At 37.9% G+C, this 72,089-nt stretch overlaps 2 protein-coding genes and 1 long non-coding RNA gene across 3 annotated transcripts; 2 read left to right on the plus strand and 1 right to left on the minus strand.

Annotated features, from left to right (window-relative positions):
• Nucleotides 1–2,324: 2,324 nt before the first annotated feature.
• On the plus strand, nucleotides 2,325–41,767 carry cnih3 (cornichon family AMPA receptor auxiliary protein 3). The gene is made up of 6 exons (XM_058378666.1): nucleotides 2,325–2,960; nucleotides 9,343–9,411; nucleotides 24,776–24,823; nucleotides 38,127–38,239; nucleotides 40,150–40,293; nucleotides 40,635–41,767. Exons 1-6 carry the CDS (start codon nucleotides 2,883–2,885, stop codon nucleotides 40,660–40,662), a joined length of 480 nt encoding a protein of 159 aa, XP_058234649.1. The 5' UTR covers nucleotides 2,325–2,882; the 3' UTR covers nucleotides 40,663–41,767.
• LOC131345671 (uncharacterized) lies at nucleotides 24,831–27,933 on the plus strand. Its single transcript, XR_009203513.1, has 3 exons — nucleotides 24,831–26,545; nucleotides 26,979–27,012; nucleotides 27,749–27,933. It is a non-coding gene; the product is annotated as an uncharacterized LOC131345671 (long non-coding RNA).
• Nucleotides 41,768–61,888: 20,121 nt separating the features above from the next.
• Nucleotides 61,889–64,735, minus strand: si:dkey-1j5.4 (leucine-rich repeat-containing protein 15). The gene is made up of 5 exons (XM_058379531.1): nucleotides 64,636–64,735; nucleotides 63,886–64,128; nucleotides 63,575–63,762; nucleotides 62,539–63,237; nucleotides 61,889–62,320 (listed from the first exon to the last, which is right to left on the minus strand). Exons 3-5 carry the CDS (start codon nucleotides 63,756–63,758, stop codon nucleotides 62,130–62,132), a joined length of 1,074 nt encoding a protein of 357 aa, XP_058235514.1. The 5' UTR covers nucleotides 63,759–63,762; nucleotides 63,886–64,128; nucleotides 64,636–64,735; the 3' UTR covers nucleotides 61,889–62,129.
• Between the last annotated feature and the right edge of the window lie 7,354 nt (nucleotides 64,736–72,089).

Genomic DNA, 72,089 nt, shown 5'->3' on the forward strand with positions numbered 1-72,089 from the left:
GGCTACAACATCCATTCCACAATCAAAGACACAGAGACACGTTTATTTCATTCTGATGATTCATGTGAACATTTCAAGCACTTTACCTGCACCTGGAGGATGTTTTGCATTGTGCGGCTGCACACGATTGGCTAATTAGATAACACCATGAATCCCAGTGATGACTCTACAGCTCTCCTTCATCATCAGTGCAGCTGAAGGCTGAATTCAGCTTCAGCACATAACTCTAGCATAACCCAATAATCACACATCTCAGCACGGATATAATCCTAGCATCCTAGCGGTAACGTGTGGGTGAAGGTGGTGGTGAGAAGTCCTCCACAGATATAGAAATACCTTATTTAACTCTTTTTTCTGTTCTCCATATTTAGCTAGTTCCATAAGCTACTGTCAGGTATGTATAGATTTGAAGAGGGAAGTATGTATAGGTATCGTGAACATTATTGGCTATTGCGTAAATCCGTCACACACTTCAGCACACCGTCAGTCTGAGGTATCATGTATGTATCATCCTCACCCTGTATACACTGTACATTCAACACAGCAACTGAAGACGGTTAGTAATGGGGTGGTTTCCTTATCCTCAAGCTAATGAAAATATTATTAAATGATCCATACAGGTTAGTGAGAAGGATCACTTGGTTCTTGTCTCCTAATAATTTACATGCATTTTAGCCAATAACGTTAAGGTGCACTTATGACTTTTATAGGCTTAATTAAACATAATATACGTTGTTAATGTGGTAGTTTTACAGGCTATCATATCAACACGAAAGCATTATAATCTGACCTAGAAATAAGCCATGAAGTTTAAACCATGGTAACCGATCTGTATTTATTTGCTTCTTATATATCTTGTAGTTTTTGTTCTTAACATGCACTAGTAACTTCTGGTCAGTTATCACATTACCCTGTGTAAACTGACTATTTGTAAGATATACAGTGTGCAATTTACAAACTGTGTTACTGTCTCTATTGTTGCTGGGTATTTGGAATTTTCTTTGGGATCAATAAAGTATCTATCTATCTATCTATCTAGCTATCTAGCTATCTAGCTATCTATCTATCTATCTATCTATCTATCTATCTAAACATAACATGGGTAAATTATGACTTGAATGTAATATTAAAGAAACATACAAGTGTATGTAATATTAGGTGATTTATTATACTAGAAAACCTGACCACTGTGTGGACCAGTGAGGGCTCAATGTGAACAAGCAAATTGTGGGCTGGCCAAATCAGGTCTGTGCTGTGGGGTCAGTATCACACTGATGCAGCTGAAACTGGGCTCACATCCATGGGGGATTTTGCATATTGGCATGAAATTGGCTCCATGCCAGTGGCCTGATGTGGGCATATTAGGGAAGAAAGGTTACTGGTCCCTTCTGGGCAAAACCACAATAACCCCACATAGGATTTGTCTGGCCATTTCAGAGTGTGCACACAGAAATCCTATGCCGGGCTTATGAATGGAACAAAGGCTATTGCCCCAGTGTTCACTTACCCAGAATGGCCTCCATATGGGATTCATGTGGAAATGCCAGTGTGAGGATCTCATTTTAGATTTGTGAATAACTTGCTGTTTATTTGTGGATCCTGTTTTATTTTTGTGAAAGTTATGTTATTTATTTGAAACTTATGCAATAATTTAAACCCACATAGATAACCCACAGTGGTCCCACATGGGATTTGTGTGGGCATGCCAGAGCATGAGCTGCCCAGTGAAGCCCACTCTAAAGCATTATTTAGGATTTGTACCAGTTATCCTACAGGTTCCCAACCTTGGTTCTGGAGTAATCCATGTCCTACACTATCGTCATTTCCCCATTTCCCCTGCTCTAAAGTGACCACATCATCTCAGGAAGGGCTCAGGAAAGGCCTTTTACCGGAAGGGCTTTTCACGGGAGGGCAGTTCATGGGCAAGCTGTTCATTAACTAATTAGTTAAATCAAGTGTTTTGGGAATCGGTTAGCACATGTAGGACAGGACGCGGGTTGGGATCCTGTAGGTTAGCCCATGACCTCACTGCCTGCAGCTCTCCCATAAAGGGCTGGGTTTTGCTGAATACTTCTGAATATGAGACTTGTTTTTTTGTGCAAGTAGAAATGTATTATGTCAGATAAATAATGTGACATTTCAAAGTGTATCCGCAAGATGGCGCCAAGGGATGTAGTTGATGAAGACTTAGTGTCTTAGGTTGTAAAAAAGAAGTACGTAACCTGGAAAGGAAAGGCCTTTGGTTCTTTGGTAATAAATCTTGAATTAAAAATAATTTCCAGTGATTTCAAAATGTAAATGTAAAAAAACCCAAACAAACAAACAAACAAACAAACAGGGGTTTAATTACAAAACCGCGCAAATTGTGTTGGACAGAGGAGTTGTGTTGAAGCCCCAGATAAAGAGAGAGGATGAGGGAAGGATCTGTACATCCACCTGTTTAATTCAGCACCATACTGAGCCAAAGGTGTGAGGAAGAGGACTGTGAGGAGAGGTCCTGTTCTCTCTCTCTCTCTCTCTCTCTCTCTCTCTCTCTCTCTCTCTCTCTCTCTCTTTCCTCCCATTCCTCCCGCAGTAATCTCTCTTCCACAACAAACCGGCGCTCAGTGTGTTCCCGCAGTCAGGATAACCGCACGAGGATTTGATCTTCTCTCTTCATTCCATTCCTCTTCAGATTGCAGTCATGGGATTTTACTTTACTTCCTTTTGACATCAGAAAGTCTATAGAATAAAAACCCCGGTCAGTGATAGGAGGAGACGTGTCGCTGTGCTGGATGAAGATGTTAGAATCCTGGCTGTCACTCGAAGCGTAAAGCGCTTTCTTTCCCATCTTTTTTCCTTTCTTTTCTGACGCCGATTGGAAATTAAAACAGTGATCAATAATGTTCACGTTCGCTGCCTTCTGTTACATGCTTTCCCTCGTCCTTTGTGCTTCCCTCATCTTCTTCGCTATCTGGCATGTAAGTGTTTTTGTATCTGTCGTTACCTGTGTATCTCAGTCAAACAGCAGCATCCTTTCAGTCTGTGTTTAATAGATGCTTCACTTACCTTCCTAACACACTTTTTCTTGACTCTCAAGTTCAAAGCAAATATCTAGCTTTCTGTACGCATTTGGTGATTAGTAGTTAAGGATACAGGTTATATCTTGATTAATGATAAGCCTACTTGCTTATATTTCAGTGCAGATTATTTATGATGCAGTGTAACCCCTGTTAATACACACAGTTCCGATGATAAACAGAGTTCCTGTATAAAGTCTTAATGAGCTGATGATGGAGACACAGGGTCATGAGTTTCACAATCATAGATTTACCCCAGACACGGTAGAAACCAGATTTTCCCTGGGAAATCATCTCATCACGACTTGACTTCCTAAAATAAAAATAAAAATAATAATAGTAATAATATATATATATATATATATATATATATATATATATACACATATACCCAAAAAACAGAATTATTTCACTTGTTTTTCACATTATACAGAAACGCTCGTGTCACCAGCTTGTTTGGGGTTTCCTCTGTCCCTGTTTTCTTTGCACATAACCTACGCATCATATTGCCATCTCTGAGATTTGGCCCAGTTCACTCACTCGTTCATCCTGAGTTTGCTTTCTCCCGGCACATTATCTTAAAGTCATTCATGCATTAATGGGGATTATTTCTAGGAGCGTATTTTTCCTTCAAATTATTTACGGATAGGAATCCTCTGTTCTGCATGCTTCAAATCATTAAAATATATCATTAAAAGCCTCATTAGTCATTACTCAGTTATATGCAGTCTCATTCATAAATGATGTACAGAACAGTGGTTTAACCTGTGCTGAATTATTGTAGTGCACTAGGACTAACAGTAAACGTTTACTCAAGTGATTCTGACTTGGATGCATCAAGATGAAGTTCCTCAGAATCCTGTCTTTGTTTCAGGAAGTGAGTGAATTTTAGAAGTGAAGGCAGTGCTTAGTGATAAGACAATTTAGTGTTAATGATTAAGTGCTTATAACCACAGTAGGGCCAGTAAAACTTCCCAATGATGACTATAGCTCATTAAATTCGCATGTGGCATCATAGGATTGTTTTCTTTATGGCTTTTAAGAGAAGGTTATTTTCTCTATTTGCCCTGACATAAATACTGAAAGTGAATATTCCACATTTTAGTGTGGTGGAAGTGAGAAGCTCAGTGTTTAATATGCTGGCTTGCTGATAAGAAGAATGTGAGCTCAAATCCCTGGACCACCAAGCTGCCACTGTTGGGATCTTGAATAAGACCCTTAACCCTCAACTGCTCAGCTGATTAAATGAGATAAATGTAATTTGCTCTGGATCAGGGGGGTGTGCTGAATCTGTAAATGACAATTCTCTATTTTTATAACATTTAATTCTGATTTTGTTTTTCAATTGTTATTTTTGTGTCTAATAAAATTTGCGAGAGTTTATTCTTCAGCACTTTAATGCTATGCTTCATCTGCAGAGTCAAAGTGGTCAGTAATTTTCAGGAGGTATGTTTTGTGTCTTTTGAAGTAGCCAGTCATATGAATTGTCAAAACACTGACAATTGTGGACGCTGCTGGTCCTTGATACATGCATTCCAGCAGCACACACAGCCGTGTCAGCACAGGTCCTGAGGTGGCTCCTTTTCACTGTGGTTGCTAAAATATTGTGCATATCAGCAGAAGGGCTACAGTCAGTACACACCTACAGAGTCACCTAAAGGGTAGGTGTACCTCATAAAATGGCCAGTAAATGTGAGTATGTGGTAGGGAAACCTAATAAAGTGTGTCAGTGTTTGTGTATGCTATTTTTTGCAAAATCATGTAAATAGCTAATGCATTATGTAGGTCAGTTCCTTATGGAGAACTCTTAATCATGGCTATGCTTATTAGTTTTATTGTTTCTGAGGACACATCTGTGTGGTCTGGGGGAGGAAGTGTGCTGAGGCAGTGCAGTTTACTGTGGCATGGAGGAGAGCGAGCAACCTGTTTCTCATGTTATTGTCCTCAAGCTTTACAACAGATACGGATTTCATAGCAGATAAAACTGTATCTGCATGTTATAATAAGTGCTACCAAATTAGTACAATCTAGTACATTTTTAATGTTATTAATATTATTATTAATATCAATAATAATTATAATACCAACAATAATAATAGAAACCCAAGACAAATATACATTCATATAACATTACAAGGCAAAGACAGTCACAAAAAGTTTTATTGTAAGTTTGTAAATAATTGAACAAAGATTCTAATTACTGTTTGATCTAATTAGCAATTAGTAACTGACCTTTGTCAGGTGTTCAGTGGTATTAAGTTGTAGTTTATAGTCCTGTTATAGGTCTATTATTATTTTCCACTGGAACAGTGGGACAAACTGTTATGCTGCAGTAAGTGTAAACTCAGTGACCTAAACAGCTTCGATCAAACCTCAAACACTGACAGAAATTTTCGATTTGTAATTCAGATCTCTTCATGCTTATGCTCTTACTTGTATTTTTCTGCTAGTCTTTTAAAATAATCTGATGTGACAAACTCAGTGAATTAATATAAAAGTCAACTGTATTTCTGAATAGATAGAATACAAGTCAAAATATAGAGCATAGCCAAATGACCCTGTAGTGTATTGTTAGATAAAACCTGTGTATGAAGAACCAATTAGTTAGGCATTATACATACAGTATATCCTTTTAAAGTATTTTTAAAGCCTTAAATTAATGAGTGTTATGAAGCGCATACGATGCAAGAGCCGACAATGGTTTTATTGGCTGCGTCACCCAATATGACTCATAATGATTCATTTTTGCATGAATTGTCGTAACTTTTCTGCATGTTATTGTTTTGCATGCTTACACAACATTTAAAAGGGTCTAATTGAAGTATTAAATAAGATTTTAATCAAATTATTCATTACAGTGTGCATGAACAGACTGAGCAAACTGACCCAGTTCAAGAGTGTTTCAGTCTTTGTTAACATTTAAAGAGAACTGTTCAATTATTTATGTGCCACTTGTGTTTTCCGCATCAGAGACCATTTATTTTTGAGTTATGGATTTGTATGCAATTATTATAGAACGGGCAGCCATGAATAATGCAGGATACGGTCAGAATTTTAAGCAACATACAGTTTGTATAGAGGGAATGTCTGTGTTATTCCGTACTCCACAGCTGAAGGATGCACAAGTAAGCAAATTTATGCATAATATTATGGAATATTTTATGACACCATAGGAATCTAGAATTAAAACGCATTGTTGTTTTATTATTTCTACATAGTTAAGGATTGCTATATACTTAAGAAAGTGATGAATGGATATGTGGTAGGTGTGACGATGTACTGCAACACTGTGATAACAAAATCTGAGATTATTTCTAAGTACAGTGCTTTACATGAATCTAAAACTTTGCGATGTTAAAACAAATGAAACACTATTACACATATTTTAAAAACATACACAAATAGATACAGAGCCAGTATCTACAGTTAGGTGAAGGGCGGTTTTCTTTGTAACCAATGAACACTATTCATTGATTCATTCCTTATCGAGCAAAAATATCGAAGTCGTCAATCTCATGACTGTGGCTGTGCTCCCATGTGGGTATCTTATAAAAGGTCCTAACCTTATTGACCCAAGTGGCCTTGCAATGCACTCATAGTGCAGTCACAGAGTCTCACAGAACACACACACAATCTTCTGTTTTACTTTGTTACAGTTCCTTTGAAACTAGATATAAAAGTAATCACAAGGATCGGTCACACATCCTGATAGCACACCCTGCCAAAGCGGTAATAGACAATACTCACCAGTAGTTATGATTTATTGAGGATCACTCAGTGTTGAGAGAACTCCTGAGAGATCAGAGCTATCATTTTAAACTCTTTCTCACAGTGTTCCTCTATGGGAAAGTACACATCTGTGGAACTGGCTGATTGTGTGTCAACATATCCGTACCCTGAATATCTAAACTGCTTCCTGTACATTTGCCAATTCCCAGGCACAGAGCTGCTGTAAGACGTCTGCTATGGGTCTGTGTCGACTTGGCAGGTATCTTAGGCATCTTGTGAGACAGAAGGTGTGTTTTTGTGCCTACTTATAGTTCTTTCCTTGTCCACCTCACTGTTGACCCCTTGGAGGTTGATGTAAAACACCACCATGCTGTTATCAGTCTGCACTGGTTTGTGTGATCCCCTGAAGGTTTTGCAGCATTAGACACACATTAGAAAATTTCATCTCAAAGACATTGATATGATGGCAAAACATGGAGGCATCTGTCACTACAGTTTTTGTCTTTGGAGGAAGAAAACCTAAAGTAAGGGCATTTCCCAACAGGGAAACATGCGCTGGACCAACACCTCAGGGTGCATGCACATGCCCTTGTCACTATTAGAAACACATGCCTTTGTGATATGGCCAGCAGGCACTGTGCATTCATCAACACTGAGATGCTAAATATCACTACTGGAGTATTAATATCTCAGACATAGAAGATCAGCGTATCTGCAGTGTGTGGCCACTTCATATTGAATGGCTGCATGCAAAATTCAGATCTTCCTTTCAGAATGTTTACATGCTACCTGATTTAAAGCCACTGAACTGCACAATCCCTCAATCTGACCAGCTGCCGAAACACAGGCCAGTCCAGTGGGTAGACCATCTCCTGGCCGGTGTTTTAGTAGCTGATAGCTGGTCAGAGCAGCTATACTTTTCTTCAGGGCTGGTTGTGCCACGTCTCATGCATGGCAACAGTCAATCATCCAGATAATTAGCTGCTTGGGGTTCATGTCTTTGTGCTGAGCTCAAAGTTCACTTCAATTCAACTGTGACCCAGTTTGCATTAACCCTCGTAAGATGCGTTCCGTTCTCTTCACTTTCCCTGCAACAAAACCATCTTTGCCTTCGTCCCAGCTGCCACAAATCAGCAAAGGTATATACTTTTATTTAGGTGGCTTATTCTTCTTAGAGGGCTCAGCAGGCATATCTGCTGTTTGCTCTACTCCCTGCTGTGACTACGCATTGTCAGAGGAAGGTAATGTCAGCAGTATTCTCCCAGCCTGCAAGCTTCACACGTCTCCATCATTGTTATGCTGCAGTTAGGGCAAAGCTCTGTCAGGATACTCTGGACCCAAATATATTGGGCATTCATCATTTCTATCATCCAACTCCATCTGAGCTGAGTAAAACAAACAAACAAACAACTCTGAGCAGCTGGAAAAAGTTCACAATAAATAAATTCACAATAAATTTTGAAACTAGATTTATTTAGATTAGAAATTTACAGGACACGTGTCTGTTATAACAAATGTGGTGTAGATGGGAACAAATCAAACACCAGAATTACCATCACCCCAGGCAAATATCATGCACATTAATCTGATGATGTTTATGATTAGAGCGCTGTAATTCAGCATCTTCAATCTGCTTCCTCAAATTAAAGTCAATATAATTATATATATAATAATTAATTTAAATATGAACACAGAAACACTTTGCCTTACATCATTAATTAACTCCAAAACGCATGACTTAAGTAGAATAAACCCTTTAAAAAAACAACCAAGACATCCAAAAAACTCTATAAGCAACCCCATAATGTCACTAATACAAAAAGCCATTGGATTTTTTAAAATAAAGTTCTACTTTTTAATTGATGCTAATGCTCAATGGGCTGTGAATAAAATCTACACAAACACAATGCTGGTTCTGATAGAAAGGTGTAGAATACACAGTTGCATGATGGGTTAGAGCTGTTTTGGCAGCAAAAGGGGAACCAAAACCATATTAGACAGCTGGTCATAATGTTATGGCTGGTCTGTTTATATTTTAACATTTAATTTCATGTGATTGTGCACTAAAATAAATTGTATTTTATGGGCTTTTAATATTTTCTTTTGCTGTCCAATGTAAAGCTGCATAAACTGATTTTTATGACAGATAGAGTATTTCAGAAACTGCTGATCTCCGGAGATTTTCAGACACAACAGTCTCCAGAGTTTACACAGAATGATGCAAAAAAACCATAAAGCATTGAGTGAGACAGTGACAGTTCTGTGGGTGAAAACACATTATTGATGAGAAATCAAAGAAAAAACTCAAATTGATTTAAGCTGCAAGGACGGATAGAGTAACTAATCACTGTTGTGAGCAGAAAAGTACCTCAGCATGCACGAAACATTAAACCTTGAGCTGCTACAACAGCAAAAGACCACATCATTTTCTACTCCTGCAGCCAAAACCAGGAATCTGAAGCTGTCATGGACACAAACTGGACAGCTGAAAATATAGTACAGATATTATTTATTTATTTATTGTCTAATGATCTTTTTCTTCTTCTTGTTTTAGATAACAGCCTTTGATGAGCTCCATGCAGACTTCAGAGTGCCGATTGATCAGGGCAATCCATTCCACGCAGTAAGTACATTTTATAGACCGAAAACACCAAGGAGTGTGTGTGTGTGTGATACTTTACAGTAGATTGTAATATTACAATAGTGGCCACTATTATTACAATAATAGTGGGCACTAGCTGTTAGTGTTACCTGGGAAGAGTTTTCATGCTACATAGAAACAACTATTTTTTATCATTCACTACTTTATTATACACACTGCTGATTATTGTTGTTGACAATAATCAACAACATAACAAAACATAATAATCTACCCACAGTTATTGTGTCCTTGTGTCCCCTAGTTAAGCTAGTCACTGTTTCATATTAATGCTGATTAAAACACTATGACATTGTCTAGAAAGGTCTACACATTCCAGCAGTTTCTTTAACCAAATTAATAAGTCATGTGTTACTATAGTGCTTTACGATACAAAATTTAACTTTATTGCTTTTTATGTAATACCATAAGCTTACTATAACCTTGCTATTAGGATTTATGGTTTCATACATTTGATGTGTCATATCTTTACACTCCTTATGTGTGAATAAAGTTAGAAGACCGTATTTAAGCAGTCTCTCTGATCTGCAGTAGCAGTCTGATATGTTTCCTGCCCCTGAGCCTAAGAACGATTTAGTCATCTGAAGCTCTATCTGAATAACACAGCAAGCAGCTCTCTGAACTTCATCTTTTACTGGAAACTCAGTGACTGACAAATGCAATCCATCACACCCAAACAGGGCCAACTTTCATAGTTTGCACTTCTTTAAATAAATCAAACTGAAAGAAAGAAAAAAAAAAACCAAGCAAATAAAAAATAATCAAACAAGAAAAAAAAACAACAACACAGCAATATTGTCAGACTCAATTTTGCCGGTTTAATTGAAATTTATTAGGATATGCTGCCAGTTTATCACACAGTGAAAAATACTGCTTTTCTATTTCTATTCACATCTGAATGTTGTTCTAAAACTTTGCTTTTCAAGCGTCACATTTTCTTCTTTCACAGGGGTAATTTCACTGAGTTTCACAGAGAAATAGATAGATAGATAGATAGATAGATAGATAGATAGATAGATAGATAGATAGATAGATAGATAGATAGATAGATAGATAGATAGATAGACTTCATAACACGCACACACAACAATATAAGAAAACCTTAAATATGGGACAGTGGTAGCTCACGTGGTTAAGGCTCTGGATTGTTGCCCGGCAGATCGGGGTTCAAGCCCCAGCACTGCCAAACTGCCACTGTTGGGCCCATGGAGCAAGGCCCCTAACCCACCCTGCTCCATGGGGTCTGAATCTTGGCTGAACCTGTCCTCTGACCCCAACCCCCAAAGATGGGATATGTGACAAAAGAATTTCACTGTGCTTTAATGTATATGTGACAAAGACCACTTAAATATAGAATGCACTGAAGTTAATTTAAACATCGTAGTGCAGATATGAAACACGGTTGTGGATTTAACCATAATTAAAATAATTTCAAATCCGGACACTTTTGTATTTGTGGCCTCCAGACTATTGATTGGATTTATCTATTCATATTATTAATACTTCATTGACTCCAGCTGTGCTGAACAGGATTTATTGATTGATTATACTTGAGTATATCAAGTATAAGAAAATAATAAGTATTATCAAATGCATGCACCAACTGTGGTTAAATTATTCATCACAGTGTGCTTTCATGACTTTGTTCATCATAATGTGCTCTGATAAACCCTGCTAATATCCAGTACAAGCTTTAGCATGGCATCTTGCGTGATGCTGGGCTGACATTTTAAAACATCATGAATGCACAAAGGAAATCCTAATCAGCTAACAGCTGTTATTTTAGCAGAATCTGAACTTTCAGTAATTCAAATATATTACAGGATGACTTTGATATGACTTAAATAAAATGTATATTGGCAAAACCAATGAAGATAACACTAAATTGTCCTTAAGGGCTCAATTCCAATTGTCATTGGGACAAACCCTAATGAGGGTTAGGAATGGCGTGTCACAGATTCATCCGACAAGTGTATCGTGTTTATCTGTGCATATCTGCCATGAGGTGGTTCACATACACTATAGAATTTACATGACATGCTGCAGGGAAGTGTCTCCCAGTTCATCTTTTCTTCTATGAACATTTCCCCTCGAGCTGCCCAGCACCCAGCCTAGTGTAATAAATTATGCTCTGATGCCTAGCAGCAAAACAGGCATACATTTACTGACCAAATTCAAATCCAAATTTTATTGGTCACATTCAGAATCATACACAATCAACACAATCATACACAGTAAGACTTGTAGTGAAATGTCTTGTTTGTGCCATAAAAATCATTCCAGTAAAATAGACTTTAAGATTTTAAGTATTATAGTGAAACTGTAACATAAAAAATATATACAAATATATAAAATATAAATATATAAGAATAGAAAATATTTAAAATATTAAAATATAGTGCATCTATATAGATATTACTATGTGATACAGTATACAATATACATTGTGATTTATGAGTAAAGTGCAGATTTTAATGTATATATGCAATATATGCTGTGTATAAATCCGGTTCAGGTGGTGTTATGGGTGTTGAGTATGTTGAGATTTTTGTGGGTGTTGAGTGTGTTGTGGGTCTTGAGGGTGTTGTGAGTGTTGTGGGTCTTGAGTGTGTTGAGCATGTTGATGGTATTGGGTGTATTGAGGCTGTTGTGAATATTGAAAGTGTTGAGGGTTTTGAGGGTTCTGAGTGTGTTGAGGGTATTGAGGGTGTTGTAAGTGTTGAGGGTTTTGTGGGTATTGAGGATGTTGTGGGTGTTGAGTGTATTGAGGATTTGTGGGTATTGAGGCTGTTGTGAATATTGAGTGTGTTGAGCATGTTGAGGGTTTTTAGTGTGTTGAGGGTTTTGAGTGTGTTGAGCATGTTGAGGGTTTTGAGTGTGTTGAGGGTTTTGAGTGTGTTGAGCGTGTTGAGGGTTTTGAGTGTGTTGAGCGTATTGAGGGTTTTGAGTGTGTTGAGCATGTTGAGGGTTTTGAGTGTGTTGAGCGTGTTGAGGGTTTTGAGTGTGTTGAGCATGTTGAGGGTTTTGAGTGTGTTGAGCGTGTTGAGGGTTTTGAGTGTGTTGAGCGTGTTGAGGGTTTTGAGTGTGTTGAGCATGTTGAGGGTTTTGAGTGTGTTGAGCGTGTTGAGGGTTTTGAGTGTGTTGAGCGTGTTGAGGGTTTTGAGTGTGTTGAGCGTATTGAGGGTTTTGAGTGTGTTGAGCATGTTGAGGGTTTTGAGTGTGTTGAGCGTGTTGAGGGTTTTGAGTGTGTTGAGCGTGTTGAGGGTTTTGAGTGTATTGAGTGTGTTGAGGGTATTGAGGATGTTGAGGGTTCTGAGTGTGTTGAGGGTTTTGAGTGTGTTGAGCGTGTTGAGGGTTTTGAGTGTGTTGAGGGTTTTGAGTGTGTTGAGCGTGTTGAGGGTTTTGAGTGTGTTGAGCGTGTTGAGGGTTTTGAGTGTGTTGAGCGTGTTGAGGGTTTTGAGTGTGTTGAGCATGTTGAGGGTTTTGAGTGTGTTGAGGGTTTTGAGTGTGTTGAGCGTGTTGAGGGTTTTGAGTGTGTTGAGCGTGTTGAGGGTTTTGAGTGTGTTGAGGGTTTTGAGTGTGTTGAGCGTGTTGAGGGTTTTGAGTGTGTTGAGCGTATTGAGGGTTTTGAGTGTGTTGAGCATGTTGAGGGTTTTGAGTGTGTTGAGCGTGTTGAGGGTTTTGAGTGTATTGAGTGTGTTGAGGGTATTGAGGATGTTGAGGGTTCTGAGTGTGTTGAGGGTTTTGAGTGTGTTGAGCGTGTTGAGGGTTTTGAGTGTGTTGAGGGTTTTGAGTGTGTTGAGCGTGTTGAGGGTTTTGAGTGTGTTGAGCGTGTTGAGGGTTTTGAGTGTGTTGAGCGTGTTGAGGGTTTTGAGTGTGTTGAGCATGTTGAGGGTTTTGAGTGTGTTGAGGGTTTTGAGTGTGTTGAGCGTGTTGAGGGTTTTGAGTGTGTTGAGCGTGTTGAGGGTTTTGAGTGTGTTGAGGGTTTTGAGTGTGTTGAGGGTTTTGAGTGTGTTGAGGGTTTTGAGTGTGTTGAGCATGTTGAGGGTTTTGAGTGTGTTGAGGGTTTTGAGTGTGTTGAGCGTGTTGAGGGTTTTGAGTGTGTTGAGGGTTTTGAGTGTGTTGAGCGTGTTGAGGGTTTTGAGTGTGTTGAGGGTTTTGAGTGTGTTGAGCATGTTGAGGGTTTTGAGTGTGTTGAGGGTTTTGAGTGTGTTGAGCGTGTTGAGGGTTTTGAGCGTGTTGAGGGTTTTGAGTGTGTTGAGCATGTTGAGGGTTTTGAGTGTGTTGAGGGTTTTGAGTGTGTTGAGCATGTTGAGGGTTTTGAGCGTGTTGAGGGTTTTGAGTGTGTTGAGCGTGTTGAGGGTTTTGAGTGTGTTGAGGGTTTTGAGTGTGTTGAGCGTGTTGAGGGTTTTGAGTGTGTTGAGCGTGTTGAGGGTTTTGAGTGTGTTGAGCGTGTTGAGGGTTTTGAGTGTGTTGAGCATGTTGAGGGTTTTGAGTGTGTTGACGGTTTTGAGTGTGTTGAGCGTGTTGAGGGTTTTGAGTGTGTTGAGGGTTTTGAGTGTGTTGAGCGTGTTGAGAGTTTTGAGCGTGTTGAGGGTTTTGAGTGTGTTGAGCGTGTTGACGGTTTTGAGTGTATTGAGTGTGTTGAGGGTTTTGAGTGTGTTGAGCGTGTTGTGGGTTTTGAGTGTGTTGAGGGTTTTGAGTGTGTTGAGGGTTTTGAGTGTGTTGAGCGTGTTGAGGGTTTTGAGCGTGTTGAGGGTTTTGAGTGTGTTGAGCATGTTGAGGGTTTTGAGTGTGTTGAGGGTTTTGAGTGTGTTGAGCGTGTTGAGGGTTTTGAGTGTGTTGAGCGTGTTGACGGTTTTGAGTGTATTGAGTGTGTTGAGGGTTTTGAGTGTGTTGAGCGTGTTGAGAGTTTTGAGCGTGTTGAGGGTTTTGAGTGTGTTGAGCGTGTTGACGGTTTTGAGTGTATTGAGTGTGTTGAGGGTTTTGAGTGTATTGAGTGTGTTGAGGGTTTTGAGTGTGTTGAGCGTGTTGACGGTTTTGAGTGTATTGAGTGTGTTGAGGGTTTTGAGTGTATTGAGTGTGTTGAGGGTTTTGAGTGTATTGAGTGTGTTGAGGGTTTTGAGTGTATTGAGTGTGTTGAGGGTTTTGAGTGTGTTGAGCGTGTTGTGGGTTTTGAGTGTGTTGAGGGTTTTGAGTGTGTTGAGCATGTTGAGGGTTTTGAGTGTGTTGAGGGTTTTGAGTGTGTTGAGCGTGTTGAGGGTTTTGAGCGTGTTGAGGGTTTTGAGTATGTTGAGCGTGTTGACGGTTTTGAGTGTATTGAGTGTGTTGAGGGTATTGAGGATGTTGAGGGTTCTGAGTGTGTTGAGGGTATTGAGTAATGGTGGGCCGTCAGGGACAGTAAGGCCGTCTCTGCTGGCCTAAACAGCAGTGATCTGAATCACTGACTTGCATTTTAATATATTTAATATATTTTTCCATGATGTGTATTAAATTATTCCCAATAGTTTATTCTCTACATTTCACAGCTTTTCTCTCTTGGTTGCGCTGCTTCCAGTAGTGGATATTTATGATAAGAGTATTTATCCAATCATATTTCAGCCAGTGGCTGACATCATGTGTTGCCCGGCCATAAGGCCTTCAGAATCAATAGCGCAGGCGCCCGGAGCTTAAAATAAGTGGCAATGAAATTGTTACCTTAACCAGTATTAAGGGTATTGAGGGTTTATGGGTAATGAGGATGTTGTGGGTTTTAAGAATGTTGTGAGTGTTGAGTGTGTTGAGAGTATTGAGGGTTTTATGAGTGTATTGAGGGTGTTGAGTGTGTTGAGTGTATTGAGAGTATTGAGGGTTTTATGAGGGTGTTGAGAGTATTGAGGGTGTTGAGTGTGTTGAGTGTATTGAGAGTATTGAGGGTTTTATGAGTGTATTGAGAGTATTGAGGGTGTTGAGTGTGTTGAGAATATTGAGGGTGTTGAGTGTGTTGAGTGTATTGAGAGTATTGAGGGTTTTATGAGTGTGTTGAGTGTGTTGAGAGTATTGAGGGTTTTATGAGTGTATTGAGAGTATTGAGGGTGTTGAGTGTGTTGAGTGTATTGAGGGTTTTATGAGTGTGTTGAGTGTGTTGAGAGTATTGAGGGTTTTATGAGTGTGTTGAGTGTGTTGAGTGTGTTGAGAGTATTGAGGGTTTTATGAGTGTGTTGAGTGTGTTGAGGGTGTTGAGTGTATTGAGAGTATTGAGGGTTTTATGAGTGTATTGAGAGTATTGAGGGTGTTGAGTGTGTTGAGTGTATTGAGAGTATTGAGGGTTTTATGAGTGTATTGAGAGTATTGAGGGTGTTGAGTGTGTTGAGTGTATTGAGAGTATTGAGGGTTTTATGAGTGTGTTGAGTGTGTTGAGAGTATTGAGGGTTTTATGAGTGTATTGAGAGTACTGAGGGTTTTATGAGTGTATTGAGAGTATTGAGTGTGTTGAGTGTATTGAGAGTATTGAGGGTGTTGAGTGTATTGAGAGTATTGAGGGTGTTGAGTGTGTTGAGTGTGTTGAGAGTATTGAGGGTTTTATGAGTGTATTGAGAGTATTGAGGGTTTTATGAGTGTGTTGAGTGTATTGAGAGTATTGAGGGTGTTGAGTGTGTTGAGTGTGTTGAGAGTATTGAGGGTTTTATGAGTGTGTTGAGTGTGTTGAGAGTATTGAGGATTTTATGAGTGTATTGAGAGTATTGAGGGTGTTGAGTGTGTTGAGTGTGTTGAGAGTATTGAGGGTTATATGAGTGTGTTGAGTGTGTTGAGAGTATTGAGGGTTTTATGAGTGTATTGAGAGTATTGAAGGTTTTATGAGTGTATTGAGAGTATTGAGGGTGTTGAGTGTGTTGAGAATATTGAGGGTGTTGAGTGTGTTGAGTGTATTGAGAGTATTGAGGGTTTTATGAGTGTGTTGAGTGTGTTGAGAGTATTGAGGGTTTTATGAGTGTATTGAGGGTGTTGAGTGTGTTGAGAGTATTGAGGGTTTTATGAGTGTGTTGAGTGTGTTGAGAGTATTGAGGGTTTTATGAGTGTGTTGAGTGTGTTGAGGGTGTTGAGTGTGTTGAGTGTATTGAGAGTATTGAGGGTTTTATGAGTGTGTTGAGAGTATTGAGGGTTTTATGAGTGTATTGAGAGTATTGAGGGTTTTATGAGTGTATTGAGAGTATTGAGTGTGTTGAGTGTGTTGAGTGTATTGAGAGTATTGAGGGTGTTGAGTGTGTTGAGAGTATTGAGGGTGTTGAGTGTGTTGAGTGTATTGAGAGTATTGAGGGTTTTATGAGTGTATTGAGAGTATTGAGGGTTTTATGAGTGTATTGAGGGTGTTGAGTGTGTTGAGTGTATTGAGAGTATTGAAGGTTTTATGAGTGTATTGAGAGTATTGAGGGTGTTGAGTGTGTTGAGAGTATTGAGGGTTATATGAGTGTGTTGAGGGTGTTGAGTGTGTTGAGTGTATTGAGAGTATTGAGGGTTTTATGAGTGTGTTGAGTGTGTTGAGAGTATTGAGGGTTTTATGAGTGTATTGAGAGTATTGAGGGTGTTGAGTGTGTTGAGTGTGTTGAGAGTATTGAGGGTTATATGAGTGTGTTGAGTGTGTTGAGAGTATTGAGGGTTTTATGAGTGTGTTGAGTGTGTTGAGAGTATTGAGGGTTTTATGAGTGTATTGAGAGTATTGAGGGTGTTGAGTGTGTTGAGTGTATTGAGAGTATTGAGGGTGTTGAGTGTGTTGAGTGTGTTGAGAGTATTGAGGGTTTTATGAGTGTGTTGAGTGTGTTGAGAGTATTGAGGGTTTTATGAGTGTGTTGAGTGTGTTGAGTGTGTTGAGAGTATTGAGGGTTTTATGAGTGTGTTGAGTGTGTTGAGGGTGTTGAGGGTGTTGAGTGTATTGAGAGTATTGAGGGTTTTATGAGGGTGTTGAGAGTATTGAGGGTGTTGAGTGTGTTGAGTGTATTGAGAGTATTGAGGGTTTTATGAGTGTATTGAGGGTGTTGAGTGTGTTGAGTGTATTGAGAGTATTGAAGGTTTTATGAGTGTATTGAGAGTATTGAGGGTTTTATGAGTGTATTGAGAGTATTGAGGGTGTTGAGTGTATTGAGAGTATTGAGGGTGTTGAGTGTGTTGAGTGTGTTGAGAGTATTGAGGGTTTTATGAGTGTATTGAGAGTATTGAGGGTTTTATGAGTGTGTTGAGTGTATTGAGAGTATTGAGGGTGTTGAGTGTGTTGAGTGTATTGAGAGTATTGAGGGTTTTATGAGTGTATTGAGGGTGTTGAGTGTGTTGAGTGTATTGAGAGTATTGAAGGTTTTATGAGTGTATTGAGGGTGTTGAGTGTGTTGAGTGTATTGAGAGTATTGAGGGTTTTATGAGTGTATTGAGAGTATTGAGGGTGTTGAGTGTGTTGAGTGTATTGAGAGTATTGAGGGTTTTATGAGTGTATTGAGAGTATTGAGGGTGTTGAGTGTGTTGAGTGTATTGAGAGTATTGAGGGTTTTATGAGTGTATTGAGAGTATTGAAGGTTTTATGAGTGTATTGAGAGTATTGAGGGTGTTGAGTGTGTTGAGAATATTGAGGGTGTTGAGTGTGTTGAGTGTATTGAGAGTATTGAGGGTTTTATGAGTGTGTTGAGGGTTTTGAGGGTGTTGAGTGTGTTGAGTGTATTGAGGGTTTTATGAGTGTGTTGAGTGTGTTGAGAGTATTGAGGGTTTTATGAGTGTATTGAGAGTATTGAGGGTGTTGAGTGTGTTGAGTGTATTGAGGGTTTTATGAGTGTGTTGAGTGTGTTGAGAGTATTGAGGGTTTTATGAGTGTATTGAGAGTATTGAGGGTGTTGAGTGTGTTGAGTGTATTGAGGGTTTTATGAGTGTGTTGAGTGTGTTGAGAGTATTGAGGGTTTTATGAGTGTATTGAGAGTATTGAGGGTTTTATGAGTGTATTGAGAGTATTGAGTGTGTTGAGTGTATTGAGAGTATTGAGGGTGTTGAGTGTATTGAGAGTATTGAGGGTGTTGAGTGTGTTGAGTGTGTTGAGAGTATTGAGGGTTTTATGAGTGTATTGAGAGTATTGAGGGTTTTATGAGTGTGTTGAGAGTATTGAGGGTGTTGAGTGTGTTGAGTGTATTGAGAGTATTGAGGGTTTTATGAGTGTGTTGAGAGTATTGAGGGTGTTGAGTGTGTTGAGTGTGTTGAGAGTATTGAGGGTTATATGAGTGTGTTGAGGGTGTTGAGTGTGTTGAGAGTATTGAGGGTTTTATGAGTGTGTTGAGTGTGTTGAGAGTATTGAGGATTTTATGAGTGTATTGAGAGTATTGAGGGTGTTGAGTGTGTTGAGTGTGTTGAGAGTATTGAGGGTTATATGAGTGTGTTGAGTGTGTTGAGAGTATTGAGGGTTTTATGAGTGTGTTGAGAGTATTGAGGGTTTTATGAGTGTATTGAGAGTATTGAGGGTGTTGAGTGTGTTGAGTGTGTTGAGAGTATTGAGGGTTATATGAGTGTGTTGAGGGTGTTGAGTGTGTTGAGTGTATTGAGAGTATTGAGGGTTTTATGAGTGTATTGAGAGTATTGAGGGTGTTGAGTGTGTTGAGTGTATTGAGAGTATTGAGGGTTTTATGAGTGTGTTGAGAGTATTGAGGGTTTTATGAGTGTATTGAGAGTATTGAGGTTGTTGAGTGTATTGAGAGTATTGAGGGTGTTGAGTGTGTTGAGTGTTTTGAGAGTATTGAGGGTTTTATGAGTGTGTTGAGAGTATTGAGGGTTTTATGAGTGTGTTGAGTGTGTTGAGAGTATTGAGGGTGTTGAGTGTGTTGAGTGTATTGAGAGTATTGAGGGTGTTGAGTGTGTTGAGTGTATTGAGAGTATTGAGGGTGTTGAGTGTGTTGAGAGTATTGAGGGTTTTATGAGTGTGTTGAGTGTGTTGAGAGTATTGAGTGTGTTGAGTGTATTGAGAGTATTGAGGGTGTTGAGTGTGTTGAGTGTATTGAGAGTATTGAGGGTGTTGAGTGTGTTGAGTGTGTTGAGAGTATTGAGGGTTTTATGAGTGTGTTGAGTGTGTTGAGAGTATTGAGGGTGTTGAGTGTGTTGAGTGTATTGAGAGTATTGAGGGTTTTATGAGTGTGTTGAGTGTGTTGAGAGTATTGAGTGTGTTGAGTGTGTTGAGTGTATTGAGAGTATTGAGGGTGTTGAGTGTGTTGAGTGTATTGAGAGTATTGAGGGTTTTATGAGTGTGTTGAGAGTATTGAGTGTGTTGAGTGTATTGAGAGTATTGAGGGTGTTGAGTGTGTTGAGTGTATTGAGAGTATTGAGGGTGTTGAGAGTATTGAGGGTTTTATGAGTGTGTTGAGTGTGTTGAGGGTGTTGAGTGTGTTGAGTGTGTTGAGTGTATTGAGAGTATTGAGGGTGTTGAGTGTGTTGAGTGTATTGAGAGTATTGAGGGTGTTGAGTGTGTTGAGAGTATTGAGAGTATTGAGGGTGTTGAGTGTGTTGAGTGTATTGAGAGTATTGAGTGTGTTGAGTGTATTGAGAGTATTGAGAGTATTGAGGGTGTTGAGTGTGTTGAGTGTATTGAGAGTATTGAGAGTATTGAGGGTGTTGAGTGTATTGAGAGTATTGAGGGTGTTGAGTGTGTTGAGTGTATTGAGAGTATTGAGGGTGTTGAGTGTGTTGAGTGTATTGAGAGTATTGAGGGTGTTGAGTGTGTTGAGAGTATTGAGTGTGTTGAGTGTGTTGAGAGTATTGAGGGTGTTGAGTGTGTTGAGAGTATTGAGGGTGTTGAGTGTGTTGAGAGTATTGAGGGTTTTATGAGTGTGTTGAGTGTGTTGAGTGTATTGAGAGTATTGAGGGTGTTGAGTGTGTTGAGTGTATTGAGAGTATTGAGGGTGTTGAGTGTGTTGAGAGTATTGAGGGTGTTGAGTGTGTTGAGAGTATTGAGAGTGTTGAGGGTGTTGAGTGTGTTGAGTGTGTTGAGAGTATTGAGGGTGTTGAGTGTGTTGAGAGTATTGAGGGTGTTGAGTGTGTTGAGAGTATTGAGGGTGTTGAGTGTGTTGAGAGTATTGAGGGTGTTGAGTGTGTTGAGTGTGTTGAGAGTATTGAGGGTGTTGAGTGTGTTGAGAGTATTGAGTGTGTTGAGTGTGTTGAGAGTATTGAGGGTTTTGTAGGTGCTGTGCAGACAGGCACAGAAAGGTCCAGTGTTGTCCTAGTTAAAGGCCTGGATGTCCTGCAGGAAGATCCTCCTCATTCTCTCTCAGTGTTAGTCTTCAGGAAAAGGACCACAACACAGAGAAGAGTCTATTGTTCAGTCCATTACTTTAATAGTACACCTGTGTGTTCATGCAGTTATCATATCAGCCAATCCTTTGAGGGCAGAGCAAAATACATTAGATCAGGTCAAGAGCCTCAGATTGGACGCTCACAGTTACTGTTCACATCAGAATGGAGAAAAATACAATTTCAGTAACTTTGTTGTGATTGTTGGTGGCAGACAGGCTGGTACTTCAGAAACTGCTGATCTTCTGGTATCTTCACACATAACACCCAGTCTCTAGAGCTTACATAGAACAGTAAGAAAAAGAAAAAAGCTGCCCAGTGAGCTACAGTTCTGCGGACAGAAACACTGTTTTGTAATGCTACGGAGGTGTTTAATTTGGGGGGAAACAAGGCATGAGCTGGGTGAGAGGAGTCTAATTATAGTCCAGGCTCTCGTCATGAATCTGGGTAAGTAAATCTGCTGGAGTTGTGGAGATCTGTGCTAACGATTTCTGATGCAGTGAAGCTCCTTCACTGTCCTCTGAAGTTTTAGGTCGTGTGTGCTCAGACTGAGTAACAACACTGTGAAGTACCCAGGAGGACACTCTCTAGTGTGCAGAGGTAAAGTAGACCATGGTTGCATCTTAAGTCTCCTGAAAAGTGACTGACTTTGCTGTGCCTTTTTAAGTATGCAGCTGGTATACAGGGGTTAAAGATTCTGATGAGAATTGTCGAAAGCTGTTGAAAATTTCCACAGGTGAACCATTAATGTTGGAAGTTTGGAGTTTGAGCTCCAAAGCTTGAATTTTAGAGGCAAGTTGGTGTTTTTACACTCAGTGGACAGGTCTAGAATCTTCCCCCTTTAGTGAGACTCATTGTGTTTTAAAACTTGATGAAACTGCTGACACTGCATTCATGGGTGAACAGAACATACAGCAGGGGGCTCTAGCAGCCTGGACATTCACATACCATCAGGGTGGACGATGTCTTGTTGCCAATCCTTACTGTCTGAGGGTCTGTTAGATGGAAAGTCCAATACCTAGTTTGAGATGGAGCTGTTATTTGGCTTCAAGGGCATTTTACATGGTACAATTCTGTTAAATGTTAAACTCTAGCCAGTAAAAAGCATCATGCTGCATGTGTTTTTCTTGTCCAGATGTGTCAGGGTCAAGTGCAGGGCGAGTGAGTAGAATTGCTGAGGGCTTGAGGGATAGTTGAACTGAAGTGGGTTGTGAGTGTTGGGGATATTGGTGAGTATGAATGAGAGGGCTAGCTTTCCCAGGCACTTCATCACAACAGGGCTGAGTGCAATGGATAGCCATTGCTGTAGGAGACTGTCATTTTCTTTTTAGACAGGTCCATGACTTTGTTTTCCTGAAGCAATAAAAGCACAGTGCATGTGGAGTGTGAGAGAGTAAAATGTTAAAAATCTGCATCAGCATGTCTTCAAAACTCAGAGCAGGAGCTTACTGTGCGTTCTCTGTTGGTGGAGACTGCTTAAATTCTGCTTTAAGCAGGAATCAGAATTACGGATAAATTGTCAGATTTGTGAAACGAGGGTGATGGACAGATCTCTGTGTCTCTTTGGTCATGGTGTAGCAGTGAATCATGGTTCTGTCATATTCATTTTTACACTTCTTTTTTATTTTTTTATGGTTGTCCTCAGCTATCGCTTGAAGTGCTTTTAGGTAGTGGTTTTCCTACTTGTGAATAGTGACATGTTATCATTAGTATTCACCCAAAAACAGTGATGTATAGAATTAAAGAGAATTCCCAGGGCAGATGAAAACATAAGGCATTTTATTATAAGGCACTATTTTAACAACTGTAAACCACAAGTTGTTGATTACAAAGCAAATGCTTCCTTTACCTTATATGGTGCCAGTAACCACCATACTACTGTCCAGTTAGTGGTCCACAATCCCAAAGGTTTCAGACAGTCAAAAAAGATCTTGCCAATAAAAACTGATTATCATACGCTATAGAAGAAGAAATTCACCAAGAAAAAACACACAAAACAACTCTGACAAATCTGGCAAATAAACAAAATGAGTATGGCATGCTCTGTGGCAAGGATGGAAGCATCTAGGAACTCCATCTTTTACACCATCTTTTCTCTTGTCTCTCTGTTGTATGTTTTCCAATAATGAAAAAATATGCTTAATGTTTTACTCCAAATAGAGAAAATTGAGATAAGATTTGCATTGATTAAACTTGAATTAACAGAATTATAGAAGAGAAAGTGTGAGCGATTGAGAGGGTACACAATGCTAAAGGGAGTTTGTATTTATATAGTTTTTGTTTAAAATGAGCTCATGATATTTGTGTGTTTCTCTCTATTCATGTATTAAAAATGTATTATTTGAGGTTTGGTTTGAGTTTTAGGAAGGAGAACTTTGACTGTCTGTATCAACTAAAAAGCAGTTCCGAGTTATAATCCTTCTTGGAGAAGGTGGAGCAAATACCTTAGAGGGGGACATCCTACAATCTCCTCTAACCTCCTCTAACCTCCTCTAATCTGCAAGTTCAGATCCTGAGATGCCACTGCTATCCACTGCCAAGAGTCAAAGAGAGCAAAATTGGCCATGTGCCCTGTGTGAGAGGGATGGCATTCTCTCCCCTGTCAGTCTCAGAGAAATTTGTCAGTTGTGGGCATCTGTGACCTCATGGATGTGGAAAAGGGCATGTAGCTGTTTGCTTTAAGTGTGTGTCTTTGAGTGTGTTCTGCTTCCCTGTGATGCAGCATTAGCAGCAGTTAGAAAAGATTGCTTAACAGGCATGCTAGTCCTCCCCCTCCACAGTTCTCCTATGATAGACCACATAAGTGTACTTGATACTGGAGAAGCTTGGGCCAAATGTCAGTGATCAAAACCTGAGGACACTCAAGAGAGGAGTAGAGCTGTCAATTGAATTGCTGCTCGAAATTATTACATACATTTACCTTGTAACGTAGGAGAAACTGATGATGTCTTTTTGGAACTTTCGAAGTGGAGCAGCAGTTTGGGAGCTTATTAATAAATAATAGACCCATTAATTGAGATTACAAATGGATCAGGTGAGTGTCAGTAATGTACTAGTGTGCTGTGGGAAAGCAGGAGCTCAGAATATTGACAGAGCTATGCCTTGATTATCATCTGGTTAGAAATTGTGAATAGTGACCATAAGAATTTTTGTGGCCAGTACCGGATACAAAAATGAGTTTGCTTTGTAGGGTTGCTGGACCTATTCTTCATGTTAGGGTAAGGAGCTCAGCAAACCAGCACAGTCTCAGGATAGAGCAGCTATACCTCAAAATTGAGTGAGAGGAAAGAGTTGAGGTGGTTTGAGCAACTTAGGAACAGAGAACAAGGAACAGAGAAAGGGCTAACTTCTCAGCATGTTGCCACTTCAACCCGCACCAGTTAAAGTGGAAGGAGGATGGATGGATGGATGAATGGAAGGAAACCGGAAGTAAATGAGGGATCAAAGCTACTATTCATGAGACTGCTGGTGGGATTGAGTTAAGAGTTTGATCTGGTCTGATCTCGCTTCTCCTGGGGAAGTTTGCAATAAGAAATGGATGTAGAATTTCCTCTCACAACCCAGGAGCACTGTTTGGGATGATTTTATGAAAATAATTTAGCAATAGACTACTTTTTTTACCAAGTAGCAGCATAGTGTGATAAAACCCTATGCTACATTTTCCCTTGTTATATAATCAGCTCAACATTCATTTTGAATCAAACCAATCACATCGTGCAAACTTGCATCTGTCTCAAGCTGAATTTATTAGTTACATTGAGAATACCTGTCTAGAGAATAACACAATCACACTCCAGCAAAACTGTAAATTTCTTTCTTGTGTCTGAAATAACCAACTAATCAGGAGATCTGAGAGCTGGAGATCAGAAAATGATGCAATGATTATTTCATCATTACTTCATATGTTTTCTCTCGGATTCCTTCGCTCAAGATCAATAACTCAATCAAACAGTTTTTGATTGCAAACACACAGAGTCTTGCACAGAAGGCTCAGTATATTGAAATGAATATTATGGAGGATTTAACAGTTTGTTTCTCTCCACAGCGTGAAAGACTTCGGAACATTGAGAGAATATGCTGTCTGCTCCGAAAGGTAAAAAAAACATTTAGTATAACAAAGCACACACTGTATCATAGCTGTCTATTCCAAGTTAATGGTAAGACATGGACATGGCAGCAGAGCACAAAAACAGATGTTATTTTATATATTGTAGTTAAACTAGCTGCTTACTGTCCAACTCTACCTCTCAGTTCAGTTGTAGCTGTAAGGTTAGACCAGCTTAAGATAGTTTAGCTGGTTTAGACTGGTCTAGCTGGTGATAGGATGTTGTAGTAGTTTGGCCAGTTAGCCTCCGAGCTCAACCAGCTTGGTGTTGGCCGGTCTCCCATTCTGGATGTCTCAAAGTTTTGCAATAAGTAATGGATGTAGAAAATTTTTGTCACAACCTAGGAGTACTTCTTGGGATGATTTTCTGAAAATAATTGAGCTTTTCAGAAACAAACTACTTTTCACCAAGTAGCTGCACCAAGTAACCAAAAGTAGTCAAAAGTAATCAAAAACCAATTATCAGTGGTCTCCTAGTCTGGGAGAAGAATAAGAAAAATAAAGAAAAAATGTTTAAAGTTGAATGTAGGCATTGCATGAGTGGCAAGTTTTACAGGGCAGGTGATATGTTCTATACAAACCACATTAACCAAATGTCACCAGGAAAGCTTTCCATCCCCTAGTCCCTGTGCCATGCTGTCAAATGCCATTGGAGATTGTCATAATCATGAAATGATGATGTTGATGATGATGATGATGATGATGAATCCAGAGAGATTTGCATTGTGCAAACTCCAGAGTGCTAGTGTTAAATGATGATTCCAAGATCAACCTCTCTAAACAGCAGAGAGTAATTTAGCTTTCTTGCGTCAGCAAAAAAACACTGACTTCCTCTTCATGCTCTGGATAAGCAAAAATGGCTGCCACAATCTGGAGCTGTAGTACTGTTAGAGCTCTCAACTGCACTGAAAATATTACTAAAATATGTTTGTACTCTGTTTATATCCAGACATTTTTGTTAGTTTAGGTCTGAATAAAAAGCATTTGATCAAAAAAAAAAAAAAACCTACAGAAGGGACCCATAATTAAGTTTTATTAAAAAAAGCTTTATTTTAAAGGTCATTTTTATTTCTGCCTTTTGGATGCCATTTATAATGCCTTTTTATTAGTAATATTGCATAATTATGCATTCAGCATTAATTATATATTAAATTCTTTTACAATACATTTACTTATATATTTATTGCTGCATTTACTCATTAACTGTGTTCTATAAATAGCTTACATGATCAATATATACAAAGCAATGTGACATCCAGTCAGTCATGTAGCCCTGATAGAATTCATGTTTAACTGAATCGAGAGAATTCACACCGCCAAAAGAACCAAACAGAGTCGCTGCTCGAGTAGCAAAGCTCTTCAGAGTTTACTGAGACAGACAGAGAGTATTTATACAAAACAATGGAATAGTCTTCTGCGTTGTTTATAGGGCAAGAGCTGCTTTATCATGTTGAGAGGAACTTCTGTGTAAGTGTTGTTAAGTATCACCTAAAACAAGCAGAAATACACTGAAAGATACACAGTAACAACAAAAAGACCAAAATGATTATCACAATAATTGACATAGAATGCAAAATCCAATGGCCCCAACTACCACGAAAGAGAAGCATGAGAAAGGAAGATGAGAAACTGGAAGAGGCACAAGAAGAAATTGAAATTTGAATGCACGAGAATTTGGACAGATTCAACAGGATGGACTTTCCTCATGGGGTAAGTGTCACTGAGCAGTTGTTTATTTTAAATGAAATAACATGGTGGTTCAATAGAAACAGTAAAATGTTAAATAGATTGCAACTAAAGCATTTATTTGTTAGTATTCTGTTGGTTAGCCAGCTGCTAGTTAACTTCATAAAGCTTGATAGTTAGCTTGTTAAGCTTACTAATGCAGCCTGATGACATTTTAAGAAAATAATCATGACATATTTTTACATTAATTTACAGTATATTTTACAGTTCCTTCTATTTCCAATAAACAAACTAATGTTTCATTAGGGACTAATAAGCTAAGTGGATTTCACAAAAGTCGACAGATCAGTAGCTCACTCATGTATTCAGAGTATTACTGAGCTGACACTTGCGTTGTGATTTGTTGTGATATTTAACATTGTGGAAATGAATGCTGTGTTGTTGTGTTTGCCTGCAGGTCCTCAGAACACTCCTACACACCAACACTCAGTGTAAGTTCAAAATAGTATAATGAATTAAATGTTTTCTAAATGTGTTCAAATTAATATTTACAAAAACAACACTTCATTGCTTCAGTTTGTATTTGTAACCATAGCAGAGTACCGTAAAGTACCCTATTAAATAAATCTGCCCCTTCTGCCTCTTCATTAATCAGGTTGTCCGTGTCAATGTTAGGGCTGCTGAGAGTTTAGGTGAATTTTAAGGAAGCAGGTTATGTTTGGTGGCATGCTTACAGCCAACTGGTGATCGTGATGACTGGTTTATAAATGGTTATGGTCATCTAATATAAAAACTATAATCCTGTGTCTTACCAGATAATGGATATCCATGTGCTTCCTTTTAGTAGGCACTAAACCACTGCATGCTGGGAACATCCCACAAGACCTTCTGTTTTGAAGAAGCTCTGTTCCAGTCATTTAGCCATCACAATCTGGCTCTTGTCAAATTGTGCTGCTTCCATCAACTTGATGAACTGACTGCTCAGTTTCTGTCTAATATATCCCACCCCCTGACAGCTGCCACTGATAATCAATGCTACTCACCTGGCAGTGGGTTTAATGTTATGGCTGATCTGTGTAGCTATCATTTACCCATACTTATTTTGGTTACTTTTCTGAAAAGAGCGTTCCTGGATGTTCCTCCAGTCTTGAGAATGGGAACAGCATTCATGTATTCATGTATTGTGCAGACTGATTTCTTCTCTTATTGTATCCTCTCTTTATTCAGGACGCTGAATTGAATGTTGACTGTTTTTTGCTGTCAATCCAAAGCTGCACTGATGCTAAACCCTGGGTTCTGCATAAGATCTGTGACCCTGCAGCATTCCATCATGGTCCATCTACACAATGTTCTCTACACACATAGAGAACAAGTCGAGGTGTACAGACCTTACGACCTCCAGAAATTGTCAGCATGCAAATTCAACATCAATAAATGTTTTTTTTATTGTTTGTAAGCTTCTAATATATTTTATGTTAAATGATTAAATAAATGCATTTAAAATGAACTGAATGTTCTGGAATGCTTATAATATTTCTTCATTAGTCAAATGACAATATAAAATAAGGGGGAAAAAAATCATCACTTTCTAGAAAATGTTGGTGTGTTAAAGTTTGTGAATAAAATCCACATATACGGGTCCATGAGATGCTACACAAGTGTTTAATGGACATCAGCTCGTTTGAGCTCTTTACTTAACCTACATTTGGTTTTAATAATTTAGGGTTCATACAGACTACATTTATGTACAATATTATTCATATCACTAATTGAAGGAGTGTTATAAAACTGAAAAGCATGTAATGATCCCAGTGATTAGTGTCACTCATTCAGGTTGGTGCTAATTATTGCATAATTAATTTGCAGCCTTTCTAGCATCTCTGTCTCTGCCTATCTCTAAACAGCCTGACCAACCAGAACCAGTCTGACAAGCTGACCATTTGAAGCTGGTGATCTTTCCCCCCTAGAAGGCACGATCTTGCATTTGTTTCTGGTCAACTGCTATTTTCTAGCTGTTGTCTCTTTAGGCAGTTATGTGTTTGGGCTGTAATTCTGTCTCACTTTGGAATAGCTTATTGAAATAAAGCATCTGCCAAATGAAGATTTATAAATGTGTATCAGCAGAAATATTCATCTTTATGAATAACAAATACACACATCATATGGGGAATACAGAAGAAGGAGATTTGTGGAGACACTTGACCATAAATCAGACATGCTGTGAAAAGCTGTACATAGAAACAGAAGCTTGGCAGCCGGATGCAATATTTCCAGAGATAGCAGCTTATATCTGAAGAAGTCTTCAGATACAAACAAAACTTCATTCATCCCGAAAGAAGACGATTCTTTTGCCTTCACTGGCTAATAAAAAGATACAGGACCCTGAATAACGATATGTTTTTTATCCAGAGGGCAAATGACATAGCAGTGCATAATGCCATGAATATGCATGTGCAGATAAGACCAATGGTGTGGTCAAAAAACAAACATACAGTCATGGGAAAGAGAAGGTTCACCCTCATATTCTATGGATTTATTAATCAGGGCCTAAATAACAATTGTGTAGACCACACAAATTTCTATCAACAATCAAATAACCTCAAGTGATGAAAAAAAAACACAGATTTCACAAGGTAGTCACATTTTCCCAAAAAGTAAATCAACCTTTAGGAACCTGGTGGGAAAAAATAAGTACATCCTATAATTAAATAACAAGTAGAACCATTTTCAGCAGCAATAACCTGAAGCCTTTCTGTAGTCTCTACAACATTTTTGAGAAATTTTCAGCACATTGTTGCTTCAGTTAATTCCGTTAGAGGATTTGGTAGCTTAGTGGCTTAGGTGCTGGATCACAGACCTGAAGTTTGTGAGTTTGGTTCTCTAAACTGCCATTGCTGGGCCCTTGTGCAAGGCCTTTAATCCTCATTTGCTCCATTGTACAAAATGAGATAAATTGTAAGTCGCCTCGAATAATGGCGTATACTAAATGCTGTAAATGTAAACTGAAGTTTAAGGGCATTTACTTTTACATAAACATTTTATGTGCTTACAGAGGCATGTAGATCATATGATGTAGCTCTTGGGTTTTTACTTTATATCTCTGAGTATTAAACAGTCTAAACATGGTCTGAAGTTGATGGGATGTCCACTCCTGGAAAGAACCCTTGAATGTTGATTTAATTTTTGGGAAAACATGAATACATATTGAATTCTTCAAGGTTATTTTTCTTTAAAGAAGCTGGTGATATTTCACATGGTGTGTGTGATATATGATTATCAGATCTGATGATGATCCTTCTTTTAAGAAGGATTATTAAAAATTAGCCACTTGTTTTCAAAATATCTTGTACCAACCTTCTTTCCTTGCAAAAAAGAAAGAAAAAAAAAGCTAAGAAGAAGCACAACCTTTCCCTTTGAAAAGGCGGCTTGCTTTAAAAATAGCTTCATTGTGGCTCAGAGGAAATAGACAGTGTTCAGATAGGCAGCACCGGACCAATTAACCTGTCACAGAGCTCAGAGACAACATAGTAGGCAGAAGCATTTCACGCTGCTTCTGTTCCAGTGTTATTCGCTTCTGCTCACACACTTTACCTCTCATAATCTCTTTTCTGCTTAGCAATAAATTTCAGATTGATCCTTTTTTGTGAAGGTATGTGACTTAAATACCCAATATATCTTATATTTCATTTATCAGCAAGATTAGCAATATTTATGGAAATTGGAACACATGTAAACCTTGTGCATCCACCTGATAGAGAAAATAGTCGCTGGACATTTTATTGGGAATACCTGCAGACCTGCATGTTTATGTAGACATTACACATCAGAATCAGGGAATCTTGTAAGTGATTTTATTTGTGGTGTGGTTGTTGGTGGCAGACCAGCTCTATTGAGTATTTTAGAAACTGCTTGAACACACAGCAGTATCTTGAGTTTACATGGAATTGTACTGACAGGAAGATACAGTGATTCAAATAACCATTATTTGCCCCTGTGGTGAGCAGAAAATCAACAAAACCTGATGCTGTTGGGCTAAAACTGCAGAAGATCGCATGAGGTTTTATTTCTATCAGCCAAGAATACGAATCTGAGTCTACAGTGGTCACAGGCTCAGCCAAACTGGACAAATGGTGATTGGAAAAATATCTCTTGATATATTATTAGTTTTAACCGCCCTGATTTCAGTTTACTGAATGTCACTGCCTCAGATTGCCTCTGAATTTTCTATCGCTGATTCTGGCCTTCTGTTCATCTTTGTATTTTTTGCTCTCAGCTAACATGAGCAGTAATTCAGTGAATATTTGGACAGTGCACTGGTATAATGTTGGAGTAAATCATGTTGTTTACATTTGAAGTGCTTTTAATCTGGATGCAGAGTGATATGTCGGTCATTTGGAAGGACGTTAGCAAAACCGTGTAGTGTGCACTAGGAATTGGGAGAATAAATGTCTTTATGACCATAAAGAAATAAATAAAATCTATTTTATCATTAAAAGATGATTAGAGAATAAGACTGTTATGTATATGTAGCTTCACTTATACTGTTTCTGAAACCTTATCGCAGGTCTTATGTTGCTGGTTTACAAATTTGGATTCAAAGAACAGCTTAATGGAAAATACAGTTCACCGGCAAATCCTATACTGGGAGAAAAGGAGTCCTTCACAGAGAAAATGTGTGTACTTTCTTGTGCTTAATTACTGCTACTGTTAAAAGAAAAAGACAGTAATTGAATACTAGGAGCTATTTTGACACCCAATGCATGAGGACATTTTGCCACAAGTAAAATGAGAAACTGCAGCTGGAGTACTCATCAAAGTAAACAAACTGAGCAGATAATTGTAATGCATATTTTTATATACATATATACAGTAAAATGGTTTTACTTCACTGAAATGTTCACCCATGCAGATAAGTGAATTTTTTTCAGTGTATACACACTGTCTGTAGATCCTCTGATATGATCTCATTCCTCAAAAAGGAGGTGTAGAACTCTGCAAGGACATTTTAATAGACATGTATCAAGTTAAGAGTGTATAATTAGCAGAAAAGATTCAATTCACACACATAGAGAGAGAGAGAGAGAGAGAGAGAGAGTAGCAGGTGAGTAGTCACTCATTAGGTAAGTGAAGCATGAAGTGCCACTCATTCACTTCCCTGTAATTCTAAGTAGTGAAAGGAAAGTGCACTTGAAAAGCCCTTGATGTTCCTCAGGACTCAGGAGCTCCATTTTGTGAGCATCATCCCATTAATTAGAGACAGTGGTAGCTATGGATGAGCTAGGTAATGATGGATGTTTAATTACAGGTTCACTATGTTCAGATGCTGATTTGACTTCAGGTTTTACAGATGAAGATATTATTCTGCAGAGAGATCCAATCAGTTCCCTCTACAACTGTCTGTAGTCTGGAATACTTCATGTTTTTTATGTATTCAGTTATAGGCTGTAAATATGCAAACACAAACTTTGTTGTTGTGATATGAAAATATTGTTCCCTGCATGGCTGATTTTGCCTCATTAAACATGAGGCCAAGACATGCAGAGGAAAAGGCACAGGGCTTAAATGCAACACTGATTCTTGAAATGTGAGTTTTTGTGTTAAGCCTAGAAAATAGTTATAAAAAACTGTAATACAAAGTTTAATTTTCAATATGCTCTGTAGAAGAAATCTAATATTCAGCGAACTGATCTTCAGATGTTGAAAGTGCTGGCTGTGTACAGTTTCTACATATTTGAACATAGACAGTCTCAATATGGTGGAACCTGAGTGATGACAGCTAGCAGGTGGGTTTAGCCTGTTTGTCTGCTCCCTGACCCCAGTAATGTCACAAGGCCTATTCTGAAGCTACAAAACTGTACAAAGATTTTCTATAAAGATTAACTGTAACTGATGAGAGCAGCAGCTTCCCGAGTGGGATGGATATTATCCCACACTAACAGCCTTGCTCTCCACACACTCCATTTATCTCTAAAGATCGCATTGTTTTCGTAGGACCTCCTCCACATCCAGTGGTTCAGTGACCATAACTTTCTTTAAGCTACATTGCCACATTGCATTGGGATGAAGCCAGAGCATGTTACAGCTTCACATCAGATTTGCTACTTTACACACCTCACAGTGTTACTCTTAGTAACCTCAGACTGACAAAGGGGTATTTTTTAAGCTCCTACATGAACAACAACCTTTGAAAACCTAAGACTATAACGTTACCTGCTATGCTTGGCACCCAGGGTTTTCAGTTTCCAATAACCAGATCTCCTTCAACAGGATCCTCAGCTGGTCCTTCACTGAGAAGAGCAGAGAGGAGTGGTGCTCCTGTTGAGGAGCCGTAGCTTAGTAACAATAGAGGTAGAATGATGAACATCGCACACTCAACACTTTGTACAGCTCAATATTTGCCATGTTGTGCTATAAATGTAGCTTATCGTTGATCAGATGTGGATGGCCTTCATTCAATTCAATTCAATTTATTTGTATAGCACTTTTAACAATGGACATTGTCTCAAAGCAGCTTTACAGAAGTAGACAAACAGAGAAGGAAAATATATATACAAATACAAATGAAAATGCTAAATTTTTTAATAAAGAAAAAAATGTATATTTTAAACACTGGCACAGGCAAGAAAAACCCAGGACATCTATTATATAGAATGGAAAGGGTCTTATATACAAAGACATTAGTAAATGACCATTTATGATCAATATGTCAAAATTGTTTGTATGAATGCGAATCTAATTATCACAGAGTTTGCTTTTTTAAAACCTTTCAAAGATGTAACAAATAGAAGCCCATGTCCTCCTCATAATTAGCTCTGCCTTGGTCTGTCAGACTGATGTAAGATTGCTCAGCAGCTACATTAGCTCTGGTGCTCCATGAATTATCTGTCACTCAACTTGAGGAACCGATGTGATTCAGGATCCGCTGTATACAGACACCCAGAATGTTGCTACTGAAAGTATTGGCACCACAGCAAAAGACAAGATTCTTAACAGTTTTAAACAATGATAAACTAAAAAATAATCTTAAATCTGAACTTAGGAGAGGCTTTTCAAAAAAATCAAACACAAATGCAAGATTCAGTGACAAAAAAAACTTGAGGGCCATGGTAAAGATTGTGGGCAAGGAAGGAAGTGGTAGACTGCCTGTGTGTGTGTCTGAATGGCATCCTGACAGTGTTCTAGAGTGGTGGACTTTCCACAGCCACAATTGGTCACGGATGATCAGCCACGATACAGCACCCCTGGAAAGATGAGGGTTAAGGGCATTGCTCAAGCGCGTAACAGTGGCAGTTTGGCAATGCTGGGGCCTAAACCCTGATTCTCTAATCATCTCTACACGCAGCACCTTAACCATTTGAGCCACCACTGGATCTAGGGTATGACTAAACTTACCTATGTGCAACTATGAGATTCTGAGGAACTTCACTGGAATCTGTACAGACACAAATGCTATTCTTAATATCCTTCTCAGTATGAATATTGAGACAAGTTCTCGAGAAGTTGTATTTCATTACTGTATTTATGCATTAGTTAGGTGTTAGGTGTGTTTGTGCTTTACCCGAGTATTATTGAAACTGAATATGTGCGCTCTTAGTACAAAAGACTAAAAGAAAATGCGCCCTATTCATTTAAACATGGATTGTCTGAATGTCACTCGCAGCAACATTTAGGAATATTAGTCAAAGTCTGTGTTCAATATGTTTAACACTGATTCTTAGAAAATTATTGAAAGTAATAGAAGAAGAGATTGTGAGTTTCTCTCAAACCCTATGTGTGGTCCCTAGTTCAGGAAACCCTGAGTTAGACATTGTACTCATTACAAATCACAGCCATCTCTTCTTTTCTTCTTCTTCTTCTTCTTCTTCTTCATTCATACAGCCAGTGACTGTATACGAAACATCACTAAAATGGCTTTAATTTAGCATCCGGTCAAGTTCATCAACAAAAAAATATATCAAGAATTGTGTCAATTTCTCATGTTCTTCTCTTGCTACATAATTTGATGAACACTATAGATATATAGTGTGTGTTGGAATATGGAAAGACACTGGAGTATCACATTCAGCATGGATTGCTGCATACTGTATACTGGATTTAACTAAAATGTGTATAATGATCGTTCTGAACAAACATCTGCTATTCTGTAGGACCTGAGCTGAAAAAAAAAAAACAGATCATAATCATTTTACATTTATGAAAAGATGCCTCCTTTTAGTGTTTTTGACATAGTACATCAATCATGAGGAGATTTATAATTAAAAAATAATACATTCTACAAAAATGATGATGACAAAGAACACATAAGACATATGGTCTGGCAACCCAGGAGTTTGAGTTAGACTGTGTCTGTCAGTATCTTGCATTTGCTTATGGACTGCAGTGTTCTACAGACTCAGTACTCTTTAGCTGAGCTTGTGTATTACTGGCTCTATCCTAACTAGCAGGTTCACTGCTGTACAACTTTGTCTCAAATCTGAAGCCTATTGAATTTTTATTTTGCTTTTTATGTGATAGCCTTTCTCAGTGTAGGCATGCTGGTCAAAAAAGGGCAATCACAATATTCCTGAGTAGGAGTATCTCATGCCTTATAGCACTGGGTGTAGTGAAAGAGATAAAGAATACTTGAGACAGAGACAAAGAGTTGATAAAGGGCAGTTCAGGAGAGGAACGACACAGAAGCTGTAGCTTTTCTGAATTCTTCCTCAGTAAACCTAATTATCTTAGCTGTCATAAAGTATATAACATATCGCTTGTTTTATTCTGTGATATTCAGGACTGCAGGAAGAATCTCTTTCACTGTTGTTCTCTTTCATTTCCTTCAGTCAGTTTCTAATGTTGTAATCTGTCATTCTATATTTTTTTTATTTTAGAAATTTTTTTTATCATTATTTTTTATTCTGTTCACTTGTTTGTTTTTTTGGATTCTGAATTTAATATCTTATATTTATAGTGAGGTCCAAAAGTCTGAGAGTGCAGTGAAAATCTGAAATTTTTATTTATTTAAAATTAAAAATAAACAGCAGGTTTAGAGTTTTTAAATATTTCACTCAAAGAAAATCAATAACTTATATAAAAATATTTAATAATAAGACTGTAAACCTGTCTAACCCTAGGCAAATGTGTGATATTAAGCGTGTTTACTGCTTTGTATGTAAGGTCTGATTTTCATGTCTAAACTAAAATACTAGTAAACTAATATTCAGAAATTTGGTGGAAAATGGAAGTACAAGTTTCTTTTTCATCATTAGCAGAGTAATTAGCAGCCAGCTGTTACTAATGCAGTGCCCAAGATTAATTAATGATCCAGAAGTGTGACGGTCTCTATAAAAGAGAACTTTTGGCAGATGATCTGGAGCACTCGGGTGTGTGTCTAGATCATGCCAAGAAAGGACATGAGCCAAAAGATTTCTGTTAAACAGATACAGGCACAGAAGGTAGCTGCTGAATCATTATCTTGCAGCCTTGAAGGACAGAGAGTGAGAGAAAGAACACCAGCTCTGCAGAGATGAAGACAACGACATGAATGCCACTGGAAGGCTAGAGCTCAAAAAGCAAATCCAGTTAAAAGTAGAATTAATTGGTTAGTGCATAACATTGAGTTTGGCCTAGGGTTTGGGTTTCTCCTCCCTTCATTTATACCTGAATGTGTATCTGTTACCTTCATCAGTCTGAATTTAACCCTTTAATGTTCTTACCTAGAAATAAATCAGTCCATCATCTCCTATAAAATGCAAGTCAGATTTAGGTCAAGGTTTACATGACTAACTTTGATTTGGTGAATTATATAAATATCTGTCTGACTGCCTACATTTAGCAGACACCCTTATCTGTAGATGTACATTTATTTTGTTTATACAGGGCCTTGCTCAAGGGTGGCAGCTTGTAGTTCTGGTATTTGAATTCATAACCTTCCAATCAGTAGCAACCAACAGCTTAACATCTGAGATACAACTTCTCTTCTAAATGCTGTGGAATTTAAGTGAAAATAAACACAAATCTTTGCCAAAGCTTGATAAATGAGTGGATGTTTGGGTTACACTATGACATGCACTTGAAAGGTTTTGTGGCCCAAAATTTAGAAAAGACCTCAATGTTATAGATATTAATAAAAATAATAAAGTTTTACTTAATTATTTGATACATATATATATATATATATACAGTATATAAATTTTTAACTCTACAGTTAATATTCGTAAGTAACGGTACCTATCTATCTATCTATCTATCTATCTATCTATCTATCTATCTATCTATCTATCTATCTATCTATCTATCTATCTATCTATCTATCTATCTATCCCATATTTTTATTTTGTTACACAAAAATAGTTGATGCTGTGGGAAATTGCTTGTAGTCAGCAATAAAAGCTGTCCTTGATGCAACTCTCTATAAACTTTATTGCCTGACTGCATGTAGCTTTAAATCTCTAGTGTGACTAACTCCATTTTTCTGCAGTCAGATGGTAGTGTTGCTTCAGTAGCTAGTATCAAGTAACTACATGAAGAATTTGAATAAATTTAATTGTAGATTGGTTTATTTATTGTTTTTAATTCACAATTATGAGATAATGTGTAACTATACTGTATATTATCATTACATTATACTGATGCAGAAAGTAGTTTGACTGTAGTTTTTTGTTGTTTTAACTGTCTTAAAACAACAAGATTCCTAAAATTCATATTCATTGGCATCATTATTTTTGTTCCAAATAATGATGTGTAAATTTGTATTTACCTTTACTGCATTTTTATATTTGTGTACTAAGAGTATACACTTATTGTGATATATTTCATTAACATTTAGTATAAAACCTTTAGTCAGGTTATCTAAGCATTGCTTTTACAGGTTTTATTTACAGCTCATGGCCTACATGACCAACCACATGCTCCCTACACATACATACAGTCACGATACTCTACACACAGAAGCCCAACAGTGTCCTGACTAATCTATTAACAAACCTACAGCAAAAATAATAATAATAAATATGTATTGTTACATTTATTAGGTCAGTTTTTTATTTTGGAAGAACTGGCCCTGAACATGTATATTGTTAATTAGCACCTGGCCATTGTGGGGCGCTACTCTTTTTTCCCTTATAAAGTACAGTGTATCTTACAGTATGTTAAATAAGATGCACATGGAAAATTGCCTTTTGGAACATTTAGCCCCATCCAATCAATGTTAAATAATTTTGATTAATATATAAACTCATCTATTGAAAAGTATTCATAGGACTTTCACCAGATCTTCAAACTGGTGTCACACAGTGTGTGACTGGGCTTACTAACAGGGATTAATTTACTTAAACAGATAAAACACATATCTGATGGATATACACAAAACCAGGCCAGATAGAGAATAGTCACCCACTGGGGGCAAGGTTAAGTTAAAGTGCATTTTTCTCACATGCTATATATACCACATGTATTTAAGTGTAAATGTTAAGTCTGTTTCTAAAGTTTACTGTATTGCTGTGCCGCTTATATGCATGTGCTATTTCATAAACATTGCTGTATAGGTATATGGACTTCAGAAGTTATACTGGGTTACCATAGCAACCAAAGTAACGATAATGTCCACTGTTTGTCTTTCCACCAGCTGGTGCTTCCAGAGTATTCAATCCATGGTCTCTTCTGTATCATGTTCATGTGTGCTCAAGAATGGCTAACTGTGGGCCTCAACATCCCTCTGCTTTTCTACAACACATGGAGGTAATCACCTGAGCCAACACCTTTACTTACTTTGGTCATATTAATGCTTTCACAGCATTTGGTTTGGTTTGGTTTGCCAAAAATATTAGTTTTACACAAATTGTTATTGATGCCTAGTGCAGCTGAAATGTTTTTGCTCTTTCAAAGTCTCTAATTGTTATGGAAAGTGAAAACTAAACAAAATATTATACCTTTATAGAGAAGAATCATCTTTCTTAAATTATAACAGTAAATAATAATTATTACATGTGTGATGGCAGACCACAGACTTACCACAGACTGTGTAGCAAATATGAAGTGATTATAGAGTTATTCATACCTGTATGTGTAGATTGAAATGTTGTGAGTGTGTGTGTGTGTGTGTGTGTGAGTCTGTATTGCTCGAAGCTGTGAGGATCAGGTGATACACACATCACATGGAAGTGCCAGTGTGTTGATTTTGTAAAAATAAAATTACAGTTTTAGACTCAGTGACACTCAGCAGTTGTGTTTATGTTACAGAACAGATTGTGATTCTCGTGTCTGAACATCCTAAAGATGCAGACTACAATTCTCCCGATCCTAAGCCTGAGACTTCTTGTTCTGACTGTAGTTAGTTTATCATTCCCCTGTTCAGCCTTGTCAAGTTACTGATTACTGATAGACTAGTTGTCTATAACTGATTACTGGCTAACCTTATGTATTTTTTTTGTCTTCCTTCATGACTACATTGTGGTAATTGAGGTTTATTTAGTCAGCCTGTATATTTAAAGTTATAGATTTACAGAAGAGGCAGATGTAAGTGCAGATGATTTATTAAACAAAGTAGAAACAACACAAACAGAAGCATAAGATCTTTAAACATGAACTTTACAAGGCAAGAATCACAGGACAGAAAGTGACAGCATGTCAGGTGCACACAGTCATCTGATGTGGTCAGTGTCATGGTCAGGTGGCTGATGGCTAGTGTAGTTCTACTTACCTGTAGTTCTGAAATATGGTCGAGAGATGTCTAAAAAACATATGGACATTTCTACACAAGAGCTGTGTGTGTTTATAAACTGACCTACAGAGAGTCCTAAAGGCTGAATGTGACATGCAGGACAATGAAACTAGTCAGAAGATGAGGGATGGGCAACTCTTTGGTTTATATCTCCAAACTTCTTCTGATAGATTCAGTACCATACTGCTTAAATGATTTATTGAAAAAAAAATCTGATTTAAAGACAATAAAAAAACCTTTAGATAGTGCAGTCTTTGTACCTGTAACATAAAAAGAGTAGCTCTGAGTCACAATTACTGTAATCATGTTCACACACACAACAAATCTAGCTGTTCATGAACATTAGCTATCAGCCATGATACATGTGAATGAGCGGTCCATTATGATGTCCACCCTGCACACTGAAAATGTAAGAAATTTATATGCAGTAGGTCAAATCATGAGAACACTTTTATCCTAATAGACACTCACTATGTCTAGTCCAGCAGTTTGTCTTAATTCTATCAGTTATAGCCTGGAAAACATACAGTAGCACTGTGGCATATTTCACTACTGTATGTTGTTATTGGCTCTGGTCTCTAATTTCCCTGATTATGCTGTAAATATACTATACTATGAAATTTTAAAAAAACATTATATACTTCATTATATAACTCTATAAAGTCACTGTGCTTGGCTATAGAACATTTGGATTGTAGCACACAGGTGTTAAGTCACATTCATTTTGCTCTGAGTTGCAGCTGGAAACCACCAGGGGAATCAAACCCTGATTACAATGTGTAAATTTATAAGCTCACACTGAGTGCACCGAGGAAAATCTACTATCCATAAATTGTGATTGGAGCGTTACACAGCAAGAGCCTAAACAGGAGGGAAGTGATGTAATGTTGCGTACTACCCACCCAGTGTTCTTCCCCATTTTTGGCAGGTACTTCCACAGCCCCACAGACACCAAGGAGCTGCTTTATGACCCTGCAAGTGTCATGAATGATGATACGCTCAAGTTCTGTCAGAAAGAGGCTTGGTGCAAGATGTCTTTCTTCGTGCTTTCCTTCTTCTATTATCTCTACTGGTGGGTGTCTACCATTAACACTGTCACTACAACACTACAGCCTTCTCAAGTGAAGTCAAAAAATTGAAATGCATTCCTGCTGCTGATTATTATAATGTCACAGATAACTCTGTGTTACTGTATGTACTTTCTGTTGTGTTAGCCTTCTGTAGCATAGAGCATAGGATCATTTGTAAGTGGGGAACTACAGGATGTCCCAAAAGGTCTCCCTACATGGGGTAATAAACACTTTAGCAAGGTTGAGTTGGAGTCAGGGCTCTGACACTCCAGTTCATGGAGCTCTGTGCTTTGTATATATAGAGAGAGTAATTTCTTAACAGTTTTCCATTCTTGTCTTCCAGTATGATCTACAATTTGGTGACCTCATAACAGAGCTCTTCGCACAGAGGAAAGTATTGGGATTTCAGAGACTGTTTTCTCAAACATGTAGTATTTGTCTAATCACTGGTTCTTAATCACTGTATCTATGAAACCATTAAATTCTGCCTACAGGCTGCGCAATGTGAAGCACTTGGTATAATACACACGTTATAAAGCACACGTTATAAACATTGCACAGACTGACTCACATGTCCTTCAGCATATCCAGGATACATATGAGATCCATGCCGGTGTTATGGGAACAAATAGTGGATTTTGAACGGGTCAGTGTGTTTGTACAATGTAAAGACAAGAAAAAAGTTTTAATATGGAACAAATACTGTTTAATGTTTAATCTTTTGTGTATCGCACAATTTGTGTAATGCTCTGTTTTTTGCTGTTGTTTAGTTGTTTTAAAAAAGATAAATGTGAAATGATCTATATTTACATATGATATTGAAAGTATATTATTATTATTATTATTATTATTATTATTATTATTATTATTATTATTATTATCATTATTATTATTTATATACAATACTGAGAATACAGAGTTACACTCAAGTCTTCCTGTATTTAATATGTCAAGCTGTTCAGTTCAGGCAATCTGACCTTGAGCCAAAAGAACTTACTCTCACATGCTCCATATTTTCTCCCACGAGAGCGAGGCTGTGATCACCAGGTTTTTTTTAAAGCCAGAAAATATTTTACACGTAACCCCATGGTGAAGAAAAGGTGCTGATGGCTGTTTTTGTTAGCACAAAAAACTTCCAAATGATTTTTAACTTTGTAGAAAAAAAGCTGAGGAGCGTCAAGTCCTTATTATAACCCTAATAGTTAATCAGGTCCCAGCTCAGGGAATGAGAGAACAGAAGAGACATGGAGGCCAGAATGGCCTTGAAAATATGTCTTAATGAGTGAATGTTGCAATCTCACTAGCAATAAGACACTTGTTAGTTTTGGGCCATTGGTATCTGATGTCATGGTTCCACTTTAACTGTGACTGCATCCAATAGCCTAAATATCTCTTCTTCCATAGATAATCTAAACATTATTAATAATACAGTGAGGGAAAAAATTATTTGATCCCCTGCTGATTTTGTACGTTTGCCCACTGACAAAGAAATGATCAGTCTGTAATTTTAATGGTAGGTTTATCTGAACAGTGAGAGACAGAATAACAACAAAAAAATCCAGAAAAACACATTTCAAAAAAGTTCTACATTGATTTGCATTTTATTGAGTGAAAAAAGTATTTGACCCCTTTGCAAAACATGACTTAGTACTTGGTGCCAAACCCTTGTTGGCAATCACAGACGTCAGACATTTCTTGTAGTTGGCCACCAGGTTTGCACACATCTCACATCTCAAGGAATTTGGGCCCACTCCTCTTTGCAGATCCTCTCCAAGTCATTAAGGTTTTGTGGCTGACCCTTCAGCTCCCTCCACAGATTTTCTATGGGATTAAGGTCTGGAGACTGGCTAGGCCACTACAGGACCTTAATGTGTTTCTTTTTGAACCACTCCTTTGTTGCCTTGGTCGTGTGTTTTGGGTCATTGTCAGGCTGGAATATCCATCCACGACCCATTTTCAATGCCCTGGCTGAGGGAAGGAGGTTCTCACTCAAGATTTGATGGTACATGGCCCCGTCCATCGTCCCTTTGATGCGGTGCAGTTGTCCTATCACCTGGGGATGGTCTTCTTGGGGTCATAGGCAGCATTCCTCCTCCTCTAAACACGGCGAGTTGAGTTGATGCCAAAAAGCTCGATTTTGGTCTCATTTGACCACAACACTTTCACCCAGGTCTCCTTCTGTGGACAGGTGTCTTTCATACAGTTAAGGAGCTGAGATTAAGAGCACTCCCCGAGAGTGCTCCTACTGTAATCTCAGCTCCTTACCTGTATAAAAGACACCTGGGAGCCAGAAATCTTTCTGATTGATAGGGAATCAAATACTTATTTCACTCATTAAAATGCAAATCAATGTAGAACTTTTCTGAAATGCGTTTTTCTGGATTTTTTGTTTTTATTCTGTCTCTCACTGTTCAAATACACCTACCATTAAAATTACAGACTGATCATTTCTTTGTCAGTGGGCAAACGTACAAAATCAGCAGGGGATCAAATCATTTTTTCCCTCACTGTAATAATAATATTCAAAGCCTAATTAAGATAAGATCAGCTAAGTTACATAGATTGTTAGCTGATATCGGTCGGGACGAGTTAGTGGTTATATTATGGTAACATTGTACATATTTTATTTTATTTTCTTTGTATCATCACAAAAAGCTCCAGGTAGCAAGTTTTTTCTGTTTGGAAAAACAAAATAAAATAAAACAAAATATTAGTTGAGTTCAGCCTGAAAAATGAGTGTCTGGAACACCAGTGTTTCTTTTTAGCTTAAAAAAATATCTAAAATGTTTTTCATTGTTCATTCAGCAGTGCAAAGAATTTAATTTAATATTAATTATGTCACAATGTAGAAAAGAAGTGAAAATTAATCAAACAAACTAAATCGAGAATCTCCAACAAACAGGTAGATAGATAGATAGATAGATAGATAGATAGATAGATAGATAGATAGATAGATAGATAGATAGATAGATAGATAGATAGATAGATAGATAGATAGATAGATAGATAGATAGATAGATAGATAGATAGATAGACAGACTGGTAGGTTTATATTTGCCTGTTTATATATTCATACCTCATTTTTATAAAAGTTGCCACACCTGCTCCATGCAACTGTCTGTAAAGCCTTTGAACAAGAGGCAATAGTGTTCGATTCTTCTTGTAACTTTTCTCAGACGAGTTGTAACCCCAAAGATCATCGTCATCATGATAATAACACTATAACTTTTACCACTTAACAGTTTTTTTTATGAAAAGGAGACCTGATGTTTCTGATGTTGGTTGAAACTTGTGTAATAATAATTAAAATTCTTCTTTCAGTAGTTTGTAATACAGCTGTCATTGCCTTGTGTAGTTACACATAATGTATGATGACCAGGCATTTTCTATCTATGGAGTATGTGTCCATCTGATATTGGTTGATATATTTGTATATGAAATAAATACTATTTTAAAATCATGGAATGGAATTCTGATCCTATTGTGTTGTGTTTGGCTTACAGGGTTTTCCACGTTCCCCATGTTCTGATATTTGACACTATATTGTCTCAGTGTATCCCAGTTTACAAATTTTATACCTCTGATTCTGGCTTGTGTCTCCTCCACTCTCCGTTTCTTCTCCTAATCCTGTCCCAGTTTAGTCCGAGACTCTGTTCTTGACTGTGTCATTGCCCTTGACACTGTCCTGCCTCGATTCTCTGGCCATGATCCAGTCCCAGACTCTTTATTTAACATCTGACTGCCTGTTGCTGTACTATTACTATTACACTGGTTATATGAAAGTTTTGGCAGATACAAGAAAGAAATTATGCATATGACTTTACTGATTGATAGATGATTTTAGGCCTTATATGAAGCTCTTTGATTATAACAATACAGGAGTTTATTTGAGCAAGCTATTCTTAGTTCTTGTGCTATCTAAAAAATCTTTGACACTTTGACAATCTATGTACAGTTGCTGGGGCAATAATAATAATAATAAGAAGCATACTTATTTGTCATATATATGACGCATAGTGAAATTCTGTTCTTCACATATTCCACCTTAGGAAGCTGGACCAGAGAGATGGTTAAAGGCCTTGCTCAAGAGCCCAACAGTGGCAGTTTGTTGGGGCTGGGACTTGAATATCAGACCTTCTAATCAACAACCCAGAGCGTTTGAGCCAACACTGCTGTCTGAATCATACCCAACAACACATGGTGTAACTGTCAGGTCTGTTTTATTGGTGTAGAGTCCATGTTTGACAAAGATTTCATAAACGGACCAACCATCAAGTCAATCAGCATAATTTCTTTCTTGTATCTGCCAAAACTTGCATTTTCACATTGAGCATTTCTGCCATGATGGGTTATATTGGTGGTGATGGTGGTGGTGGTGGTGGTGCTAGTGTGGGTGGATGTTTCGTTTTTTATTTCCTGAGCCAAGCACAACAGCACTACAGTGTCACTTACACATTCTCACATGCCAGCTACTCTCTCCACTTCACATACTCTGTAATTCAGGATAAAGAGGATGAGCCCATGCGTATGAGTTAGTTTACAGAGTTGGTCATTCTGCAACTGCACACACGTCACACGTCATCCCATGATGCTGACATGGTATGTGAAATTCATACTTCTTTGCTAGACGTATGATATCTATGTCTATGCAAGACATTTTAATTGTGTTAGATATGATATTTCAATTCTCTAGATGAAATCACAATGTCATCCATGTTGGCTTGATAGACCTGCCTACAGTGTCCCAGAAATAGCTGTCACCAGGCCATACAGCATCAACACATTCACAGCAAACAGATGTTGTGTTAAACACCACCATACACGTGTCTGCTTTCCAAAATTTAACTAAATTTAAAGTAGCACAAAGATGAAGCTTAGCTAAGATTGTGGTATATTTGAGCTTGTAGAAAGCCCAGAAGGTGATGGACTTAACAGTGACTTGGTTGATGCCACAATAATACTGTAAATGCATAGTTGAAGGTCTGTGTGCTTTGTTTTTCAACCTGAGCTGTGATACAACTGCTTCTATCATGAAGAGCAGCTGAAGTGCAGATTTGGGTTTTATTTTTTTTAAAAAAAAGTTAACTCAGGAAGTTAAGACCACACTCAGAAAACATAAATAGGGCATAGGTCACACAAACAACAAACAGGCATAAACAACACAAGACCAAATGAGTAAATGACAAAATCAGGATTAGAGAATCAGACAAGCAAATATATGAAGGCTTAATAACATAACAGACTGCAGTATATAGCTGGAGAGAGACGTTGCAGCAGTTGATTGAGAGTCTGGGATATTTAAAGGAGCAAGTAGTGAAAGAGTGAGTCTGATCAGGTGATCACCGCAGAGGCGGTCAGTGTTTGTGAGTATCAGCTGGCATGGATGTTTTTATTAGAAAAGGCAGGGTAAATGTTTATGTTAAGTTTTGTAATAAAAAACTACTAATAATATTAACCCCACAAATAATCCCCCACCTGTTTCTTTAAGTTAGAAACCACATATTTCATTGCTTTTTCTGTTTTTGCTTTCATCAGTTCTATCTTTGTACTAGAAGCTTAAAGACCCTGACCGTGAGCCCAGCGTCATGGGGTTTGACAAGTGTGGCTGTCTTGCCTGCAGTGACAGATGGGCAACCTGTCAGATTGGTCAGTGCTTCAAATACCCGCATGTCAACACTCATTAGCCAATAGACTGACTGCCTTTCATAAAGATGTTTTTGTTGACATTTTCACCAGCATAAGTATTTCAGGGTACACATAAACACAGACACATTGTATTGCCTTTTTGCTTCCTTCTTGCTGTTATGAAATTGTTTTATATGAGTAAAACAATTAAACAATGAAGAATAAAGATTATGTAACTAATAAAATGCAATAAAATATAACCTAGGAATAATTCAACTGATGGGGAGACAAATTAAGCACTGCTTGAATTTCTCTTTTCACCTTTACTCATATGTCCCTTGTAGCAACAGGCAGCAGGGGGCGTGGCCGAGCGGTGGTCTGTGAATGGAGGGTGGAGTCAGGAGACTGAGTGGTAGTGATGACCATGCACCTATGCACAAGTGGTGGTAAGGAGACTAAGGGAGGAAACAATAGAATGTGGACATGCTGTGAGCTCTGAGAGGTTTTGTTTATGGAAAAAACTATTAAACCTGGTTACATTCACTGTAAAAGATGGGGCTTCAAGAAGACTTCTGCCAGGGAAACCCTAGCTCGTGACCCAAAAGCTCCCAGCCGCAAACCTGCTGGACTATCTAGACCTGTAGACAACTATCTTGCACTGGGTATCTAACACATCTGCATTATCATCAACACTCACTGATGTTCAATGAGCTCGGCCACCCATTGTCATACTGGAACAGTCCATTTCAAAACTGCCTGAACTGACCGTGGATCAGGTCACGTGCCATTGTCCACAAAAGGAAGAGGTGGATCTGAGTGGTGGATCAAGTGGCTGAGGACCACTTGGCAGTCTAGCATATTCCATTCATCCTCTCTCACCTGAATAGTCTGAGGAAACAAAAGAATAGCTGCTGTGAAAGACAGAAAGTATATACTAAAACACTACTAACAATGCACCAGAATCTGGAAACCCACATTGACATTCTGACAATCAAAAGTGCAGAACCATTTCTGCAAAGCACAGACACCTTATACCTATATACTCCAGGCAGCTGTTCACTATGAACAAACAAATCCGTTAACAAATGTTTTCTGCCCAACTACTACATGATCCCATTCAAATGGCTACAAATCAAATCCAAAATTTCTTGTCCATTCTTCTTTACACAAAGGTAATTGACATCAAGCACAGAGTCTGTAATATCTTCACTTCATGATCATACCACAGGCAGGTTATTCAATACAACAAGCAAAATATTACTGGAGTAATGATGGCACACAGCCTGGAAAGCTGAGACTGATGTTGAGATCATTGCTCTGTGGGGGACAAACCATCACTTCCAGGACTCCCTGTTCTTCTCTATGCTGAAGGTAGTTGTTAATTACACTGAATGTTTGGGGTCCTGCTACAGAAAAAAAATTGGGGCCAATCAGAGGCCTCACTAATGGTGCTTTTTTCTTCCACAAAGACTACTTCTCCACACTGTAGATAGCTGTACCTGTGTCCCACTGGTTTCCACCAGTTCTTTGCTGATGGCACTACTGGATATCTTCCGATGTTAAAGGGAAGTAAGTATGATGTGTCTTTCATCTGCTGCATTAAGTTTCACTGCTTCTTGAAATCAGCTTGAACATCACATCTTTAAACTCCAGTCTGCTTTGAAATCTTTGCTGGGAGAGACCTTGCTGATCTACCTTGTGTCTTGTTGCAGTGCTCAGTCTCACTCTGGTGTATGACCTGTGACATGAAACTGCCTCCCACAGCCTCACCTTAGTAGCGGGGTTTGTCTGTTCCTCACCCAGTTTAAGGTCCTACACAGCGGTTTCTGTTCCAGTTAATGACTGTGTTAATGACAGCATTCCTTTATGCTTTAAACCTGCCTAAAACTTTTGCACAGTACTGTGTGTGTGTGTGTGATAGATTGAGACAGAGATGGGTGCAGGAAGCAGCAGTCTCTTGCTCCGAGCTACTTCATAAGCCCCTCCAACCTGTCTCCAGGAGCCTGTAGCCTGTTTGCTAATAGATAGATAGATAGATAGCTAGATAGCTAGCTAGATAGATAGATAGATAGATAGATAGATAGATAGATAGATAGATAGATAGATAGATAGATAGATAGATAGATAGATAGATAGATAGATAGATAGATAGAAAACAAACAGACAACCCCCCCACACATTATGTCATATAACATATTTCCTCTCACACACAGACTCTTATCAGTTCTTCTTACAGCTTTGTGTTCTATAAGAGTAGAATGACATAACTAGCTTTACACACATCATGTAATTACCATCCATCTAGCAGCCCAAGGGGGATTTCAGGAGTGATTAAATCTGTCTATGTGGAGATGGGGATATCGGTGAAGCAGTTGCTCAGTGCCCGAGGGACAGGATGCAATAAAGGAAAAGAAGTGGTGAAGGTTGGAGGAAGGAAGGCAGTGCTAATGGACTTCTGGTCTGCTGTTCTCTCTCTGGCTTAATTTAAGATGGCATCCAAGCTTTGTCTGTCTGCTCAGATTTGTTATTTTTTAAAGCACAGCCAGGGCCAAGTTCTGAAAAATGGACAGGACATGCCAGGGGTTTTTGGATTATCAGCTCACTCAATGAGGAACATCTGCCCTATATACAAAAATCCATTAGAAATTGTGTGTGTTAAAAATATGCACATAACCAGACACTCCAACTTCTAAACTATAAAATATAACATAACAACAATATACTGTACGTTCAACACTCAAACCCAGACATCCACAGAGTGTACTGTATCTCTCTGTCACATACACAGAGCTGTCCTTTTCTGACCTCACTGTCCATGTGTGAATTTATAAACTAATCTATTAGCAAACAGGCCACAGGCTCCTGGAGACAGTGTGGAAGTAGCTCGGAGCAAGAGACTGCTGCTTCATGCACTCATCTCTCTCTCTCTCTCTCTCTCTCTATCTGTCACACACACACACACACACACACACACACTACACATTAGTGTGCTACACTAGTTGACCTCCTGCTTTAGAAAAAGCTTTTTTTTGGGGGGGGGGGTGTTCTTCACAGTCACAGTGTTTTAAGAGCTGTCTCTGTCTGAGAGGCTGCCTGCATGTTCATGTGTAGGTACATTAAATACTTTAGAATTAAAACATCACAAATGTCAATACAAAAGTAGGTTGCTACAAGTCTGAGAAAAGTATGTGACTATGAATTTCTCAATGAAAGACGTCACATTACGTTTTTGTTTCCTGTGGTATATTTATAGATTCACATTGCTCCAGGTAAGAGCTCGGATTAAAAAAATTCAAAACCCTAATTTGAAATGTCAAAACTTAAGGAAAGTCATTCCCAAGAAAAAGTAAACACTTTCAGAGTGATCAAAAACAGCATTTATCCAGTCCAGTCATCATGACCAAACTGTGAAGGCTTAGCTTAGGTACACACCCAGGTATAGAGCATCCCTGAAAGCTCAGTGCCCTTAAATCATTACATTAAAATGCATCAAGTTGGATTTTGATGTAGTCCTTATAGTATAACACTTCATACGTCTCTCCACGTACTCCACGTCTCTCATTTAGCCCTGAGGTGTTTACTCCCCTCTAACACACCAATGTCTTGGGAAATAACTGATGAGTGAAATCAGATGTGTTAAATGAGGTAGAAAGCTGAGCTCTGCAGTACAGTGGTCTTACATGATTGGAGTTTAGGCTGTTAGCTGCTAATGTTTGCCAACAAGCTAATGTTAGTGTAGTCAGGCTAGCTAGAACACTACCTAAATCATTAGACTGGGCTTGGAGTGCTTAACACCACTGCAGAAAGTTAGCTGATTGTGAAAACAGACAGTATTACACAAACGAGAGCTGAGAGTTGTACTGATCAGAACGGCTGCAAGTAATCAAAGATGTGCTGGAATTCAGTACACCTGCATGAAGGTGAGAGTCATATTGCTTTCATACCACAGTCTCATAAACAAAAACCAGGATACTGACATTTCAAATATTATGGACAATTATTTTGCACCAACTGAATGAAAAGTGCCCAAAAGAAGCCACAGCATTGCATGTTGCCATGCCAACACACATCCCATAGTAGGTCTGCCTAATGGCTTCAATGTAATGAACAATTGCTAGAATTGGAATTCTAAGTAGCGAGCACGGATATGCGGAAATGTAAATTTCAGCACTCTTGGAACGCTGCTTGTCCAATCACATTAGGGATTAAGGAAAGAAAATTGAGACAGAAGCCAGCAATCTCTGGAAAAGAATCAACAGCTACATAGTGAGCAATAAGCAATGGCACAGCAATCATCTCCATGTGCTGAAAAGGAAGCACAGAGATGAATGTCTAGATTTGTACCTGAGCATTTAAACAAATCAACCTGTTTTAGAGCAAAAGACTCAATAATTATTCTTTGGCAATAATTCAGCTGGTCATTTTTGGAGAAAGAAATAGAAATAGCCTTTATGCGTCACATATGCATTACAGAACAGTGAAATTCTTTCTTCACATATCTGGGTTAGCCAGTCTCCTGACTTCATTTATAAAGGATTTTGAAATTGTGTTATTAATAATGACAAGCTTTGTATTTGTGGACTGAATTCCCTTTAAATAGTCTGCATGCTGATGTCTCTTATGTGCAGTGTATGATCTTGTTTACAATTTCAGAGTTTTTGCAAGTGTCAGAGCTCTGCTTTTGTTCTTTTATGTTTTAACTTGCTTCAAAAGTCAAGCTTGCATCTCACTATAACCAGCAGTTATTATTATCCTAAGAGTTGATCTTTCCTATAGCATTCTCTCTCTCTCTCTCTCTCTCTCTCTCTCTCTCACACACACACACACACACACACACACATTCTCTCTCTGCATTACTGTGTCATTACCCATTGTCTAGTCTAATAAAAAACAAAAAACAATTAGCTATAACGAGTTTAATATACAGAAAGTGTTCAGTTAGTGCCAATGAATAAAGTAAAATTCGTAATATTGCAGTATTTGTTCTCGCCCTTCTGTCAACAGCAGATTCCAACAGGCTGGAAAAGCACAGGATTATGTGTGGGGCTGTTTTTAAATAGCAACCTCCTAGTGAGCCAGCCTTTCCTTTGTCTTTTGACCTTTACGACAGGGATAGAAATCTGTTTAAATATGTTGAAACAGAGCCATGCTACAGATTGTTAATGACTCATTCAGTGGAGACGCATCTCCTCTACCCTGAAAATCTTTCTAAACCCTATTTTATTTCAATTTTCAGTGGGTGAATTGATCATAGTGAAACACTGTAGGAGGCACAAACATGCCCCAGTTAATTTTCCTCATCAAGACAAGAAAACTGTGGCCATTGTATTGATCCTTCCTTCCTCTCTACAGAACATGGAGTCCACCACTGATTAATGACTTTTATTTGGTATCCAGTGAATTTATTGTGATACTATCAGCTTATTCTAGTGTTGTTTTTACAACAACGCTGAACTATCTTTGACCTCCAATTTTATTCTATCTCAAATACATATACACCAATTACTTCTTCTGGCTCTTTCAAAAACCACGAGTCTTCTCTCTCAGCAGCACTCAAGATCCTTAGGCTTGTTTACTGTATGTCTCAGTCTAAAAAGCACTAAGCCTGTTATTAAGTATTCTTTGTGGCCCATTTTAAGCTGCAGCTACTGAAGTCCCATACACAGTGGAAAGGAAGAGAGACCCCAGGTGACCTCATTACACAACAACCACACTGAGGTCCTGGTATCATATGGAGCAAATGACCTCATTAAACTTTCAGCACACATTACCTTTAAATATTTATGTACAACATTGCAACATCTTGATGAATGCAGGTGGATAGAAAGTGCGATCCCAAAAAAACCCAGTGCAGAAAGCATAAAAAGTGCTTATTTGTTGTATTTTTATCTGTGTGGTCATCCATATATACTGTATATAAGCATACATATATATATATATATATATATATATATATATAGAGAGAGAGAGAGAGAGAGAGAGAGAGAGAGAGACTCTTGCAGCATGACTTTGGGCATTACTTTTGGCATGATTATTTTTTGCTTCCCTGTTGGTCATGGAGTGACAGCTGCTATGTCATACTGAGTCCCTGGGGCTTTATGAGGAAATGAGCCTGACTGTTGCTTCTTTTGCCTCCTTCCAGCTATACTCCTGCTAGCTCAGCTCATCACCAAGTATGACTTTCATCAGCGCAGTGGCTCTCTCAAACCTCAGTATCAGCTCTCCTGTACTCACCTTACTTGGAATTAAGTCTGCACACTAAATCACTGATAAACTGTAATCGCTATATTAGTCATTGTAAAATAGATGACAGAATATACATGCAAATGGGAAATCAACATGACATCAGCATGAACATCCTGATCAAGCCATATGAATAAAAAATCTCATTATGGTTAAAAATAATCAGCAATGCTTGAAAAAAAGTATACAATGTGAGAGTTAGGATTTAGGAATTTGTAGCATTGTCATCAGCTGCATTCACTGTCATCAGTACCAGGAATGAATGACAATGAACAATGTGTGCATGCAAAGCCCAGAGAAGCACACTTAAAAATGTAACTAGCCATTATTTCAACCCTCAAAACCACTAGTGAGATGAGGACAATATACTCCAACAGTGAACAGTGTCATAAGGATCAGGACTAAATGATACACATGACCTCTGCCCTCACATCACTGGAGAATTTTACAGCTTGAAGAAAGTCCATTGTAGCTGCAATCCAGACTGTCTTTCCCTGAAATAATAATAACAAGGACAAGATGCTCCTCTAATAACGACATGTCCCAGTGGGAGTAGACATGTAGCACGTCTGAAGGCCATGCTGATGACATCTACTACACAAATGGACATTGTTCAACAAAGGATCTTTGCCGAGTTAGTGTGGGCAGCGGAGGGCTCGAGAGCTGACAGTGACTATTCATGTTAATGGGGAAATATGTCTCTATCCCAAAATATCAAAAATGATGTCTCAGTGCTCAGTGTAACTGAACTGCTCACACACACACACACACACACACAAATATTTTTGCTGCAAGCTGACTTCACTGCTTCGTGCTGGAAAATACCTTTATGTGTACCTTGTGCTCTCTGTTAAAAGCTAGACTTGCAGGTAATATTCTGTGCATTCAGGTAAGGTCACTTCAATTTCTCTATTAAAGATACTATTTATATATATATATATTTATATATATATATATATATATATATATATATATATATATATATATATATATATATATATATATATATATATGTATATATATATATATATATATATACACACACACACATATATATATATATATATATATATATATATATATATATATATATATATATATATCAGGTGGTGAAGTGCTGACGTTACAGTATACTGATGCTGTTATGGCCCATCATATTACAGACAAAGACAGCATAAACCCATACCAATCTTACTAAAAATAGACAGCTTCCTTTTGAACATTTTTGAACACTTCATCTCATCTTGGCATTAGAAAAAGAAGTGATTTACAAATCTGAGTTGTTAGTTGCTCATTGCTCTTGCTTGTTGCTTCCAGAAGCATGATCTCCAACATAAATAGCTATGAATAGTTCTGTCAAGTGTGTCGCATTCACTTGACATGCTCGTGCTGAGCATATACAAAGTAAACTCCTCAGTCTCTAATACTCACTTCCCTCCCTCTCTTTGGCCCAATTTCCATATAAGCAAGGCAAACACACTGGAGCCTGCTCTGAGCAGCAAGGGAGCATACAGGTCCATGTTTCCATGGAAGCTTTTAGATGTATGTAGTTGAAACCTTTGGAGATATTTTGGGCAGTAATGACTTGTTGGTTTATTCGCCATTTTGATCAACGACTTCAAGAACATCTGTAATGATAGTAGAGAGAGTTCAAATTAAAATGTTTATGAGACTTGTTATTAGTACTACCAACAATCTAGTTGGTTCTCACTATTAGACTGGTGTGAGATTAATCATATATATATGTAAATATGTGCAATTTTTTTTAGTCTTTTAACCATTTTGGTAGAACAGATTGTTTTTCACTTGCAGTGTTTACAGTGTTAGAGAGATTACAGTACTGGCTAGATTATCCAGTAGCAGGATTACTGGGCAACCTCTCCTAACTAGCTAAGTTATAAAGTTATTAAACCGTCATAATTTTAAAATCTGACTTAAATAATTACTATTATTGACCTATAAAGTACTGAATGTTTTTGCTGTGCAATACCTGAGAGAACTTTTGATTTTTTATAAACCACCATTCATACTTAATCTGAAGGTGCAGGCTATTTGTTAGTACCCCTAGAGGTAAAGGCTATAGCAAGGGGCAGAGCATACTCAGGTTTGTGGATGTTGTGCTTTTTTTTTTAAGTATCAGGCCTTTATGTCTTGGATGCTCTCATGTCTCTGTCACCTTCTGGCTCTCCCTTTTAGTTATAGTGTCATAGCTAGTCTTGTCAGAGCATCTGCTATAACCATTATATGATACCACAAGCTCATCATGTCTGCTCTCTGGACCTGGCCTATTTCTGGTTGGAGTCTCATCTCTTGGAGGCTGCTTGCTGCTGCTGAGGATGGACCACATGGGCAACCTGGAGATACATGAGACTGTTGTCCATAATTCCACTTAGAAACTATAAGAAACTTGTACTGGAATTGCTGTGATCCGTTTTACACTTAATTCTCCATCAATGAACAGTTGATAACTTCAGTAACATAAACTTTGTTATAACTAAAATGAATCTTTCTGGTGTGACTCAGAAGAGGATGAGGTTCCTCTCAAGGTTTCTTCCTCATATTGTCTCAGAGATATTTTGCTTGCCACAATCACCTCTGCCTTGCTCATTATGGCAGCATATTAACATTCTATTTTTAATTTTTATCCTGAATTTATATATTCCTATAAAGATGCTTCATGACAAAGCCCATTGTTAAAAGCACTATACAAATAAAATGTCATTGAATTAAGTCTTGATTCTGGGTTCAGCCCACAGCCTTGCAATATATGCAGGATCTTTATGGTTAAAAGGAAGAAGCAGGATCAGCATTTTGTTGATCTGATATTGCATGCTTATTTGTTAATTTCTGACTTTAAACAAATGTAATGTTCTGTTACAATTGCATTTACCAAAAAAAAGCACGTTTGTAAAGTCTACACACACTAGGGATGTGGGTTTATTTGATTCACAACTTGTCAAAACACATGCTCATGCTCATCTGTCTATTCAACACTAGAGAGCTGATTGTGGTGGGAGGTTTACTGGATAAATGAGAAACCAGAGGAAACAGTGGGGATATTTAAATCGTGTTTCTACAGGGTAGTGAAAAAGCAAAGGTGTGTGTTTGAGTTAATATCTAACTTGTTGCTGTGTGCCTTAAAGGCCTTAAGGAAGTGAAGTTTTTGAAGTAATATGTGTGTGGTCCAGACTTTTCACTGCACCATGAACACACCTCATCATTGCCATTCATTCACTGAGTGTAACATTTTGGGGTTTTCTCACTTGAATAAAAATGCTAATTCTATCAAGAAAATCAGTTTATCATAAATATATGATTAACTAAAGTGTTTTTTGCCTTGAGAAAATGAGCTTAGTGTTAAAAAGCTTGAGATTGGGTTTTTAAAAAGAGCATTTAATAAGAGACAGTGATTACTGCTTCACTATACTGGATTTAATCTCACTATGTGGTTTGCTCTTTAGAGAAAGCTTCAAACTGATTTCCAGTGACAGTCTACAATTAGTGGGCTTGTTCGAGATATGGCTGAGTGCAGAAAATCTGTGGGTTAAAAAAAGATAAATGTAAAATGTATCTACAAAAAGTTCCAAGAAGTCAACAACAAAAAGTATGTAGGTTTATCTCACAGCAAAACAGTGACCAAAAATAGGGCAAAGTAAAACAATGTGGGAGTTGATATATTACAACTGAACGTATTGAAAAATCAATTTCAGAAAGCTCTTGAGTGCTTTGTGGTGTTAGCGGAGAATTATAACTCTGGCTGTCTGTTTAATTTACAATTCATCAGGGAAGTGTTTCAGCCCCCATACTACTCTTCCTCTGGGCTTCATTTTAATGTCATCTTTACATTCTGCCCAAACACTTTACAGAATGCGTGGTGTTCTGCTGGTTTTGACGTCTTGATCCACTCCATTCAGCAGAAAATGTTGTGGCATATCTGGGCTGTTTAGCCGCTGGTTGCACATTAGCTTCCATTGTTGGAGGTTTAGTCGGAACATGAAAGGAGCTTTAACTCAACAGCACAACAGATCCTTCTTACCATTCTGTGTATTATTGTGATAATCTTCCATGGGCTCCCATCTGCCTGAAAGTTAGCATAACTTTTCCACAAAACTTTCCAGGTGAAATGTATTGTAGTATAGGAAAGGATTATCACTGAATAGGTTTAACCCCTTTTGAGTTGACTGACTGATGAACTAGATTTAACATTATGAAATGCATGATTGGCATTATGGAGTTAAGGTCATTATGAAATAGAAATACTCTATTTAGAAATACAAGCAATCACATCACAGTGAAACTTTGTTCACATCCTTTGTTCATGTAACTAAATGGTTAAGCCATATCATTACTGACTTAATGACTTAAAAATATAAGTCATTAAGACACATATCTATACAGCTGATTGATTCAATAGAGATAGATCTGCACTACTGTCTCATTAAGGAAAGAAAAACATTACTTTTCAGAGCACACTTGTGAGTGTGAATATAAGAAAAACGATTTTTAGAAAAGTCTTCTTGAACAATCCCCATTAAAGCCCCCCTGGAGACTTTTGACATCCCATTTTATTAGCAGCATGCTCCCAATGTGCTTTCAACCCATTACTAATTATCATGATAACAGCAAGTTGCTAATTAGCCACTCTAATGACGTTTTTCATGGACCTTAGAAAGGCCTGATCACTCTCTTTGTGACACATTATGTCTAGCCTCAAGCAGAGCACTGCACTGAGGCAACTGATGGTGGAGCTTACCAATTATTTGCTTCAAGGGACTAATGACCTTTCATAGATCAGTGAGAGGTCAAACATTATTATTTCTGTTGAGCTGAATATACAAAGAAAACAAGCTTGGGCAAAATTTATAGGCTCGAAAATGCAAAATGAATGTCCATTGAGACCTAACCCTATCTTAAACATTACTGTAGTTCAACCCTGACCCCCTAGCCTGACACTAAACCTAATCCAACCTTAATTCTAGATCAACCCTGTGCACAGCTCCACCCTTATCCTAACTCATCTCTATTCTTAATCCTTAAGAACCCTACTTAAACCAGTACTAGGTGCCAGAACAGAGAAGAGTCTTGATGCATATGTTCCTTCAACACTGAGAGATGGTGAGATCAGTCAAGCTGTGCTGGAGGAACAGAGTGAGTGTGGTGTGCTAAGTGGTTTGAGGTAAGAGGGTGCTGGTCCATTTTTGGCTTTGTAGGCATACATCAGTGTTTTAATCTGATGCATGCAGCTACAGGAAGCCAGTGGAGGGCGCATAGCAATGGGGTGGTGTGGGAGAACCTAGGAAGTCATGCAACTGCATTCTGGATCCTTTTCAGAGATTAAATTGAGTTTAGAGGCAGATCTGCCAGGAGTGAATTACAAGAGTGCAGTCATTAAAAAACAAGGGACAGGGATAGGATTAGGGTTAGGTAGGATTGCAGGACATGATGACTTGCAGGAGCTTTTGTGCTGCAATGTTAGAAAATTGTGGCAGTGAAGGAGAACAGGAATCCTGAGTCTGTAGTGTAGAAGTAGTCTGGGGAGAAGCGAAGGTCTGGCAGATTATTTTCAATCTTCTCATCTTAAAAGGTGGCAAAGTCTTCAGCTGTCAGGACAGACAGAACAGGGGAGGGTTAAGTAGTCAAGAAAAGATGTTGCAGGAGTTTCCAGCTTTTCGTTGCAGAAGGCAGACTTAGCAGAAGTCTCTTCTAAAGAGAAATTGGACAGCAGAGCGAAGTAAGAGGCAAGATCTATGTCGAGTTGTGACTCCTTCCACTTTCTCTCAGCTGTACTTAATTCACTTCGATTGCTGTGTAACACATCTGACAGGGAAGAGGAAACTGGGCAAGAAATCTTCCTGGGTTTAGAGGAGCAGAGGAGGTCCAGGGATGAGGAAAGTGAGGAGAGGAAAGGATTTGTAGATAGAGTGGAGGTTTATAGTTTTATTCCTGCATTATCTTGTTTTTATCAGACTTATTTTTGCCTTGTGTAGCCTACTACTTGGATTACTGCGACATTTCTTTCTAAGGCTTTTTGACTTTGAATTATTATTATTTTGCTTTAGCTTCTTCAGCACAGAAACAGCTAACATTGTGTATGTATTTGACGGACACAATATGAAAATATATATGAATGTGTGTTAACTGTATTAAATAGATTTGTAACACTTTGGGGTGTTAATAGAAGACAGTTCATTAGTGTTATCTAATGGTGTATGGAAGACAAGCTGTGTGAATAAACAAAAAATTAAGCATGTGAAAGCTGAGCTGTTACAACTCCAGTTTTATTATTAAACTCTGAATTAAAAAAAAATCTCATTATTGCTATGACCAACCACATCATCAGCCACGCTGCAGTGTGTGCTCTCTGCAGGGCTAAATTATTTTACATAATTGAACTACTGGCTTTCAATGCAATTATATTGTTTTGTTCTTGTATATTCTGCTTTAGCTTTTTAGACTTGGAGACAGGAAACAGAAAGCAGACCTACACAGTGGTCCATGCGGGTCAGCTGTGTTGGTGTACATTATGCAGTCAGTGTGAGCATCATGGGAAAGTGTAATATAATGCTTTTTTTTTAAAATCGGTAAAACACTCAGGATGCATATTATTTACTGACATTTTGTATATTGTAGAGTTCTTACTATGTCTTACAATACTACAATAAAATATGTTTATATGTTAATACAAAAGATTGTATTAAAAAGAGGCTTACTGTAATTACATGCACTTCTGAAATGTGAGTTTTTTTACACAGTTTTGGTGTGAAGTGTGAAGACTGTATGAAGTCCAGCATAAAGTCACAGATTCCCCATTAAATGTTTTCATGTAAATACGGTAAGAAATACTAAAGAGGGAAGGCATTGTAAATGAACGTAACATTATGCTGAAAACCCCGATACCACTAATTATGCTTTTTGTAAGTTTTGTGAGATTCATTAACACTGAGTTCTACTACATGATAATGAAATGATACTCACTGAGTTCTGCATAATTTTATTTCAATTCCCTTTATTCCTTCTTTGCTTCTGGATGTAACTTAAATGTTAAATCTAAATATATTAATGCCCTAATAGTATTCTAATACGTTTCTATAGCAACAGCTCAATCATAGGGACTGGTATAGAGGGAGTGCCAGACAATCTGAGGCTTATTATAAATAACCTAATCTAAAAAAAAAAAAACGTATGATGTGGTGAAGTGAATCAGGACTTTATTCTTTCTGGGTCATCAGTAACATGACTTACTTAACATGAATAACTTTGTTTTGTCTTATTAACCACAAGAGATAAAAACAATGAAATGAGTGCTGTATGTATGACTGCTGTAATGTAAGTGATAATATGAACTTGTTTAACAGTTATTCCCTAATATTAACCTCACAGTACACACTTTACCTCATAAAATCTGCAGCTCCACTGTGCACTTTAAACAGCAAACAGTTAGTTTTAGATTTGTATAATTTCCATAGAAATTCCACTTGTACAGTTTAAGTGTGTTTTGTATTCTTTAAATTGTTTATTATTTTACTATTTATTTCTTATTTTCTATACTATTGCTATGCTCTTCATTATATTTCAGTGCACTGTTGTTTAGGAATAGGACCCACAGTTTCGTTGTACTCCTTATGTGCAATGACTAAAGTTTATTCTATTCTATTCTATTCTATTCTATCAAATGTAGCTTAAATATTATGATGTGTTGCTCATTAATACTTTCAAATTGTAACTGTTGGCGACTCACTTTGCTATAAGGGGAATAACACACATGGGATTGCACTGTTCTAAAAATCGAATACACATTGGGGTGGTAACACATTACCCCACATAGATTATTTTGGTATATCAGCATGGTGCATCGTGTGTTATATCACAGTCACCACATGCTGCTTGTACTTGGACGAGAAAGTGTAGATTATGAAACTATATGACAAGGTCTATTTTTTGATTGAATTATTTATGTAACTACTCATTATTAATGGCTGTGCTATACAGTCTTGGGGAAACAAGAAAGTATGGTTTTACTGATCAGAAATAAAAGTTGTATGGTCCTCACCAACTTCTATAAACAAACAAAAAAAACCCAGATGATTCCATGATCCAATTTCAGCCCAGTTTGGACAGATGACCTCACATTTATCTCAATAATATTCTGGTATAAAGTGGAGTTCATGGCTGTTTCATTGACTGCAGGTTTTCCAGATCCTGTGGCTGTCCAGATCATCACCTCTCCTCCTCCATGCTGACAGTTATGAGGTGTCTAAAGATATGCTGTGTTTGTTTTTTTTCAAAAGATGGTGATGTGCTTGATGACCAACTTGGTCTCATTAGTTTGAAGCACATTGTTTAAATGTAGAGAACTTTCACAAACTTTTTAAGAACTTTTCTAGTCATCATTCCATGAAATCCAAATTATTTCATCTTTTTCTGACTGTAATCATAAAAACTTTAATGTGCTTACAGAAGCCTGTAGGTCACATGGTGTAGTTCTTGGGTTTTTCTTGATATCTCTGAACATTAAACAGTCTGAACTTGGACTGAATTTGCTGGGATGCTCACTCCTACGAATACTGCAAAATGACTTGAAGGCTCTCTGTAAACAGTCCTTCTCACTGCAGTGGTGAAGTTCATATTGTTTGGAGATGGCATTATAACCCTGTCCAGATTGAGGAGCAGCAGAACCTGCTTCTCTGAGGTCATGAGTGATGTCCTTTCTTATAAGCATGATGCAGACACACACACACACACACACAGGAGTGCTCCAGATCACACTTCTTGATCATTAACTAATCTTGGCTGATATACCTGGCTGATAATTACTCTCTTAATGAGTGTGGAAGTATACACATACATGACATTTTTTTTTCCCACCTGGTATCTGAATGTTGTTGTTTTTTAAAGGACTACATATTGAAATCTACGTAACACTTTACAAAAACAGTACATGCTTAATCCTACACTGATGCCTGAATTAATACATATCTAAATATGAACTAATGATGAATTAAGGCATCTACTAATCACAGACATTTCTTTCTATTCAGTGTCTCTGTTAATCAGGTATTGGCTTTATTAAGCATGAATGGTGCATTATTATTACTAAAACCATATGAATTTGTCTGCAGCAAAAAGTTTAGGCTATAAAAGTTCCCCTGCACTTAAAATCCCATCACGGAGTCAGAGGATGCTGCCTCAGCAACCAGGTGGAATTTGGATGTAGGATGATGATTTCAGTGGGAGCTTTTTAGCTGTAACAATCTGATGAGGAATTCTCTCTCAGGTGGTGGTGGGAGTTTACAGTTTGTCTGTGAACACAAGGGATTCTTCTCTCTCTCTCTGTCTCTCTCTCTCTCTCTCTCTCTCTCTCATATTGCATAATCTCTAGCAGTCTCAGTTGGTGTTACTTACATTTCTGCATATGGAGCAAAATTGTAGAATTGACATATATTCATACTGTACATAGAAATACATTTCCAAGATATATGTGAATATTTTAATAAATAGAATGATAAGATGCATATACAGTTATCTGATTAGTAAAATGCTAGGAAGTACACATTACTTGCGAATAATAGGATACTTTCATCTAAAGGTATCATTCCCTTAATATATGGGATTAATGATCAATAATTCTGTACTTCGATTAGATAAGAGTCAAAAGAAATAGGTCTCTTAATCAAATAAAACATTAGGATCTATACCAGAAAACAATGTGTTACCTACATATGAGGAGTGCATGAAAGAAAGATTCGCGATACCAGAAGTGAGCATATGGTGTAGTAATATGCAGCTCCAGGTGGTCTAAAAATAACAGGCTTGTGTGAGAAAGAAATAATAGCAATTATGTGCAGCAACAGTTCCCCAGTCATTGTCTTGTCAAAGTCATTGTGCTGACATTTATGTATAGTTTTACCTTTCAATTACATAAAGTCTCATGCATTTATACTATCATGATATCAGAGGAGACTGAGTGTAACTAGGCATCACAGTGAAGGCCCTCAGATTTCAGTCTGTGAATAGGTTTGCCACGGTGTTCCTCGGGGCTAACACACCACAGCTTCTCCAGAGAAGCAGGATTCACCTGCTTTTGATCTATATATTGCAGCAGAGAGTTGATGTTGCAGTCACATTTCCATGGGTTGTCATGTAGATAGACATGCTTCAGTCCTAAAATGGTGAGATGAGCAACATAGTTAGGAAGATGTGCTTTCTTTAAGAGAGAAAACCGCTATGCAGTATACTTTGCATTTCAACTGTGAGTTGTTTCAGATGAGTTCTTGGGCATTTGGAAATCCTACAAAACTTAACATGACAAAGGTCTTATGAGGGCTATGGAAAGTATAACGTTATACTACAATACTAAAGCAAATTAGTTTAATATTCACCCTGAATGTTGGCCAACATATTCCCATCAATCGTGTGAAGTTGATTCCCGCTCAGTGCCACCTGGGTAAGCTTAGGGGTATGGCGGAATACATCAGCTGGCAGACTCTCGATCCTGTTTTTCCTCACATAGAACTCCTGTAGATTGGACAAACCCTCCAACATGGATGAACTTAATGTAGAAAGAAAATTATTATCCAGCACCAACATCTCCAGGTTGTTTACAGTCTTGAAAGTCCCAGCTTGGATGTTCTTCAGCTTATTGTTATCTAAATTGAGAAAGAGCAACTCCTCAAGCCCAGAGAAAGCTTTTGGGGAGATTTTTTGGATATGGTTTAAGGCGAGATCCAGCACTTTGAGAGCGATGAGGGGTTTGAAGGCATTAGGTGGAAGTGTGGTAAGAGAGTTCATGGGCAGGTCTAGATCGGAGAGATTTCTCATACCAAAGAACATGTCAGATTTGACACTGGCAATCTGATTTTGGCCCAACATGAGAAAACGGAGGTTGAGAAGGTCTTTAAAGCCTTTTGAGGGGAGGCTGGTTATCTGGTTTCCATTCAGGTTGAGAAGCATCAGTCTGCTGGCACCAGAAAAAGCCTGGGGGTTTATAGAGTTAATCGAATTGCGTTCCAGATTTACACTCTCAAGTTTGGCGAGAGATCCTATGACGTTTGCTGGAAGTTCCTGGATTATGTTTCCACCTTATGAATAAAGGATAGAAAGGATAGAAAACATTTCTTCCTGTATATCTGCTTTCAATTATTTCATAAATAAATCAGAAAAATGTAAACAGTGACTAATAGTGAATTAACTCATCCAACCTAGTCTGATTAATTAGATAACTGAGTTGCATGTAGAAGTGAATTATTGAAGCTTGCTTTAATAAGAGGTCATTAGTCAAGATATGTGATCCAATTTCTATGTGAGCTCATATCATTTTTGCTTAGTTTGATTCAGAAGCTCATTTCTGTACATTTACACAGCTTATCTCTGTGTTTTTCAGATCTCACTGAGAATTATTTTGAAAGCTTTGCTCACCCATTTTTAAGATCCATGAGTCTGGTGGGAATGTTAATGGAAATTCTTGAAGTCTCTGTTTATAACAGTTAACTTCTGTTCCCTCCACGTTACTTTTTTGGCTGCATTTGCAAGCTTCTGGGCAATTTTCTAAAGCCTCCACCATCCATAGGCACAAAAGTGCAAATCCTCCAAAATGTTTCATATCCCTGAAAATATAGACATAATAATTATAACATTCCCAAGTTGATCTAATGATTATTGAGTAATTAAGGAAAACATATTAAAGTGACACATGGCTTACATATATACATATGGCTACACAGATTTACCTTAAAGATGAGGAGTTTTTAGGTAGGTCTTGAGGTCTTTAATGTACTCTTGCTCTACCTGAGTCCCTTCTTTCTCCTCTGCTTCTGCCTTGCAACTGTCTTCGCTAGGAAGTGTGGTGATTTAGCCAAGCTGTCTAGCCTGCAATAATGTGTTACACTGGTGTTTTATTCCCAGCACAGAACATCTGTAATCTCACAGCGTCTGGAGAAAAATTACACTGGCCCATGATGGCAGCGTTCCACCTTTAGATAAAGAAGGAAAGAAAAGTGACACTCTGGTGTTACTGGGCCACACACAGAAAAAAGACATTATCCATTTCAGCTCATAGGCATTTTAGCTCAAAGAACATCATGTTTTCACGGCCATTTTAGAACAGCGGGTAGCGTTTCTGCATTCTCTGATGTTACTATTATATTAGAAGCTATAAAGATAGATGTGGGTGATAGAGCATAATGCAGTTAATGAAAAGAAACAGCAAGACCTCACTGCACACATGTCCTCATCCCCCATCCTTGTGATGGGAATAACGAGCAATCGTCTCAGCTCAACAATACAAGCTAGCTCTTTAGTTTCTCCTGTGGATTCTTGCCAATTTGATGGCCTTTGCTTCTCTACTGCTTCAATTTGAAATAGTGGCCTTTGTTGTTGTTGTTGTTGTTGTTGTATTAAACTAAACAGTTTGATGTCTGTTGCTTCTTATTGCATGCATTGAAATGAATGGCCCAGCTTAGCAGTGTTTTGCTTCTTACCTGGAGGGAGAGTCATATGGTGGGAATCCAAATCTACTCCATGCAGAGTCACCATACGGCTCATGTCTGGGTTTTCTTCTGTTCTCCCATTATACCCACTGCACACTGAGGTCATATCCTCGCATGGGTTTTCATACCACTGCAATGCTGATGACACCCACTCATCTCTTTTTCCTCTACGTGCATAAAAATCACATTCATGCATGCATAAACCCATGCAGTCAGGATTCAGGATTGATGCCCTGCCAAGGTACTGAGACAGTGCTGGATAAAGTGACGTACTTCTACTTCTACTTAAATCTGAGAAGGCTAGGACTATAGGAAGCTAAATGCAAAGTTTATTTTAATTGCGTAGGATCTCTGGATGAACTTTCAGTTAAATCCTATACAGTAGTAAGAGATGTCTGTGTTATTACAGACTACAGAATCTCATTTAAAGCACATGCAAAACTCTTCTAGCATTTTTCATTTAAAAAATACTGTTAATCTAAGAAACAGGATACCTTTCTTTTAGTTATGCTCTAATAGCTAGACTAGAACTCTGAGAGTTTAATGTAACCACAATACAGTATGTGATGACAGACTGGTTTGTGGACAAAATGATCAACAATGCTTGCTTATAGTGAACCTTAAGTGGACTAGATGAATGCTTGGTCAGCTTATCCTTCAAACCACACACCATTTCTTTAGCAGATTAATCACATCAAATTAACCTAATCTTTGGCATTATATTATTAATATGACAACTGTGTACATGCTGCACATTTTCATAAATTTGTGTGCACAAAAATCTATTGCTGCACAGTAAAATGCAGAATAAGAGGATGTACCGGATCTTTTTTTTTTTTTTTCAATTAAATTACCAATGGACATTGTCTCAAAGCAGCTTTACAGAAGTATAAAAACATAGAAAAAAAATTATAAAGTTTAAAGTTACTATTTTATCTCTGATGAGAAGCCTGAGGTCAAAATGGCACAGAAAATCTCCCTGAGATGATATGAGGAAGAAACCTTGAGAGGAACCAGGCTCATAAGGGAACCTCATCCTCATTTGGGTGACACTGGACAGTAAATAATGTAAATGTTGATAATGTCCTTTCTACAACAGCAATCAAGAGCTTTTGAGGAGCTGATAGGTCAGTGTAGTTTCTGAGCTCATTAGTGACACTAATTTCTTTCTGCTGAAAGGTGACTGATGCAATGGCAGGTCAGAGACGGTGTGACAGTCTACAAGTGGTTCTGTCCACAGCAGTCCCTGGGTCACACGCTGACCATGCAGATCTATCCACAGCAGCAGTGAGAACCACCAAGCCACGAGACTCCAACCGTCTGGATGGATCAGGCAGGTCTGGAAAGAAGAAGTGGTCACACTAGGAACTAATGTAAATAAAGTAAATAATGAAGGTAGATTGGTTTACATTGGTTTATGTTAGATGTGATTTTCACCAAGCACTAATTGGCATCATATTAGTCATATTGCTTTTGATAGGAGAAAAGAAGAACAGTAAATGTTTATTTAGTCCACATTTTCAATCTCTTTAATATTTCAGTCTGAAAGGCAAAAGCTTGTGTTCAAAGCTGGCGGTCTAGACACAAGTGAAAAAGAGATAAGCATTTAAGCATGTGCATTACTCGACACTGAATCCGAGTAACCTTCCCCACATTAATATTTACCTCTGGACTTTATTCACCAGCTCGGAATGTTACCCTTAGTACAGTTGCTCAACAGTACTATGCTCCTACTGTGAGAACACAAACCAACCACATGAACTTGCACAGATCAGTAACAAGAGGATCTCTAATTCTCTGGAGTTTGCATGGAAACTTACCAATGTGTTAAACTGCATCTCTGCCATCTCTGCTCCACAAGTCCATAGTGTTCACAGAGTGTACACTATAATATAGTGTTTTGTAAATTTCCCATTGGGATGAATCTATCTATCTATCTATCTATCTATCTATCTATCTATCTATCTATCTATCTATCTATCTATCTATCTATCTATCTATCTATCTATCTATCTATCTATCTAGTGTTGATGGGGTTACCTTTGGTTTGGATGACAATCTGAAAGGACAGAGCTATTATATTTACATTATCTTTACATTTACAGTATTTGGCACTTTTCACTTTGTGTTTAAATGTTTTAACTTCAGCCTTGAAAATATTCACTATAAAGACATTTCAGAATTATATTCACTTGAAGCACAGGTGATTTAATGGAGTAGGTTTTATTTACATCGTCTCAGTACTGCTCGATTACTTTTTCTGACAGTTAAATGTAAACAGAAACTTTAAGAACAAATAAATGGATTAAGCGTAAGACTGAATAAAACACCAGGCTGACTGTGTGATACGCAGTAAATCTACACCTCACTGTAAAATGCTGAGAAGGATTCTTTTACATAAAATCCTGATATTCACCTCCATAATACGCTCCACTAATATAACAATAAGATAGCTGTGGATTTATTATTTGATATAATAAAATTGCTCTGATGATCTCCCAAACTGATGTTTAGAAAATGAATGAATTGCAAAATTACTTTAATGCAAATGAAACTAAATACAGTATAAGTAGTGAATATTGTTGGCATTATGTGTGTTAGTGTGTCTTGTGAATGATTCTGTAACTGGAAGGTAGGAGGGTGAACAGAATGTTGCTGGAGTTGATCAGGTCCTTCACTCACTTATGTAAGTTTACTGATACAAATTGCTAATGAAATAATCAGAAATATCACAGAAATATTCAGGACAATTTGCTGTTTAGTGTCACCCAAATGAGGATCAGATTCCATTCTGAGCCTGGTTCCTCTCAAGGTTTCTTCCTCATATCATCTCAGGGAGTTTTTCCTCACCATCATAGCCTCAGGCTTCTCATTAGGGATAAAATAGTAACTTTAATTTAAACTATGTATATATATATAAATTCTCTGTTTCTCTACTTTTGTAAAGCTGCTTTGAGACAATGTCCATTGTATACAAAAATAAATAGAATTGAATTGAATTTAATATTAGGGGCAGCATGGTGGCTTAGTGGTTAGCACTGTTGTATCACAGCAAGAAGATCCTGGGTTTGAATCCCAGGTTTGAACAGGCAGGTGCCTTTCTGTCTGGAGTTTGCATGTTCTCCCTGTGCCTGTGTGGGTGCGATTTCCTCCCACAGTCCAAAAACAGGTGCATTAGGTTGATTGGTAATTCTAAATTGCCCGTGTGTGTGTGGTTGTCTGTCTATATGAGTGGCCCTGTGATGGACTGGTGACCTGTCCAGGGTGTACCCCTGCCTTTTGCCCAAGGTGTGCTGGGATAGGCTCCAGCAGATCCCCGTAACCCTAATTAGGAATAAAGCGGGTATAGAAAATGATGAACTGAATATTTACATTCTCCAGATTTTGATTTTGATTAATTCTAGTCTAAACTGGTAGAAGTAAAGAAGAATTTATCAATTAATTTTTTAGCAAATTAACAAAACTTATGACAGATTGTTTTGGTAAATTAGATAGAGTTCATGCTGAAACACGTTACTGAGTTTGGCCCAGGGTTGAGCATGCTCAGTGCAGCACTACAGGTCTCGAGGCTTATCCATCTTTACATACACATGGGTAGATTTAGCTTTAACTACAGTGTCAAGAAACTTGACTAGACACTTCATTTGAACCATTTAATTGACAGCATTCTAATGTAACCAAATACACGTACATCATTCAGACTAAAATGTTAATGCAGCCTGAATGAATACACACACAGATCCAAACTGGTGAGAGACTATTTGTTTGTTTTGTTTTTAGAAAGCTTGGCAGCTTCATACGAGGGGTCTGCATAATGAAACAAAAAAAAGTCATGTGAGAGAGAGTTGGAGTTAAACGACTTGAAACTGGCCAAAAATGGTAGAGAAAAAATGAGACACATTTTCTTTTCACGCTATCTTTTACTCAGTTCTTTCATGGGAAGCTAGTTAACAGTGGTGTGCAGTATATATCTGCAATATAAGCTGCTCAGAGAATAAACATCAATTCTATAAAATTTATTATAATTCTGGTTTAAATCCATATACAAAAACAGATTATTGAGTTTTCTAAGCACTAAACACACACAGATACAGATAACAGTGTTGTGTTCACACCCTGAGCATATAGTTATCGGCTGCATGAGAGAAGAAGAGACCTTCATGATCTGTAAGGAGTACAACAGTAATTTCAGTAATATTTAATGAAGCTCAAGTATCTTTTAACATTGTCCTTTAAGATAAATAACTTTTACTAAGTGCCTTCAATCTCATTCCCACTACAGCACCACAGGATCTATACATGGGGAATAACGGAGAAAGCATCAGTGAGTGTAGAGTCTGCATTTAAGAATTACTCACTGAAATGCTTTTATTGTATTAAGGCTAAAAGTTCAAGCAGCAAAGAAATCCAGCCACAGAATCATTATCAGCTCATCAATCTGAAATTAGTGAATTTTCCTCCAAACAGTAAATAGCTATTTTTTTTCTTTCTTTTGTTTTAGTTCATTAGAACCTCATTAGAACCTCATTAAAGCATTAGAACCTCCTTTAGCTGTGGAGGCTGTGAAGTACAATTGCAGCTAACGTTATACTTCCAGATTAACCACAGCATCAGTCTGATCCAGTAGATTTTTCGAATTAATTTCTTTAGTTAATTTTTTAACTCACTATATTTCACTTTGGCTTATAAATACTTTTTTCCTCCTCTGCCCCTGACAAAGCTAACTAAAAAACATAGATTTGCAGCAATGTGCTTAAATGAGCACAGACTCAAACAGACTGGGGGTTTAAAATTAAAATCTGAAATCCTATGAAATAATTTAGAATCAATTATTTCAGAGAGGTTGCATAGAAATGAGCATAGAGTTATTCCTGAACAAATCTGTGTCTATTCCTGAAGCTGCAGTATTTCATAATTTAAAATGAACAGTGATTTTCATCACATATGAGGAATCGGCTTCAGCTCTGTTGTTTGTGACCTTCAAAGGACTGATTGATTGATTGATTGATTGATTGATTGATTGATTGATTGATTGATTGATTGATTGATTGATCGGGTGTGATAGCTTAGTGGTTATGGTGTTGGACTACTGATCAGAAGGTTGTGAGTTCAAATCCCAGGTCCACACAAGCTGCCACTGCTGGGCCCCTGAGCAAGGCCCTTAATGCTCAGTTGTATGAAATGAGATAAATTGTAAGTATGCTAAAAGCCAGAAATGTAATGATTGATTGATTGATCGATCGGTTGACTGATTTGGTTTTGGCTTTAAATTACATTCCATATTTTTTCAGTGTTCCATTTCAGTGTTTGTAAAATGCCCAAAACATCCACTTTAGAGTGACAGATTGCGTTTACATCGAGCGGTCAGACAGTGGTGCTAGACTCCTGCCTCAAGCCAGTATTGTGCAAATAAGGGCTTATATCCAACGTTTGAATATTGCTTAACTTCTATGTGCCTCTTCACAACATTCTAAGTGCTGTGATCATAGATGTGCAGAGTTTACATCAAGTCCTCATTATATACAGCATTAATTACTACAAAATAAAGGCTTCTTCTAAAAAAACCCTCTCTGCTCTAAGGCAGCTGTACCATGGCTGACCCTGAGCTCTGACCCCAATCTCCAAAGCTGGGACATGTGAAGAAAAGAATTCCACTGCGCTGTAATGTAAAGGCTTCTTCTTCTTCTTCTTCTTCTTCTTCTTCTGCATGTGTAGCTCAATTGAAATTCTGTCCTCAGTGTATTGTTATCACTTCAAACATTTAACATCTACATTTACATTTTAAAGCATTTGGCAGATGCCTGGAACAACTTGAAACATCTATCAGAACCATATCCTAATGCTAGTAACAGTTCAGGGTCTAACAATACTATCATACTAAACCCTGCTGGAGTACAGCACACACATCTCAGTGTTTTTATTCAGTGCTCGGTGAAGAGGTAGGTCTTCGGTTGTTATTGGAAGACAGCCAGCGGCCATCCAGCAGACATTCATTCCACCACCTGGGTGCCAGTACAGAGAAGAGTCTTGATGCATGAATTCCTTGTGTCATGAGGGATGGTGGACCAGACTGAAGGTGTTGTGAGGCAGTTTGCTGGATAATTTTTGGCTTTGTAAGCAAGTGTTAGTGTTTTACTTCTGTTATGGGTAGCTACAAGAAGTCAGGTGTGAAGTGAAGCTTAGGAAGAGGAAAACATTTCATGCAACTGCATTTTGGATCAGTTTCAGGGGCTGGATAGCACACAGAGAGCGCAAACAACTACACAAACACACACTGTTCAGCGTGTCTAGTCTCCATGGTCATGGTTCTGAATGGACCTAAAGTGGTGTGTCACCTTGATACAGCAGAAGCACTGTACCTTTCCAGACAGTTTGGACATTTTTTTGTTAGTACAGTTAACACTGTGAGCTATTTGCATGAAATCCAGAGATTGAAGATTCTTGCTTTCAAACACTTAAAACAGGAATGGAGGAAAAGCCAACAAAGCCCTTGTCAAATCATTTCCCATCTCAAACCCTGGCACAAGGCAGCAATGAGTGTAGGCTTTCATGTAGTGTAGCCAGTGAGTGTAGGTCGTGTTTTAGGATGTGGATCAGGGTCCTTTTTTGAAGGTCATGTGCTGTTAACTATATTTATCTTCTGCAAGGAGGTCTGGGGTTCAGTCGGTGTTTCAGTTCATCCTAAAGGTGTTCAGTGGGGTTGAGTCAGAGTCAGGACTCACTCCAGGTCTTCCACTACAGCCTTAACACACGATGTCTTCATGGAGCTCTGTGCTTTGTGCTCAGGGACATCGTCATGCAGGAACAGGGTTCTAGTCTCAGGGAAATATGAGAAAGATATTTTATACAACTGCATGCAAAAAAACGTACAAAATAATATTTTATAGATTCAGGTAAAGAAAATGCAATGGATTCAGGAATGCCTCATATCTTTGCAGCTCATAATATCTGTATAATACAGCGTATATGTAATATTTACTGTGGCATGAGCAGCCTCCTCTAGATGTGGATAATGTATGTAACTACATTCAAAAATAATGGAATTACTCCTGAATGCATCACTCTTATTACCCAGATTCACTTATGAAGTCACCCACAGCTCACTACTGACATCTTGCTGCCAGTGTGGAGTTTAGCTTTTAGATTCAAATAATAAAATAGAGAAGGTTTGGTCATATCATTTTCCACAATATCTTTGAGTTGTGGAAATTGCTAGAAATTAATGCTCATGAGACAGCAGATTAGAATTTCAGATATTTACTTCTAGATGTGACTCAGACCATTTCACCTATGATGGCAGAACAGTGAATATTAAAGAATAGGAACATTTAATATTTGTAACTCTTAATATTCTCTCGTCATGCGAGTGCATGACATCTATAAACATCTATAATACATGTATATACTATATATTATAGATGTTTATACATATATATTATTTATAT

Source organism: Hemibagrus wyckioides, linkage group LG25, assembly GCF_019097595.1.
Source record: "Hemibagrus wyckioides isolate EC202008001 linkage group LG25, SWU_Hwy_1.0, whole genome shotgun sequence".
NCBI lineage: Eukaryota > Metazoa > Chordata > Actinopteri > Siluriformes > Bagridae > Hemibagrus > Hemibagrus wyckioides.

What these genes read in the sequence shown, in the direction of transcription:
- cnih3 (XM_058378666.1), top strand. Translation starts at nt 2,883, where the DNA reads ATGTTCACGTTCGCTGCCTTCTGTTACATGCTTTCCCTCGTCCTTTGT. An exon ending in TCTTCTTCGCTATCTGGCAT is followed by an intron (nt 2,961 to 9,342) that starts GTAAGTGTTTTT and finishes TTCTTGTTTTAG; the next exon opens with ATAACAGCCTTTGATGAGCT. An exon ending in AGGGCAATCCATTCCACGCA is followed by an intron (nt 9,412 to 24,775) that starts GTAAGTACATTT and finishes TTCTCTCCACAG; the next exon opens with CGTGAAAGACTTCGGAACAT.
- si:dkey-1j5.4 (XM_058379531.1), bottom strand. Translation starts at nt 63,758, where the DNA reads ATGAAACATTTTGGAGGATTTGCACTTTTGTGCCTATGGATGGTGGAG. An exon ending in CTCATGGATCTTAAAAATGG is followed by an intron (nt 63,238 to 63,574) that starts GTGAGCAAAGCT and finishes TTTATTCATAAG; the next exon opens with GTGGAAACATAATCCAGGAA. An exon ending in TATGTTGGCCAACATTCAGG is followed by an intron (nt 62,321 to 62,538) that starts GTGAATATTAAA and finishes TCACCATTTTAG; the next exon opens with GACTGAAGCATGTCTATCTA.